This window comes from Chiloscyllium punctatum, chromosome 11, assembly GCF_047496795.1.
Source record: "Chiloscyllium punctatum isolate Juve2018m chromosome 11, sChiPun1.3, whole genome shotgun sequence".
NCBI classification, from domain to species: Eukaryota; Metazoa; Chordata; class Chondrichthyes; order Orectolobiformes; family Hemiscylliidae; genus Chiloscyllium; species Chiloscyllium punctatum.
In genome coordinates, this window is record NC_092749.1 from 6,851,253 (window position 1) to 6,923,341 (window position 72,089).

The following is a 72,089-nucleotide window of genomic DNA, read 5'->3' on the forward strand; positions in this document are numbered from 1 at the left end:
AGAGTTGTTCAGGAAATTCAGATTTGCCTTAAATGTTCTTTCTCTTTCGTTCATTACAGCCAGCCCTACTGAATTCCTCTAACATTCTCTGTGTTTGCTCCAGGTTTCCATCATCTGCAGTATTTTGTCTTTTGTAAAACAGGAAGCAGTAATATTGTAATATTGAGGGATTTTCAGTCAGTATTTGATAAAGTCTCACACAATAGCCTAATAAGATGAGTGCATGGTGTTGACAGTAGTCTACAAAAATGGATAGAGGATTGGCTAACTAATAGAAGACAGACAGTGAGGATAAAGGGGACATTTTCAGGATGACAACCTTCAGCTGTTGGAGTGTCACAGGGATCAGTGCTGGGGCCAGAATTATTTACCATATTTATTGATGCCTTGGATGAGGAATGTGAATGTACTGTCACCAAGTTTGTGGATAACACAACAATAGGTGGGAAGGTAAGTAATGACAAAGAGGCTGCACAGGGATATTGACACAGGAAGTGAGGAGGCAAAAACTTGGCAGATGAAAAAAATGTGAGTCAATACACTGCATCTGGAAGAACAGAGGAGCTGAATATTATTGAAATCGGCAAGATGGCAGAAAGCTACAAAACAGAGAGATTTAGGAGTCCTCGACCATGAATCACAAAAGCTAACAGCCAAGGAAAGACAAATGGAGAGTGTCTTTTATTTCAAAGGAAATGGAGAATAAAATTAGGAAGGTTTTGCCAATAATGTACAAACCCCTAGTTAGACCAGAACTGGAATACTATGAGACAGTGCTTCTTCCTTATCTGAAGAAAGATGTCCTAATATTGAAGGCTGTCTAGAGAAGGATCACTGAGCTGATAGCCAGAATGGAGGGACTGTCTTATGAGGAGAGGTGGCAGTGATTGGGTTTGTGAGGCAACAGTATTGAAACATAAAAGATTCCTAGAGAACCTGACAGGGCAGGTATGAACAAACTGTTTCCACTGCTGTAGAGTCTGGGAACAGAAGACAGAATCTCAGAATCAGGGGATGTCCACTTTCAGGCAGAGAGGAGAAGGAATTTCCTCACTGAGAAGGGAATTCCACCACACAGGGGAACTGAGGCTGCACCATTCAGTATGATGAAGTTGAGAAAGACAGATATTTAGACAGAAAGTAAATCTAGAGATACAGGGAAAAGACAGGAAAGTCAAATTTGGGATTATCAGAGTAGCCAGAAGCAGACTCGATGGACAGAATAGCCTGATTCTGAACTTCCATCCTCTGGTCCAATGGCATTAAGGTCCAATTGAGGCATTTAACAGGCCACTGGATGATTATTTATGCAGAACAATTTGCAGGATTAAGAAGAAAAGGCAAATGATTGACATTACGTTATGGAGTCATTGACTCATAGAGATGCACAGCACAGAAATGGACCCATTGGTCCAACTTGTTCATTCCAACCAGATAGTTTAAATTAATCTAGTTCCTTTTGCCAGCATTTGGCCCATATCCCTCTGCACTGTTTCTATTCATATACCCATCCAAATATCTTTTTATTGCTGTAATTCTTCTGGCAGCTCATTCCATACACCTATCACCCTCTGTGTGGACAGGTTGCCAGTTATGTCCTTTTAAATCTTTCCTCTCCCACCTGAAAACTATTGTCTCCAATATTGAACACCCCTACCATGGGAAAAGATGTGTGGATATTTACCCTATTCATTCTCCTGAGAATTTCAAAAAAACTCGATAAGGTTATCCCCTCAGTCCATGGTGCCCCAGGAAAAACAGCCCCAGCCTTTTCAGTCTCTCCTGATAGCTCAAATCCTACAATCCTGGCAACATTTTTGTAATTATTTTCTGAAACCTTTCAAGCTTAACAACATTGTTCATTTTGAAAAGAGATCAGAACAGAATGTAGTATTCTAAAAGTGGCCTAATCAATGTCCCGTACAACTGCTGCATGATTTTCCAACTCCTGTGCTTGCTATGAAGTTGAAGGCATGATCTGTACCTTTAAGAGATAGTGAAGAGCTTGCAGGGACCTGTCATGTGACTGACTAGCAGTCTTAGATTGAACTGGAAAACTAAAAATATGCAATATTTGTCTTTTTTCACAAAAGTTTGAATTTAATCAATCAGTTTGAATATGCCCCAGGATACTAAGACACAATCAAATTTCAATTTATTGCTTTAGTCAACTTCAAACCAATGAGACGTTCTGATGGTTGGGGTATAAAGAAGCAGGCACTTTGAGAGTTATCCAGAGTGAGTGGCCAACTACCATAATCAGAGGAACTGGTGGTGAAACTCTCTCCATCGAAGGTACCTTTCTCATATGAAACATCTTTACAGCAAAAGACTGAAGACGCCCCAGGGAGATCTTCAGCTGATAGAAGGCCGACATCAATGGCAACAGCTGCTGGGTGGTTTCGAAAATTAAGTCGATGTAATTTTAATAGGGGCTTTTAATGAACCAGTACATTGTTTTAGAGTCAGAAGTTGATGACAAATCTTTAAGAGAAAGGAGGCTTAGAGTTGTAAATAATTGTTGTTTAGTGTTCTCTTTTAGAGTTAAAGAATAAATTGATATTTTTTTCTTTAAATAGTGGAATTTGGGAATTCTCTGTCACTCATACTTTAACAGACTACAAGGTATGATGAGCTTTTCTGGGTGTTTGGTTTAAGAAGCAGAGAGAGGAGTATGTTATAACATACTCAATGCACTGACCAATAAAGACAAACGTACCATCTGCCTTCTTCACTATCCTATCTACTTGCCATTCCACTTTCAAGAAACAGGGCACTGCACCCGAAGACATTTGGTTTGGGTCCAGCAATCACTTCCTTTGCTTCCCACAAAGTTCTTGGGTATACCTGATCAGATCCAAGGGATTTATCCAGCATTCTGCATTTTGAGACATCCAGCACCTCCTCTTCTTTAAGTTGGACACTTTTCAAGATATTACCAATTATTTACCCAAGTTCTTCAGTTTTCATGTTCTTCTCCACATTAAATACTTATGTTAAATATTTGTTTATTATCTCACCCATTTTCTCTGGTAAAAGTTAAAGTGCTGAGAGAGCCAGTTCTGAAACAATGGACCCAATGGCTTCCTTTTTCATCAGAACCTTTTGTGATTGTGGGAACAGTGAGATTCCACTCCATGCAGCAATTGTGGCTTCCCCTTTTCTGTTTCCTGGGCTCAGTTTGCAGCTAGTGCTCAATATCAGGCAAATTGTCAAAACTACATTTTGTGCTGGCATTCTCCCTCTTTGTCCTGTAGATGGTGTAATCCCCAGTTTATTCCACATTATTGTGTGTCCTTGGAACAGCTGGGAAATGGTAGGAGCACTGAGGCACACTCTACACTCCCAGTGAGTGTGAGAGGGTAGTTTGGTTCAGTTGGTCTCTTGCACAAAGGTTAAGAAGCTGTAGCTGTCAAATCTATTTCTGGATCTTGTCTCAAAGCTGACGTTCTGCTGGGCCAGGCGAGTGTCACAGAGTGGTTTCAGATGAGCTACAGTGGGTGGGTGAGGCTGGTATAAGTCAGATGAGTGTGGCACCATGGCAACAGATCACCTGGCAGGAGGGGCTACACACAGCAGCAATAGAGAGAAGATTGCACTCTGTCCTTGTTTCTATCAGATATTGTGTGGAGTGCTCAGGCATCCAAGATTCGAAGATTTAAAGATTACAAAGTACAATGTGAAAAAGAACAGGAGATACTCTCCATCTCCTGACCATCAACATCCTTCATTCCATTAACTCCATCACACAAACATGAACTGGCATTCAGCACATTCATCTTTGGAAATGTTCCTGGCTTGAAATAGACCCAGGATTCGGTAGTCACAGATACTGAACTTCAAACTGGTTCACAGTTTGTGAGGTTGTGAAGATGTTTTAGTGGAACAAGTTCAATATTATTGATTTTACCAAGGTCAGTCCGAGGGACCTACAGCTCAGTTAGTGATTCAGGGTGGGTCCCACTGGAAGGTTGTGTCCTCTTGTCCAGCAATATTCCATCCCACTTCAGGGGAGATGGAGGAATAGCTGCAGCGTGGATTTGAAGAAAAACCATTCTGGGTGAAGAATGAGATTCCAGCACAGCAATCTCTGATCCTGGATGGGAGATCAATTTGGTGATGATAATAATATAAGGAGGAAAATGAGGTATCGGGAGGAGAGAGAGAGAGAGAGAGAGAGAGAGAGAGAGACAGGTGAAGTGAATGGGTGAAATGTGGCAAATGTGGCAAATAATATTATTCTTTTTTTGGATAGTGTAGACATTATTGAGTTGTTTGATCATAAGAGTTAGAGCAGGAGTAGGCCATTTGGCCCAATGAGCCTGTTCCACCATTCAGTGGAGTAATAGAGCCACAGCATCATACAGCACAGAATCATACCCTTTGGTCCAAACAGTCCACGGCGCTGTAATCCCAAATTAAACTAGTCACACATGCCTGCTCCTGCCAATGTCCCTCCAAGACTTTCCTATTCAAATACTTATCCAAATGTTTTTTAAACATTGCTATTGTACCTACATCCAGCTCTTCCACCCTCGAAATCCCCTCTGTGTAAAAGATTTGCCCGTCATATCTTTTTAAATCTCTCTCCTTTTACCTTAAAAATGGGCTCCCTAGTCTAGAGATCCCTCATCCAAAGGAAAAAACAACGTCCATTAACTCTTTCAATAGCTCTCTTTATTTTATAACCTTCTATCTGGTGGTCTCCCAACCTGTTATACTCCAGTGAGAAAAATCCCAGTTTATCCAGACTTTCTTTGTAACACAACCCTTCCATCTGCATCAACAACCTGGTGAATCACTTCAGAACCATCTCCAGTTTAACAATATACTTCCGAGAACTGGGTGACCAGAACTCCTATAATCAAAGGACGAAACAATGAAGCGAGGTATAGAATGTCTTTTTTTTCCACTCTGTCTACAAGTGATGCAAACTTCAAAGAATTCTGTACCAGCATCCCAAGGTCCTCAGCTGAAACATTCCTCACATCCACTTTCCTGCTCTTCCCTGGAAACTGGTTATGAAGTTATCAATCTCAGTCTTAAACATACACAAGCTCCCACAACTCTCTGGAGCAAGGAACTCAAAGCTCACAATCCTGTCAGAGAAGACATTCTTCCTCATCTCAGTCTTAAACTGGTGCCCTTTAATTCTGAGACAGTGGCCTCTCATCTGAGACTCTCCCGTGAAGGAAACATCCACTCCACATTTACACTGTCAAGCCTCTTAAGAATCCTGTACACTTCAAAGAGATCACCTCTCATTCTTCTAAACTCAGTGAGTAGAGTTCCAACCTGTTCAGCCTTTGCTCATAAGACAATCCCTCCATTCCTGGAATCATCCTCATGAACCTTCTCTGAATTGCCTTCAATGAAATAAATCTTTCTTTAAATAAGGTGAACCAAAAGTGCTGACAGTATACCTGATGTGGTCCCAGCATCGCCTTGTCCAGTTGCAGTAAGACTTCCTGACTCTTATACTCCAAACCCCTTGAAATAAGGACCAACATTCCATTAGCCTTCTTGATTATCTGTTAACCCTGTCTTAGATTAGATTAGATTCCCTACAGTGTGGAAACAGGCCCTTCAGCCCAACAAGTCCACACCGACCCTCCGAAGAGCAACCCACCCAAACCTATTCCCCTACAATTACCCCTGACTAATGCACCTAAAACTACAGGCAATTTAGCCTGGCCAATTCACCTAACCTGCACATCTTTGGACTGTGGGAGGAAACCAGAGCACCCAGAAGAAACTCCTGCAGAAAATGCGTAGACTCCACACAGACAGTCGCCCAAGGTTAGAATCAAATCTATGACCCTAGTGCAGTGAGGCAGCAGTGAGCCACATGCCACTTTCTGAGCTAAGTTTACCCAAGGTCATTTGTGTTGCAGTTTTCTGCAATTTCTCTCCATTGAAATAATATTCTGAACTTTTTTTCTTCCTTCCAAAATGAACAATTTCACTTTTTCATACATTATACTCCATTTGCAAGTTAAATGATCAATATATCTGTAGACTTCTTGTGTCTCTCTCACAAACTGCGTTTTCACTTTTTTTTTGTGATCTTCAAATATACCTCCCGTCCATTGATTTCCTTTCTCCCAGTCATTAATATAAATTGTAAACAGATGTGGTCCCAGCACTGATCCGTGTGGAACCCCACTGGTCATGGTTCACAACCTGAAAATGAATCCCTTATCCTTTATCACTGTTTCCTGCCCATGAACCATTTCTCTAGCCACAATAGTATACTACCTCCAATATTGTGGGCTCTTATCAAATGAATTAACCTTCTGTGAGGTACCTCTCCAAATCCCTCCTGGAAGTCTAAATACAACACATTTACTTGTTCCACTCTCTCCACTCTACGTGAGACTTTCTCAAAAAAGTCAAATAAATTAGTCAGACACAATTTCCCTTTCATGAAGCCACACTGACTCTGCTTGATTAGATTATGATTTTCCAAATATTCTGCTATTACTTCCTGAATATATTAACATGATTTTGTTTTCTCCATCCAAGGGCAAGGGCTTGTCCTGATTGGAATTTAGAATGAAAAGGAGGTTTGAAGCATCTCAGTTTCTTTGGGCCTTGACATGGTGAATATAGAGAGGAGGTTGTTTCCCTTTGTGGGGGAGTCTGGGACCAGAGGGCAAAAGCTCACAGGAATGGGTCTGTGATTTAAGGTGGAGATGAGGAGGAATTCTATCTCTCAGAGGAAGTGAATCTGAGGAATTCTTTACCCACAGAGGGCTGTTGAGGTTGAGTCCTGAAGTAACTTTGAGTCTGATAGTGACAGATATTTAATCAGGAATGGAATCCAGGGTTATGGGGAAAGTAGACATGGGGACTATCAGAGCAGCCATGATCTCACTGAATGGCAGAACAAACACAATGAGCTGAATGGCCTACTTCTGCTGCTCTATCCTCTGGTCTTAAGGTCCAGTTTTGGCATTTAACAGGCTATTGGATGGTTGTTTAAACATAAACAATGTGTCGGGTGAAGGGGAAAAGGCAAGCATTGGCACTAAGTTAAAGTGATCAGAGAGCTGGTGCTGATACAATGGGCCCAATGGCTTCCACCTTCATTAGAACATTCCTGTGATTTTGGAAACAGTGAGATTCCACTCTGCGCAGCAAGCGTTGCTTCCTCTTTTCTGTTTCCTGGGCTCAGTTTGAAGCTATTGTTTGTAAAAGGCAATCTTATCTCAGTCAAATTGTCGCAATCACATATCCTTCAGTCAGTCTCTCTCTTTGTTCCGTCGATGGTGAAATCTCCAGTTTGTTCTACAGTATTGTTTGTCCATTAAATAGCTGGGAAATGGTGGGAACACAGGGGGACTCTACACTCTCAGTGAGTGTGAGGGAGCAGCTTGAGAGTAGAGAATTAATGTGAGTGTCAGCATGGGCCCATTGGTGAAATTCACTCTGAATCACAAAGCTGTAAATTCACCAACTTTATAAAACAGGAGGTTGTCTTTCATATCCACCCCAAAAACGACCCAGTGAACATACAGACTAATCAAATCCACCTATAATACACACCTTAATGTGCAGTCTATCCCTCAATTCCATTCTCCCAGTAAATGAATGACAGAAAAGGATGGGAGGAACACTCCGTTTTCTGGTCTGTGTTCCCAACCTGTGGAACTCTGCATCAGCTGTACAGAACAATCCCCAGACAGTGATAAATTCTCCTTGTGACACTCCCCTCCAATTCTCAATGTTCAAACTTATAGAATTCACACAAACTCCACAGCAGCACAAACCACAGCGAGGTCTTTTATAACAGGTTAAACTTCTCCAAAGCAAACACTTACCCAAAGCAACTCTGAGAAACAGAGTTATTGCAAATAGAGCTCCACTCTTCATCTCAGCAGAGTGACAACCCTGTTTCTCCACACAGTTTATTGTAAGTCCAGCGAAAACAACAAAGTGTCCCAGCTGATTGCCGTTCATTTCTCAGGAGGTAAAGAAGTTAAAGTGACAGTAAAGAGGAAGCAGTGACAATAAACCAATGGCTGCTCTCTTCTGAGGAAGGATATGACTGGCTGGATTTTCTCATAATTCAGTGAATTTTATTTCAACAGCAGTGCTAATCATTTATTCAGTGCAAGTTCCTCACACTCATTCATTTGAACATTGAGAATTCACACATTTGCTGCAAATTGTGACTGGACAAAACCTTTGTGGAAATACACTGGTTCGGTCTTTATAGTGCAAGATACTTTGAACATTCCAATAAAAATAAAGGATATTGGGCAAGGAGTAAGTCCCATCATTGTCACTGAAGCTCTCATGTCAGTCAAACAAATCAAGATAAAGTCAGATCAGTCCCCTGGCCCTGATGACTTACATCCTCGGATTCTGAAAGAGGGAGATACAGAGATGTGTTAGTAGTAATTTTTCAAAAGTCCTTGGATTCTGGAGAAGTAGCAAAGGATTAAAAAGCTGCTAATGTGACATCCATATTCAGAAGGGAGGGAGGAAAAAGCATATATCTAAAGTACAGTTAACTGGGCATTTATTGTTGGAAAATAGTTGGAATTTGTAATGGAGGAAGTAACAGCGCAACATTTTAAAATCAAGCAGACTCAGCATGGCTTCATGAAAGGGAAATCATGTCTAGCTAATTTATTAGAAGCTTTTTATTAGAAGCTTTTTAAGGATGTCTTTTCAAAGTGTGCAGAAGAGAATTGTATTGATAAATTTGGAAATGTTTGCAAACTGCGTGAAAATCTTTGGAGTTGCCTGGATTGGAGATAATTAGCCTATAAGGACAGGCTGGACAAACTTGGATTGTTTCCATTGAAGTGTCACAGGCTGAGAGATGACCTGATAGACGTTTATAAAATTATGGGAGGCAGAGACAGCGTGGATTGTTGAAATCTTGTTCCTAGGTTAGAAATGTGAAATCCGAGGGTCATAGTTTAAAAGTGAGAGGGGCAATGTTGAAAGGCAATGTGTGAAGAGGGAGATTTTTTACACAGAGGGTGGTGGATGCCTGGAATGAGCTGCTAGGGGAGATGGTTGAAACAGGGTGCACTAACAACATTTAAAAGGCATTTAGACAGACATATGCACTGGCAGGGAATAGAGGGATACAGAGCATGTGCAGGCAGATGAGAATGGTTTAGAATGGCATCATGGTCAGCACAGACACGGTGGGCCGAAGGGCCTGTTCCTGTGCTGTACAGTTCTTTATATTCTACATGAAATTATTCCTCAGCAACCTGTGGGATTTGATCCCTGACCTTGTGGTCTACAGTTCGGGACGCTGCTAGCGTGCCACAGCCCCCTGATCCTGACATTGGTTACATGTCTCAAGGGCAGCAACTTCTCTCAAACAAATGGCTCAAACCATTTGTCATTTCCGCTGCTGTTCATTACAACATTCGTTCTGAACACATGAATACACAGTGGGTTAGGGTGATGTGGGAGGTGAAAACTTTGTCACAAATCCAATTGGGAATATTGAACAAACCTCTTTCCCAAGAGAGACTGTGAGAAAGTGGGACTCACTATCCCAGAGAGTGATTGAAGTGAATAGCACAAGTTCACTTCAGGGGAAATTGGGAAAGTAAATGAAGGGGAAGAGTGGACAGTTATGCTGCTGATAGTTATATGCAGAAGGATGGTCATATGGTCAAGTACAGCACAAACATCAGCATCGACTGATTGGGCTGAATGGCCTGTGGCTTGACCTCACCATTGCTATCATTTAATGAGCTCTTACACACATAGTGCTCACTTGGAAAGAGCTTCTTTATTGTTGCATTCCAAGCCCCCTTGTAATGAAAACCGCTCTCAGAAGGACATCATTGCAGCTGATAACCTTCTGTTGTATGGTTCAGCAGGCCAGGGCAGGGCAGAGGAAGTGGGTTTATTCAATTGCATCAGAAATACTTGCGTCTGAGAAGACAATCTTTTGATTAGTCTGTTTATACTGTGGAACAGTTTGGTAGAATCATTGAATCATAAGGAAACCATTGATGGGACAGTCTGCACCTGAACCAGAATGGGACCAACACACCTGTGTGGGTGGATTTGCTCATGCCTTTGGGAGGAATTTAAAGTAGTTCCCCAGAGGGAGTGGATATAGTGTGTTAGTATGTAGGGACACAGCCTACTTTAGTGAAGGAACCAAGGCTGACCAAGTTTAGCCATGTTGACTTTCAAGGGAGGAAGGCAGGCTGGGTGGCCTGTACATTTATACTCAGAGTAAAATGGGTCAGAGAGATTGGTTAAGGGCATGGATTGACACCTGGAATTGAATGTTGTTGCAATCACAGGGACATGTTTGAAAGAGGGGCAGGACTGGCAACACAACATTCTGGGGCATAGGATCTTTGGACAGGAAAGTGGAAGGTGCCGAAGAGAAGGTGGTGTTGTGTTATTTATGAAAGGAATCCGGTACTGCAGGAAGGAAGGACAATATCTCAGAAGGGTTTTCAAATGAGGATTTGTGGGTAGAGATTAGGAACTGTCACACACTAGGAGTGTATTGTCAATTCCCAATAGTCAGCAGGCAATAGAAGAGCTGATATGTACACAATTCACTGAGGTGTTTAACAAATGGATAATTATATCAGGGAATTTCAACTTCTTCAGCATTCATTAGGATAACAATAGTATAAAAGTTTTAGAGGAGCAGATTCCTTTAAATGCATACAGGAGAGTTTTTTGCATTGATGTGTAGTTTGTCCAACATGGGAAATTGCAGTGCTGGACCTAAGTTGGTGGATCGAAGCTGGACAGATGCTTGAAGTGACAGTGGGGGAGCATTTTCATGACAGGAACCACAGCACCAAATGGTTTCAGTTTGTTCTGGGAAAGGAAGAAGATGGTGTACAAAAACAGGTTCTGGATTAAGATGTTACCTGTGTTTTGACCCACTTCTGTTTAAAAACATTTTACCCAAATGGTCTTGCTGGTGCGGTAGACAAGGGCGGGGAGGGGGGTGGAGCGGTGGGCACAGAAATCAGTTTGTGGTTCAACTCAATTTCATTCACAAAATCCTCCTTATTAAAAACACCATGTGACCATTTCCGAATATTTATTTAACTCTATTCATCTGAGAAATGATATTACGCATAATGGTCCGTGTGTTTGATCTTGGCCGTTGGAATCTCCTTTCTCTCTGATGCATTGCTGGCTCTCTTCCAAAAAACTGGTCTCACAGGTCAGGGCTGATCTTCTCCTGGGTGTTCTTGGGTTGCCTCACCATCTTCTGTCATGAGTCTTGCTGTGTGTCTTCCCTGCATGCCTTCACTGAGTCTTCACTGAATCATCACTGAGGTTTCTCTGTGTCCTCATGAGATGGTTGGGTCATGGTGTGTATTGTGATCCCCCTTTTGCACCGGACCTTCCAAACTTTTCAGTGGCCTTTCACCATTGCAATCATAAACTGGGTTTAAGTCATCCAATGGAGTTGTGTCAACACCCTTCACTGTTGCCGTGCTGGGAGGTGTAATATGCACACAGTCAAGCAGTCTACACTTTCTCCACACACTCAGGCAGTCAAGTTGCCAGAGAGTATGATTGATGCTTCTTCAATACACAGCTCTTGATCTGGTTATAACTGGTTCCTCTTGTGACTGGCTGACCTTGGCTTCTGTGATTTTCTGAAGCTGACACTATCGGCTGCTCTGTAATTTAGTTGGCCACTTTTCTGTCAGGACTGATTTCTCCAGCTGTGGGTCAATTCAGAATGTCCAATTTTGGGATCATGGTTGCTTGACCACAGGGTTATGGCAGATTTGTTTGAAAAAGAAAATAGAGCAGAATCTGGCCAAAGTAAACTGGGAACAGCTGCTAAGGGTAAGTCTGCAGCAGAACTGTTTGAACTGTTCAAAATAAGATAAAGGTGTGAGTCAAGGTCCAACATCAGCTGGGATCAGAACAATCAACAGGAGCTGAAATTAGAATTAAGGCAAACTGAACCATGGCTGATCTTAAAGTATCTTAAAGTCATTAAAATAAAAGCTTAAATTGTGCCCTAGCATAACTCATTAAGATGTTATCAACATATCAGGGAAATTTCAAACTCTCAGCTCTCAAGTCTTCAGTAATCATTTCCCACAATGTTCTGTAGGTCCTGTTCTGTTCAATGACACTCTCATCTCTACCTTGAATAGAACATAGAACAATACAGCACAGTATAGGCTCTTTAGCCCCCAATATTGCACCAACCTGAGAAACTCATCAAAAGCCCATCTTTTAGATTTTTTAAGCTTCCTTACAGTGTGGAAACAAGCCTTTTGGCCCAACAAGTCCACACCGACCTTCCGAAGAGTAATCCACCCAGACCCATTTCTCTCTGACTAATGCACCTAACACTGTGGGCAATTTAGAATGGCCAATTCACCCGAACTGTACATGTTTGGACTGTGGGAGGAAACCCATGCAGACACAGGGAGAATGTGCAAACTCCATATAGACAGTCGCCTAAGACTGGAATCGAACTTCGGTCCCTGCTGCAGTGAGGCAGCAGTGCTAACCATTGAGCCACCATGCCACCCCTAACCTACACTATTCCATTATCATCCATATATTTAACTACTGACCATTTAACTGCCCTTAAAGTTGACGAGTCTCCTACTACTGAAGCAAGTCATTCTACACCCTTACTACTCTCTGAGTAAAAAACCAACCTCTGACATCTGTCCAATATATAACACCTCTCAGTTTGAAGCTATTCCTCATGTTCTAGCTGTCACAATCAGAGGTAAAAGGCTCTCTCTGTCTGCTCTATTTCATCCTCTGATCATCGTATATGCCTCTGTCAAGTCGTCTCTGAACTTACTTCTCTTGAACGAGAACATCTTTAAGTGCCTCAGCCTTTCCTCATATGACCTTCTCTCCATACCAGGCAACATCCTGACAAATCTCCTTTGAACTCTTTCCAATGCTTCCACATCTTTCCTAAAATGCTGTGGCCAGAACTACACGGAATACTCCAAGTGAGGCCGCACCAGAGTTTTGTGCAGCAGCAACATGACCTAATGGCTCTGAAACTCATTGCCTCTTCAAATAAAACTAAAACACTGTACACCTTCTTAACAACCCTATCAACCTGGCTGGCAACTTTCAGGGATCTATACAGATGGACACTGACATCTTTTTGGGTAGAAACAAGGACGGCAGATGCTGGAAACCAGAGTCTAGATTAGAATGGCGCTGGAAAAGCAAAAATGATAAAGGGCTTTTGCCTGAAACGTCGATTTTCCTGCTCCTTGGATGCTGCCTGACCTGCTATGTTTTCCAGCACTACTCTAATCTAGACACTGAGAGCTTTCTGCTCATCAACACTATCAAGAATCTTACCATTATCCCAGTACTCTGTATTCCTGTTACTGCTTCCAAAGTGAATCACCTCACACTTGTCCACATTAAACTCCATTTACCACCCCTCATACCAGCTCTGAAGCTTATCTATATCCCTCTGTAAACTACAACATCCTTCTGCACTGTCCACAACTCCACCGACTTTCGTGTCATTTGCAAAGTTACTCCTTTCTTTCTATGCCCTCGTACAGGTGCTTTATAAAAATGGCAACCTGCAGTGGCCCCAAAACAGATCCTTGCAGCACCCCACTAGTACCTGAACTCCAGGATGAACATTTCCCATCAACGACTACCCTCTGTCTTTTTACAGAACGCCATTTTCTGATCCAAACCACAAAATCATTCTTAATCGCTCCCTTTCTTGAACAAGAGGACAACATTTGCTATCCTCCAGTCTTCTGACCCTATTCCTGTCAACAATGATGACATAAATGCATAGATCCCTGAAAGTTGCCAAGCAGGTTGATAGGGTTGTTAAGAAGGTGTACGGTGCGTTAGTTTTATTTGAAGAGGCAATGAGTTTTAGGAGCCATTAGATCTCTTTACGCAGAGAGTGGTCAGGGTGTGGAATGCCCTACCTGCTAAGGCAGTCAACTCAGCCACGTTAGGGAGATTTAAACAATCCTTAGATAAGCACATGGATGATTTTGGGATAGTGTAGGGGGACGGGCTGAGAATAGTCCACAGGTCAGCGCAACATCGAGGGCTGAAAGGCCTGTTCTGTGCTGTATTGTTCTATGTTCTATGTTCTAAACATCAATGCCAAAGGCTCTGCAATCTCCTCCCTGGCTTCCTGGAGAATCCTAAGGTAAATCACATCTAGCCCAGGGGCCTTATCTATTCTCACACTTTCTAGAATTGCTAACACCTCCTCCTTGTGAACCTCAATCCCATCTAGTCTAGTAGCCTGTATCTCTGTATTCTCCTTGACAGCATTATTTTTTTCCGATGTGATTACTGATGAAAAATATTCATTCAGAACCTTTCTTATCTCTTCAGACTCCATGCAGAACTTCCCGCTACTCTCCTTGACAGGTCCAAATCTTACTCTAGTCATTCGTTTATTCTTGACATAGCTATATAAAGCTTTAGCGTTTTCCTTGATGCGACCTGCCAAAGCCTTCTCATGTCCTCTCGTGGCTCTTCTTAGCTCTCTGTTTCAGTCCTTCCTGGCTAACTTATAAAACTCAAGTGCCCTAACTGAGCCTTCCATCTCTCATCTTTACATAAGTCTCTTTCTTTCTCTTGATAAGAGATTCAACTTCTTTATTAAACCACAGTTCCCTTGCTCCACCACTTCCTCCCTGCCTGACAGGTACATACTTATCAAGGACACACAGTAGCTGTTCCTTGAACAAGCTCCACATTTCAATTCTACCCATTCCCTGCAGTTTCCTTTCCCATCCTATGCATCCAAAATCTGCCTTATCTCATCATATTTGCCATTCCTCCAGCTTTAACTCTATAACTCTTGCACTGCGATATGTACCTGTGGTCACTATCACCAAAGAGACAAAGACAAAGGAGCATACGAATAGGAGTAGACCATTAAGCCCAATAATTCAATCACGATTGGTCATTTTCCTCAATGCCACTTTCCTTCATTATCTCCCATCTACCCTGATTCATTGGTCTCCAGAAATCTCTCAGATCCTCTCTTGAACATACTCAATGATTGAGGTCCTCTATCCCTCTGGAGTAGGAAATTCTACAGATTCCCCACCTTCTGGGTGGAAAAATTCCTCCTCATCCCAGTTTCAATTGTAAGACTCCTTTTCCTGTGATAATGCCCCATGGATCTTGACTCACCAGCCAAGGGAAACATTGCTACCAATATCCACAGTCGTACCCCTCGAAACATATTGAAAGTTTCAATTTAATCACTTTGATTTTTCAAACAGAGACCATACAGGCCAGTTTCTTCAGTCTCTCCCATCCATCAAATCCACTATCCCAGGGATTAGTCTGCTGACCCTCCATACAACTCCCTCGATGATAAGTCAGTGCTTCCTTACATTTGGGGACAAAGTGTCCATAATCCAGGTGTGCTCTCCCCATTACTTTGTCCAACTGCAGCAAGACATCCTCAGTCCTGGACTTAGCCCTTTTGTCATGAAGACCAGCATTTGCCTTCCTTATTGACTGGTGCAGCCTCATGCTGACTTTTAATGAGTCTTGGATAAGGAATCCTAGGTCTCTTTGGACACCAACAATTCCTAAACTCTCACTACTTAAATATATTCTGCCTTCTTGTTTCCTTAGGTAAAGTAGCTATTTTCACAATTATTCACATTACATTTCATCTGCCTTGTCCTTTCCCATTCACTGAGCCTGGCTACTTGATGCCCCCATGCATCTTCCTCACTTCTTCCAATCTTACCTACTTTTTATACCATCAGAAAGTTTGGAACCATTTCAATTGGGCTCCACTTCCAAACCATTTCTCCAGCTGTTGAACACTGTGGACCTTGCACTGAGCCATGCAGTACACCACATGGAACAGTCTGTCTTCATGTGAGACACCCTTTTACTCCTACTGTTTGTTTTCATTCACCTTTCTTAATTTTTAAAATTCTTTTGTGGGATTTGGGCATTGCTGACTGGGCCAGCATTGATAGCCCATTCCTAGTTGCCCCTTAAGAAGATGGTGGTGAGCTGCCTTCTTAAATTGCTGCAGCCCACGTGCTGCAGATTGACCTACAATGCCAGTAGGGAAGGAATTCCAGGATTTTGACCCAACGACTGTGAAGGAATGGCAATATATTTCCACATCAGGGTGATGAGTAGCTTGGAGGGGAACTTGCAGGTGGTGGTGTTCCCAAGTACCTGCTGCCCTTGTTGTTCTGGGTGGAAGTAGTTGCGGGTTTGGAAGATGTTGTTTAAGGATCTTGGTGAATTTCTGCTGTGTATCTTGTAGATAGTACACATTGCTGCTACTGAGTGGTGGCGGTGGAGGGATTGAATATTTGTAGATATGGTGCCAATCAAGCTGTTGCTTTGTCCTGGATGGTGTGAAGCTTCTTGAGTTTTGTTGGAGCTGCATCCATCCAGGCAAGTGGGGAGTGTTCCATCACACTCCTAACTTGTGCCTTGTAGATGGTGAACAGGCTTTCAGCTCTCAGGAGGTGAGTTATTCACTGTGGTATCCCCAGTCTGTGACCTGCTCTTTAGTCACTGTGTTTATGGAGTGAGTCTAGTTGAGTTTCTGGTCAATGATAATGCAAAGGATGTTCCCATTATACTTTATCTGTCATGCATTTGCCTACTCACTCAGACTGTCCAAATCACACCGCAGCGTCTATATGTTTTCCTCACAGCTCGCCCTCCCATCAGCTTTCTGTCACCTGCAAACTTAGAGATTTTAAATTCAGTTCACTTTTCTAAATCATAAATTGATATTGTGAATAGAACAACATCCAGAACAAAGCAACCTGCTTGATTGGCACTATATCTACAAATATTCAATCCCTCCACCACCACCACTCAGCAGCAGCAGCAGCAACATGTACTATCTAAAAGATACATTGCAGAAATTCACCAAAGATCCCTGTGGCACCCCACTAATCGCGGTTTGTCCCTCAGAAAATGACCCATTTATCATGAATCTTTGCTCCTTGTTTGCCGATCAGTTCTCAATCTATTTCATTGCACTATTCCGATCTCAATTGGCTTTAATTTTTCATGTTAATCACTTCTGTGGCTCCTTATCAAAAGTCTTCTCAATGTAACTTAGCGTTCACAGCAAAAAAACAAATGTGATTTGAAGTGATGAGAAGGCAAGCAACTCATTGAAGTCCTGATCTACATTGATGCAACTGAACTGTGTTTCCCTGATTTTTTTCAAATCTTTTTCTTCCCTTAACAGCCATGTCTGGTCTGTCTTGTGTGATTGCCTTCATGTGGGAGAGCAGAACTTCAGAAATGGTAAAACTAGTTATAAATTGTTTCCATTTTGCATTGGTGAAAACAAACAATTTGCAATCAGTTTAAGTTTATCTTGCTCAGTTCAGTAACCTGGTTTGTGTTTACATTTACCCTGAGTTTCATGGTCAGGCTAATTGGGGACTTTGGAATGTTTGAATAAATCTTTCCCCATTGCAACAACTCGTGGACTAGTGGACTTGATTTCCTGAGAGTCATGACAATGTGGAATTTTAAATTACGCATGTTGTCATTACTCCTTTCATGTGTTTGGAAATAAGCTGGGGTGAGGATCCATTGTCATGATAATTGTTGCAAAGATTGTAACCACCACTGTATAATTCTCAGGGTAGATTCACTGACAACAAATCATAAACAACAAATATTATCAGATTCACTTCATGGAAACCCACTCAGTAATGTCTGTTCACCAAAGGGTTAAGAGAAAATTAGAAAAAAAACATTGAAAGCCAAGAAATGGAATAAGGAATGTGTTCAAACTGCTGTCCCCCATCTCATGCTAGAGAACCATGTTGAATTTTCTTTTTACTGGCAGCTTAATTTCTTTAACTTCTGAGAATAAATGATTTAAAAAGCTGCAATTGGCTCAGACACTTTGAGTTTTGAATTAGTAACTGGACATACAATAAACTGTGTGGAGAAACAGGGTTGCCAGTCTGTTGAGATGATCAGTGGAACTCTACTTGCTGTGATCCTGTCCCTCTGTGTTACTTTTGGTAAGTGTTTGCTTTGGAGAAGTTTAACTTGCTATAAAAGACCTCTCTATGGCTTTTGCTGCTGTGGAATTTGTGTGAATTCTATAAGTTTGAATGTTGAGAACTGGAGGGGAGAGTCACAAGGAGAATTTGTCACTGTCAGGGGATTTTTAGTGCAGCTGACACAGACCAGAAAATGGAGCATTCCTTCCATCTTTTTCTGTTATTTATTTACTGGGAGAATGGAATTGAGGGAAAGGCTGCTCCATTGAGGTGTGGAATTGGAGTGGATTAGATTACTCTGTGTGTTCACTGGGTCTCATTAGGGTGGATTGAAAGACAACCTGCTGTTTTATAAAGTTGGTGAATTTACAGCTTTGTGATTCAGAGTGAGTTTCACCAATGGACCGGTGCTGACACTCACATTAATTCTCAACTCTCAAGCTGCACCTTCACACTCACTGAGAGTGTAGAGTCTCTTTGTGCTTCCACCATTTCCCAGCTGTTAAATGGACAGATAATACTGTGGAACAAATGGGGGATTTCACCATCTACAGAACAAAGAGGGAAACTGCAGGAAATGTGATTTTGATAATTTGGCTGAGATATGGTTGCCTTTTTTGAACAACAGCTGCAAACTGAGCCCAGTAAATGGAAAAAAAGAAGCAACATTTGCTGCACAGAGTGGAATCTCACTGTTCCCAAAATCACAGGAATGTTCTGATGAAGAAGGAAGCCATTGGGCCCATTGTATCTGCACCAGCTCTCTGACCACTTTAACTTAGTGCCAATGCTTGCCTTTTCCCCACCATCCTGCACATTGTTTATATTTAAACAAACATCCAATAGCCTGTTAAATGCCAAAACTGGACCTTAAGGCCAGAGGATATAGGAGCACAATTAGACCATTCAGCTCATTGTGTTGTTTCTGCCATTCAGTGAGATCGTGGCTGCCCTAATAGTTCCCATGTCTACTTTCCTACCTTTTGCCCATAACCCTGGATTCCATTCCTGATTAAATATCTGTCACTATCAAACTCAAAGTTACTTCAGGACTCAGTCTCAACAGCCCTGTGTGGGTAAAGAATTCCTCAGATTCACTTCCTCTGAGAGATTAAATTCCTCCTCATCTCCATCTTAAATTGCAGACCCATTCCTATGAGCTTTAACCCTCTGACCCCAGACACCCCCACAAAGGGAAACAATCTCCTCTCCATATTCACCCTGTCAAGGTCCAAAGAAACTGAGATGTTTCAAAAATTCTTTTCATTCCAAACTCCAATCAGGGCAAGCCCCTCCCCTGGGATTGAGAAAAGGATTCATGTCAATATATTCAGGAAGTAATAGCCGAACATTTGGAAAATCATAATCTAATCAAGCAGAGTCAGTGTGGATTCATAAAAAGGAAATCATGTCTGACTAATTTATTTGAGTTTTTCAAGAAAGTCTCATCTAGATTGGAGAGAGTGGAACCAGTAAATGTTTTGTGTTTGGACTTCCAGGAGGAATTTGGTCAGGAGGCTCACAAAAGGCAAATTCATTTGATAAGAATCCACAATATTGGAGAGAGCATACTAGTGTGGCCAGAGAAATGGCTCATGGGGAGGAAACAGTGAAAAGGGATAAGGCGTTCATTTTCACGTTGTGAACAGTGGACCAATGGGGTTCCACAGAGATTAGTGCTGAGACCACATCTTTTTACAATTTATATTAATGTAGGAATATTTGCAGATAACACAAAAATAAATGAAAAGGCAATTTGTGAGAGAGACACAAACAGTTTATAGAGATATCGATCATTTTATGAAAGTGTGCAAAAAGCTGGCAAATGGAGTATAATGTGTGAAAATGTGAAGTTGTTCATTTTAGAAGGGAGAAAAAAAGAACAGAATATTATTTAAATGGAGAGAAATTGCAGAAAACTGCAACACAAAGAGATTTGGATAAACTTGTGCACAAAACTCAGAAAGCTAGCACACAGGGTTAACAGGAAATCAGGAAGGCTAATGGAATGTTGGCCCTTATTTCAAGGGGGTTGAAGTATAAGTGTCAGGAAGTTTTACTGCAACTGGACAAGGTGCTGGTGGGCCCACATCAGGTGCACTGTCAGCAGTTTTGGTTCACCTTATTGAAAGAAAGATTTACTTAATTGGAGGCAGTTCAGAGAAGGTTCACGAGGATGATCCCTGGTATGGAGGGATTGTCTTATGAGCAAAGGCTGAACAGGTTAGGACTCTACTCACCTGAGTTTAGAAGAATGAGAAGTAATCTCTCTGAAGGAAACTTAAGGAGCTTGTCAGGATTAATGCTGAGAGGATGTTTCCCCTCATGGGAGAGTTTCGGACCAGAGGCCACAGTCTCATAATTAAGGGACACCAGTTTCAGACTGAGATGAGGAAGAATGTCTTCTCTGACAGGATTGTGAGCCTTTGGGTTCCTTGCTCCAGAGAGCTGTGGGAGCAGAGTCCTTCTGTATGTTTAAGACTGAGATTGATAACTTCATGATCAGTTTCCAGGAATGTGGAGGAAAGTGGATGTGAGGAATGTTTTATTCAGCTGAGAACATTGGGTGCTGGTACATAATTCTTTGAAGTTAGCATTGCGTGTAGACAGGGTGGTTTAAAAATAAATTCATACTTGCCTTCGTTGTTTCGTCTTTCGATTATAGGAGTTGGGATATTGAGATTGTGCAGGATATTGGTGAGGCCTCTTCTAGAGTACTGTGTCCAATTCTGGTCACCCAGTTAAAGGAAGTATATTGCTAAACTGGAGATGGTTCTGAAGTGATTTACCAGAATGCTATTGGCTATGGAAAAGTTATGTGACAAAGAAAATCTGAATTAGTTGCAACTTTTCTCACTGGAGCATAAGAGGTTGGGAGCTCACCTGATAGAAAGTTATAAAATAAAGAGAGATATTGAAAGGGTTAATGGAAGGTGTCTTTTCCTGAGAATGAGGGATCTCTACACTAGGGAGCCCATTTTTAAGGTAAAAGTAGAGAGATTTTAAAAAGATATGATGGGCAAATTTTTTACACAGAGGGAATTTCAAGGGTGGAATGAATGACCTGAGGAAGAGTTGGATGTGGGTACAATCGCAATGTTTAAAAAAACATTTGGATAAGTATATGAAAAGTAAAGGTTTGGAGGGATATTGGCACTAGTTTTGTTTGGGATTATTGATGACTGCATTGGCGCCACCTCGTGCTCCCGTGAGGAGGTTGAGCAATTCATCAACTTCACCAACACATTCCACTCTGAACTTAAATTTACCTGGACCATCTCTGACACCTCCTTCCCCTTCCTGGACCTCTCCATCTCCATTAATGATGACCGACTTGACACTGACATTTTTTACAAACCCACCGACACCCACAGTTACCTGGATTACACCACTTCCCACCCTAACTCCTGACAAAATGCCATCCTGTATTTCCAATTCCTCTGCCTCCGCTGTATCTGCTCCCAGGAGGACCAGTTCCACCACAGAACACACCAGATGGCCTCCTTCTTTAGAGACTGCAATTTCCCTTCCCACATGGTTAAAGATGCCCTCCAATGCATCTCGTCCACATCTGGCACCTCCGCCCTCAGACCCCACACCTCCAACCGTAACAAGGACAGAACAGCCCTGATGCTCACAGTCCACCCTATCAACCTCCGCATAAACCAAATCATCTGCCGACATTTCCGCCACCTCCAAATAGATCCCACCACCAGGGATATATTTCCCTCCCCACCCCTTTCCACCTTCGGCAAAGACCATTCCCTCTGTGACTACCTTGTCAGGTCCACGCCCCCCAACAACCTACCCTCCCGTCCTGGCACCTTCCCCTGTCACCGCAGGAATTGCAAAACCTGCGCCCACACCTCCTCCCTCACCTCCATCCAAGGCCCCAAAGGAGCCTTCCACATCCATCAGAGTCTTACCTACACATCCACCAATATCATTTATTGTATTTGTTGCTCCCAATGCGGTCTCCCCTACATTAGGGAACATCTCTGGGACACCCACACCAATCAACCACACCACCCTGTGGTCCAACATTTCAACTCCCCCTCCCACTCACCGCCGACCCCTCACCACCCGATGCCTGGAGGAAGAACGCCTCATCTTCCGCCTCGGAACACTTCAACCCCAGGGCATCAATATGGACTTCACCAGTTTCCTCATTTCCCCTTCCCCCACCTCATCCCAGTTCCAAACTTTCAGCTCAGCACTGTCTGCATGACTTGTCCTACCTGCCTATCTTCCTTTCTACCTATCCACTCCACACTGCTCTCTGACCTATCACCTTTATCCCACCCCCATTCACCCATTGTACTCTTTTCTAACTTTCCCAACCCTCCTCCCTGACCTATCACCTTCATCCCCACCTCCACTCACCTATTGTACTCTATGCTACTTTCTCCCCACCCCAAACTCCTCTCATTTATCTCTCCACCCTTCAGGCACTCTGCCTCTTTCCTGATGAAGGGCTTTTGCCCAAAATGTCGATTTCCCTGCTCCTCGGATGCTGCCAGAACTGCTGTGCTTTTCCAGCACCACTCTAATCCAGAATCTGCTTTCCAGCATCTGCAGTCATTGTTCTTGCCTTGTTTGGGATTACATTCACCATGGACTGTTTGGTCCTAAGGGTCTGATTCTGTGCTGTATGACACTGTGACTCGATGACTCCATTGAATGGTGGACAGGCTCATAGGGCTGAATGGCCTACTCCTGTTCTAATTCCTCTGATCAACTTACTCAATAATTTCTACACTACCCCCAAAAAAATTGCATATTACAATATTATATTCCATTTGCCACATTTTGTCACTCACTTCACATGTGACTCTCTCTTTGCAGGTTCTTCATCTCCTCTTGACACCTCACTTTTCTCCTTATCTTGGTGTCATCACCAAATTGATCCCCCATCCAGAATCAGAGATTGCTGTGCTGGAGTCTCTCATTCTTCACCCTTCAAATCCGTGCTGCATCTCCTCCTCCATCTCCCCTGAAGTGGGATGGAATATTACTGGACAAGGGACACAACATTCCAGTGGGACCCACCCTGACTCACTAACTGAGCTGTAGGTACTTTAGACTGACCCTGGGACCATCACTGGCTCCATGTTATCTACCTGGAGCTGGAGGGGCACACCTTGTGACCCTCACATTTGTCTTCAATCTGCCCAGCTTATCCAATTTCCCTCAGCCCTGCCGTAGGTGTAGGAAAGACCAAACAATCAGACTGTAGTTTATTTATTGGTATTTTTTATTTTGAAGGTGCAAATGTGTCAGTCCTTCTCCAGTCTCCCAGCCTGGAACGGGTCACCAAAGGTCACACTGCCCGGTTACGGTGCACCATGAGGAATGCTGCAGTGACACACATCGATGTACACTGGTATCGGTTGGAAAGACGGATTAAGGTGGTCTGGATTTTAACATATGATGTGAGGAACATCACACAACGGTACCCAGGATTCACTGAGCGTTTCCAGCCTTCCAGAGATCCCTCCAGTAACAGCTTCATTCTGACCATCTCAAATGTGAGGCCCAGAGATACTGGGGTCTATTATTGTATGGTTTCGGATAATGTCCCCGGTACAGGAAGCCAGCTCATTGTAGACAGTAAGTAGAGTTTACATGGCAATCAACACCAGCAAGAACCTTCTGCCCAATGAATGAATTGAAGATCAGTTTGTTTTCAAGAAGTTTGAGGAGATGATGGAGAGTGACCTCAGGGATGGATTCACTGTAGGGAGGAAGCTGAGCTCAGGTTCAATGTTGGTGAATGGTGGGAGATAAGAGATATTTTTGCAGCAATGGGAGGAGAATCTTGTGGGAAATGTGGAGCTTTCTCCTGAAGAATGAGTGACATTAATTCCATTCAACTCACAAGACTGTCAGTGCCATCGGGCTGGATGTGCAGAGTCAGGGAGATTGCTCTGTGAGATGCCACATCTGCAAGAGAATCTCCCAGGGATTGGGAATGAACCATAGAGCACGAAGGGGCATACACATCCAGGTTAAAGGGAACCACTCCACATCACGTATGGGGCTAGGGAAGGAACCCGACCTCCATGAGCTCCCACAACTGAGACTAGGTTTGAAGCTTAGACAGAGCCGTCGATTGATGGAGCAGAGGAGAGGCCCTTCATCCCATTGAATGTTTTCCAAAATCCCCTCAAAACCTCCTGATTTTCACTTTAAAACTTTGCATCTCATTATTGATTTTTTAATTAAATGAAAACATACACTTTCAATCCACAGTGTCCATATCCCTCATCACATTATACTCCTCAGTCAGGTCATCCCTCAGCCTTCTCACTCCAGAGAAAACACTGCAAGTGTATCCAGCCTCTCCTCATGGCTGAAGTGCTCCATCCCAGGCAGTATCCTCTCCACTCCTTCCAGTGCAATTACATCACAGGGAGAAGGAAGCGCGAGGAGAGAGGAGCCTCTGTTGGGAACAAGGAATGGGGATGGTCTGGGGCTGGCAGCTGAAATCAGGAGCTGCCCTTTATTCAAGCAATGTCACTGTGAATTCAACCCCTGCTGTGCCTTCTGGCCCTTATTTAAAGGAGGTTAGCCAATCAGAGTTAGGAAGTCTTACTGCAGTGCTACAAGGCGCCGGTGAGACCACATCGAGAGCACAGTGAGCTGTTTTGTTCCTCTTTTTAAGGAAATAAATCATTTCACTAGTGGAGATCAGAGAAGGCTCACTGGTATGATCCTGGCACCAAGAGATTGTCCTACAAGCAATGGCTGAACAGGTTTAGCACCATTTGCAGTTTCTCAGATACTGAAACAGTTCATGTTCAGATTAAACAAGATTGAGAAAATATCCAGGCTTGTGCTGACAAGGGGAAAGTAACATTCATGCCAAACAATGCCAGGCTCCAATAATACAAAATTTAACTACCACCCCTGCCATTCAAATAGGATTGCTATCACTGAATTCGCCAATATCATTATCCTTGAGGTTACCATTGACCAGAAACTATGGGAGTTTGCACATTCTCCTCGTGTCTGCATGGGTTTCCTCCGGGTGCTCCGGTTTCCTCCCACAGTCCAAAGATGTGCACGTCAGATTAATTGGCCATGCTAATTTGCCCATATGCTAGGTGCATTAGTCAGAGGGAAATGGGTCTGGGTGGGTTACTCTTCAGAGTGTCGGTGTGGACTGGTTAGGCCGAAGGATCTGTTTCCGCACTGCAGGGAATCTAATCTAATCTAATATAAGCACATTGGCTAGAACTGCAAGTCAAAGTAGTCTTAATGTTGGGCGTAAGTTGAATAAGGAGTTGAAATTCGCCTGTTGCAAAGATATTACTGCAGCTGTTATGGGGGATTTCAAAATGGAGCTAGACTGGGAGAATCAGGATGGTACTGGATCCCAAAAAGGGAGTTTGTTGAGTGCTTCTGAGATGGATTCTTAGAATAGCTTGGACTGGAGCTTTGCAGAGTAAAGGCAATTCTGGATCTGGTGTTGTGCAATGAACTGGATTCAATCAGGGACCTTGAAGTAAGGGAGCCATTAGGAGGTAGTGACCATAACATGATAAGCTTTAATTTGCAAAGGGAGACAGAGAAGGGAGAATCGGGAGTGTCAGTATTGCAGTTGAACAAAGGGAACTATGGAGCCATGAGGGAAAAGCTGGCCAAAGTTCAATGGTTCAATACCCTAGCAGGTGGCACTGGAGCAACAATGGCAGGTATTTCTGGATATAAAGCAGAAGATGCAGGATCAGTTCATTCCAAAGAGGAAGAAAAATCCCAAGGGGAGACAGGGGCGGCCGTGGCTGATGAGGGAAGATAAGGACTGTATAAAGATAAAAGCGAAGAAGTACAACGTAGCAAAGATGAGCGGGAAGCCAGAGGGCTGGGAAACTTTTAAAGAGCAACAAAGGTTAACTAAACAGACAATATGCAGAGAAAAAATGACGTACGAAAGTAAACTGGCCAAAAGGTGGGGAGTAAAAGCTTTTTTGGGTATGTGAAAAGAAAAAAAATGGTTAAGACTAAAATTGGGCCCTTGAAGACAGAAATAGATGAATTTATTACAGGGAACAAGGAAATGGCAAAAGAGTTGAATAGGTTTGGATTTGCCTTCACTGGGGAAGACACAAGCAATCTCCCAAATGTAACAATGGCTGAAGGACCTAGGTAATGGATTAACTGAAGGGGAAGGAAATGGTGTTGGATAGACTGTTAGGCCTGAAGGCTGACAAGTCTCTGAGACCTGATGGTCTGCATCCCAGGGTACTTAAGGAGGTGGCTCTGGAAATCATGGATGCATTGGTAATCATTTTCCAATGTTCTATATATTCAGGATCAGTTCCTGTGGATTGGAGGGTGGCTTATGTTGTCCCACTTTTCAAGAAGAGAGGGAGAAAGAAAACAGAATTATATACTGGTTAGCCAGACGTCAGTGGTGGGAAAGATGCTAGAGTCAATTATAAAAGATGAAATTACGACTCATTTGGATAGCTGTAAGAGGATAGGTCAGAGTCAGTAAGGATTTACGAAGGAGAAATTGTGCTTAACTAATCGTCTGGAATTTTTTGAGGATGTATCTATGAAGATGGAGAAGGGAGAGCCAGTGGATGTAGTGTACCTGGATGTTAAGAAAGCCTTTGATAAGGTCCAACATAGGAAATTAGTAATTAAAATTAGGGCACATGGCATTGGAGGCAAGGTACTGACTTGGATTGAAAATTGCCTGACTGACAGGAAGCAAAGAGTAGTGATAAATGGGTCCCTTTCAGAATGGCAGGTACCACAAGGTTCGGTGCTGGGACCGCAGCTGTTTACAATATACATCGATGAAGACATTACAAGCAATATTAGCAAATTTGCTGATGACGCAAAGCTGGGTGGCAGGGTGAAATGTGAGGAGGATGTTATGAGTATACAGGGTGACTTCGACAGGCTCGGTGAGTGGATGGATGCAAGACAGATGCAATTTAATGTGGATAAATGTGTGGTTATGCACTTTGGTGGCAAGAACAGGAAGGCAGATTACTATCTAAATGGAGTCAAGTTAGGTAAAGGGGCAGTACAATGAGATCTAGATGTTCTTGTACATCAGTCAATGAAAGCAAGCATGCAGGTACAGTAGGTAGTGAAGAAAGCTAATGGCATGCTGGTCTTCATAACAAGAGGAATTGAGTATAGGAGCAAAGAGATTCTTCTGAAGTTGTACAGGATCCTGGTGAGACTGCACCTGGAGTATTGTGTACAGTTTTGGTCTCCAAGTTTGAGGGACATTCTGGATTTTGAGGGAGTGCAGTGTAGGTTCACAAGGTCAATTCCCGGAATGGCGGGACTATCAAATGTTGAAAGATTGGAGCAACTGGGCTTGTATACACTTGAGTTTAGAAGGATTAGAGGGGATCTGATTGAGACTTATAAAATTATTAATGGATTGGACACTTTGGAGGCAGGCAGCATGTTTCCACTGATGGGTGAGTCCAGAGCCAGAGGACACAGGTTAAAAATAAGGGGTAGGCCATTTAGAATAGAGTTGAGGAGAAACTTCTTCACCCAGAGAGTGGTGGGTGTATGGAATGCTCTGCCAAAGAAGGCAGTGGAGGCCAAGTCTCTGGATACTTTCAAGTAAGAGATGGCTAAAGCTCTTAGAGATAGTGGAATCAAGGGTTAGGGGGATAAGGCAGGAACAGGATACTGATTGAGGATGATCAGCCATGATCATAATGAATGGTGGTGCTAGCTCGACGGGCTGTATGTCCTACTACTGCACCTATTGTCTATTGCATATTGTCTATTGTCAAAGGCTAGGAATACTCTGGTAAGTAACTAACCTCCTGACTCCTTAAATCTGTCCACCATCTGCAAGGTACAGGCCAGGCGTGTGATGGAATGCTCCCCACTTGCCCAGATGGGTACAAAATCCTGGGATTTCATTCCTAAGGGACTGATGGGTTTACCTACAGCACATGGACTGCAATGGTTCAAGGTAGCACCACACCACTACCTCCTAAAAGACAACTCATGACAGACAATAAATGCCCTTCCAGTGACACCCACGTTCCAAAATGAATAAAAATGTCAATTGGGAATCTTCTCACTGGGGTTTAGAAGAATGAGAGGTGATCTCTTTCAAAGATATCAGATTCCTAAAGGGTTTGACAGGGTCAATGCTGAGAGGATGGTTCCCTTCATGGGAGAGTCTAAGTCCAGAGGACACAGTATCAGAATTATGAAGCATCAATTTAAAACGGAGGTGTTGAGGAATTTCTTCTGTCAGTGAATCTTTAGAACTCCTTGGTACAGAGAGCTGTGGGTGGGCAGAATTCTTGTGTATATCGAAGTTTGAGACAGCGAGATTCTTGGTTAGTTGGGGAATCAAGGATTACAGGGAAATCACAGGGAAGTGGTCGTGAGGAATGTAGATCTGTCAGGATCCTATTGGATGGCATAGCAGGCTTGTGGGCTGAGTGGCCTCCTCCTGTTCCTATTTCTTATAGTCTCAGGTTCTTTAATTGTTTACACAAATAGTTATTACAGTTATTTCATGAATTAAAGATCTTTTGTTTTCTCTGTTTCAATTCTACTGGTTCAATCTTAAACAAGTTCCCTTTTTAATACAGAATGTGTTCCACCTGAATTGTCACTTTGAACAACTGGCAGCAAATTGTAACTCAGAGAATTGATTCTTAAATCCTTGATCTTTTCCCCTCAAGTTGCAAATCCTGTCGTCCTTCTCCAGTCTCCGAGTCTCAAACATGTCATCAGGGGTCACACTGCCCGGTTACAGTGCATCATGAGGAATGCCGCAGTGAAACACACCACTGTTAAATGGGACAAACAAAAACCAGGGAGTCACTATGTGCGAATTTTAACACATGGTAAAGATGGTTCCACACAATGGAGCCCAGGATTCACTGAGCGATTCCAGCCTTCTCGAGACTCCTCCAGTAACAGCTTCATTCTGACCATCACAAACGTTCAACCCAATGACACTGCCGTGTATTACTGCTCAGTGCGGGGTAGTATCTATGGAAGAGGAAGCCGAATCATTGTAAACCGTGAGTAACATTTACATGACAATCTCCTCCTGTAATAACCTCGTGCCCAATGAATGAATTGGAGATCAGTTTGTGATCAAAAAGATTGAGGAGATGATGAAGAGTGATCTTGGGGATGGATTCACTGTGGGGAGGAAGCCAAGTTAAGGTTCTGAAATGTATTCAATTCTTTTATGAGATGTGGGTGTCATAGCTGTGCCAGCATTTATTGCTCATCCTTAATAGTTTGGATCAGAAATTGCCTCGCTGAAAGAAGATAAAGGATGGTGGTTGATGGGAAATGCTCATCCTTGAATATGGGTGTACCACAAGGACCTGCTTTGGGGCCACTGCTGTTTGTCATTTTTGTAAATAAACTGGATGACGCATAGAAGGATGGATTAATAAATTTGTGGATGACACTAGGGTTGGTGGAGTTGTGGATAGTGCCGAAGGATGTTGCAGATTACAGAGAGACATAGATAAGCTGCAGAGCTGTGCTGAGAGGTGGCAAATGGAGTTTAATTAAGAAGAGTGTGAGATGATTCACTTTGGAATGAGCAGCAGGAATAAAATGTACTGGGCTAATGGTAAGATTCTTGGTAGTGTAGATGAGCAGAGAGAACTTGGTGTTCATGTACGTTCATGTCCCTGAAAGTTGCCACCCAGGTTGATAGGGTTGTTAAGAAGGCATATGGTGTGTCAGCTTTTATTGATGAAGCGATTGTGTTTCGGAGCCATGAGGCCATGTTGCAGTTGTACAAAACTCTAGTTGGCCACACTTTGAGTATTGCATCCATTTCTGGTCACAACATTGTAAGGAAGAATGTGGATGCTTTGGAAAGTGTTCAGAGGAAATTTATGGGGGGAGGGTCTTATGAGGAAAGGCTGAGGGACTTGAGGATGTTTTTGTTAGAGAGAAGAAGGTTGAGAGGTGACTTAGTAGTGACATACAAGATAATCAGAGGGTTAGATAGGGTGGACAGTGAAAGCCTTTTTTCTTGGATGGTGAAGGCTCGCATGAGGGGACATAGCTTGAAATTGAGAGGTGATAGACATAAGACAGATATCAGAGGTAGTTTCTTTACTCAGGAACTAGTAGGGGCCGTGGGAACACACTGCCTGCGACACTAGTAGACTCACCATCTTTAAGGGCATTTAAATTGTCATTGGATAAACATATGGATAAAGATGGAACAGTGTAGATTAGATGAACTTCACATTGGTTCAACAAGTCGGCACAACATCAAGGGCTGAAAGGCCTGTACTATGCTGTAATGTTCTATGTTCGAACTGCCCTTGAGAAGGTGGTGCTGAGCTGCCTACTTGAACCACTGCATTGACCCATTGGCTGTCATTCCTGGGTTAAGGTCAGGCTCCTACACAATCTATTAAGACCCTGCAAAACGGTTCTTCAAAAGCTGTGATTGGAATTAAAGGTGAAGCTTTAATTGAGGGTTGGGGAATCCCCAAATCCTGACATCTACCAGCTTGTCTGTTAAAATTTAACATGTTTATATAATCCTGACCAAAACAAATATTTTAATATATTAGACCGTGTATTCCTCATCCATTAATGACCTGCCATTGGAATCTCATGAGCCAATGTGCGAAATTTCATTCTGGTTCTCAGATGGAGTGACTACCTGATGCACCATGGTCCATTCCTCATTGCCTGGCATTTGGGGCTGCTATTGTATCAATTTCTCAAAGGTAAATGGAAAATGATTGCAGTTGTAGGAATATCAAAGGTATCTTCAGAGAAGGGAGCATTGCAAAATTAATCACTGTCACGATATGGTAGGACAGAGAGAACATGATCCTCTGAAAGTAAAAATGAGGGAGAGGGAGCTCAAGAATTTGTCTTTGGATATTAAAAGGAGAGTGAAACCACTGGGGGGGACTGCATATTGCATCTATTTCCTCATTTGTACTTTGTCTTTCAAGCAAGAACACTCAAGGATTGTTTCTGATTCCATTTCTGATGAGACATTTGGATAAAACTCTCTCAGTTCAGATCCAATTGATGCACTAATGCTAAAGCATATTTTCTGAATCTGGTCAGCTGAATTCTCTTTAACTTCATTCTTTAAATTACAGTTTTGAAAATAAAATCTGATAACTGAAATTCCAAATCAACTCTTTGTTTTATAGGATGCTTTCTCCATTTGACTAACTCTGTAAACCTGAGGTATAATCACAACACAGGTTGCTCTTCTTGGAATATATTCATCTTTTTCATCTTTACTGATATTTTTCCAGTACCCTTCGTAAGGTTAATATTCTATAACCTGCCTGATCATTTTCCAAAGTGTTATCAGTTCTCTCAATAGAAATGTATTACACTCCTCCCACTACAACATATGCATTGACTAAGTCACTGGATCATCCACTTCTATGTGACTGGAACTGGTTTATAGTCCCTATGAATGCCTCCAATTACAATTTTATCTTTCATGAACTTCTCTGGATGACAACAGGACCATCAGGCAACACCAGTGACTGACATACCCAAACACCTTTCAAGATATTTGTTTGTTTATCTCTTTGCTTTGAAGCAAAAATACTCTCCTTTGAGATACAATACTCAGACCCTCCAGTGCTTTCACGCTCCTTGTTAATATCCAAAGACAAATTCTCAGGAATGTCCTGAGATCCCTCTCCCTCATTTGTATTTTCAGAGGATCATGTTCTCTCTGTCCTACCCTATCATAACAGTGATTAATTTTGCAATGCTCCCTTCTCTGAAGATACCTTCAATATTCCTATGACTGCAATCAGTTTCCTGTTTACTTTCTGGTAATTGACGCAATAGCAGCATTCATGAAGCATCTGGATAAATACACGAAAAGGAAGAGAATAGAGGGATATGGATCCTGAAAGTGAAGACAGTTTTAGTGCAGAGGGGTGAATGTGTTGGTGCAGGTTGGAGGGCCAAAGGGCCTGTTCCTGTGCTTTCTTGTTCTCTATTCTTTGGTATGTCTCATATCATTACAGTGGAAACATGGTCCTTTCTGTAGTTGCAGCCTGTTTCTGTTATAGTGATAACATATTTTTATGGCTGTTCTCCACTTCTTATTGCTCTATCAGCAAGACATTTTATTCCTGCAGTTTCTTTGAGGATTTCCAGATAACTCTTTCCCCACTCTAATTTTCTGTGTGAGATATGTTAAGGCTATCTGCTTTGCTTGTCCCGAATGCTTCATCATCATCATAAGAAGCCTTTCAGTTCTCTGAATTCTCCCATGATTCCATTCTCATTAATTTCACTGTCACAGCATTATCTGAATCCCTGACCCTACCACCTTGCATTCTCCTACACCAATACCCAGGCCAGTTTCTTCCTTGTAGTTTCAATTTTCAATTGTTCGATCCGACTTGGTGTTTCTAATTATCATTACTTTTATTGAATGAGGTGGTCTTTCACTGTAACAAACACACAAGGCTGCAGATTTTGTATTCACAATGAAACAGAAGTTTATTACACATAAGAGATTAAGATAAAATAGAATGAACCAAACTAATTGCATATAAGCTAATTCAATGAAATTTGAAAGCACATGGAAACAATAAAATCACATTTATTCTAATACCATCAATTTTCAATATTCATCTCCCAGGGAATATCCTTTCCATCACATCGATAAGTTTGACTTAACTCTTTCTGTCTTCAGAGATTTGAGCCTCTTTGAGGGTAGCCCTGGATTATTCACATAAATGAGCTGAAACTTGCTTAGTTTTAAGTAATCCCTTTGATTATCAACTTTAATTGAGACATTGTGACATTACTATGAAAACACCCAATAGCTTATGAATTTGTGCTTTCAAGCTGGCTGTGTCTGACATTTCCTTTTGGTTGGAGAAAGTGAGGTGTGCAGATGCTGGAGATCAGAGCTGAAAATGTGTTGCTGGAAAAGCACAGCAGGTCAGGCGGCATCCAAGGAGCAGGAGAATCGACGTTTCGAGCATAAGCCTTTCTTCAGGAATGAGGAAAGTGTATCCAGCAGGCTAAGATAAAAGGTAGGGAGGAGGGACTTGGGGGAAAGGCATTGGAAATGCGATAGGTGGAAGGAGGTCAAGGTGAGGGTGATAGGCAGGAGTGGGGTGGGGGCGGAGAGGTCAGGAAGAAGATTGCAGGTTAGGAAGGCAGTGCTGAGTTTGAGGGATTTGACTGAGACAAGGTGGGGGGAGGGGAAATGAGGAAACTGGAGAAATCGGAGTTCATCCCTTGTGGTTGGAGGGTTCCTAGGCGGAAGATGAGGTGCTCTTCCTCCAACTGTCGTGTTGCTATGGTCTGGCGATGGAGGAGTCCAAGGACCTGCATGTCCTTGGTGGAGTGGGAGGGGGAGTTGAAGTGTTGAGCCACGGGGTGGTTGGGTTGGTTGGTCCGGGTGTCCCAGAGGTGTTCTCCGCAAGTAAGCGGCCTGTCTCCCCAATATAGAGGAGGCCACATCGGGTGCAGCGGATGCAATAAATGATGTGTGTGGAGGTGCAGGTGGATTTGTGGCGGATGTGGAAGTATCCCTTGGGGCCTTGGAGGGAAGTAAAGGGGGAGGTGTGAGCGCAAGTTTTGCATTTCTTGCGGTTGCAGGGGAAGGTGCCAGGAGTGGAGGTTGGGTTGGTGGGGGGTGTGGACCTGATGAGGGAGTCACGGAGGGAGTGGTCTTTTCGGAACGCTGATAGGGAGGGGAGGGGAATATATCCCTGGTGGTGGGGTCCGTTTGGAGGTGGCGGAAATGACGGCGGATGATCCGCTGTATATGGAGGTTGGTGGGGTGGTAGGTGAGGACCAGTGGGGTTCTGTTCTGGTGGCGGTTGAAGGGGCGGGGCTCAAGGGCAGAGGAGCTGGAAGAGGAGGAGATGTGGTGGAGAGCATCGTCGATCATGTCTGGGGCGAAATTGTGGTCTTTGAAGAAGGAGGCCATCTGGGTTGTACGGTATTGGAACTGGTCCTCCTGGGAGCAGATGCGGCGGAGGCGAAGGAATTGGGAATATGGGATGGCGTTTTTACAGGGGCAGGGTGGGAGGTTGTGTAGTCTAGGTAGCTGTGGGAGTCGGTCGGTTTATAGTAAATGTCCGTGTTGATTCGGTCGCCCGAGATAGAAATGGAAAGGTCTAGGAAGAGGAGGGAGGAGTCTGAGACGGTCCAGGTGAATTTGAGGTCGGGATGGAAGGTGTTGGTAAAGTGGATGAACTGTTCAACCTACTCGTGGGAGCACGAGGCAGTGCTGATACAGTCATCGATGTAGCGGAGGAAAAGGTGGAGGGTGGTGCCAGTGTAGCAGCGTACAGTCCACCTTCCGCAATTACACTGGCACCACCCTCCACCTTTTCACAGTCCATCTTCTGCAGCTACACTGGCACCACCCTCCACCTTTTCCTTCGCTACATCAATGACTGTATCGGCGCTGCCTCTGCTCCCACCACGAGGTTGAACAGTCCATCCACTTTACAAACACCTTCCACCCCAACCTCAAATTCACCTGGACCATCTCAGACTCCTCCCTCCCCTTCCTAGACCTTTCCATTTCTATCTCGGGCGGCCAAATCAACACGGACATTTATTATGAACCGACAGACTCCCACAGCTCCCACTACACCTTCTCCCACCCTGCCCCCTGTAAAAACGCCATCCCATATTCCCAATTCCTTTGTCTCCGCCGCATCTGCTCCCAGGAGGACCAGTTCCAATACCGTACAACCCAGATGGCCTCCTTCTTCAAAGACCACAATTTCGCCCCAGACATGATCGACGATGCTCTCCACCGCATCTCCTCCTCTTCCCGCTCCTCTGCCCTTGAGCCCTGCCCCTTCAACCGCCACCAGAACAGAACCCCACTGGTCCTCATCTACCACCCCACCAACCTCCATATACAGCGTATCATCCGCCGTCATTTCCGCCACCTCCAAACGGACCCCACCACCAGGGATATATTCCCCTCCCCTCCCTATCAGCGTTCCGAAAAGACCACTCCCTCCGTGACTCCCTCGTCAGTTCCACACCCCCCACCAACCCAACCTCCACTCCACCTTCCCCTGCAACCGCAAGAAATGCAAAAAATGCGCACACACCTCCCCCTTTACTTCCCTCCAAGGCCCCAAGGGATACTTCCACATCCGCCACAAATTCACCTGCACCTCCACAGACATCATTTATTGCATCCGCTGCACCCGATGTGGCCTCCTCTATATTGGGGAGACAGGTTGCTTACTTGCGGAACGTTTCAGAGAACACCTCTGGGACACCCGGACCAACCAACCCAACCACCCCGTGGCTCAACACTTCAACTCCCCCTCCCACTCCACCAAAGAAATGCAGGTCTTTGGATTCCTCCATCGCCAGACCATAGCAACACGACGGTTGAAGGAAGAGGGCCTTATCTTCTGCCTAGGAACCCTCCAACCACAAGAGATGAACTCCGATTTCTCCAGTTTCCTCATTTCCCCTCCCCCAACCTTGTCTCAGTGAAATCCCTCGAACTCAGCACCGCCTTCCTAACCTGCAATCTTCTTCCTGACCTCTCCGCCCCCACCCCCTCTCCGGCCTATCACCCTCACCTTGACCTCCTTCCACCTATCGCATTTCCAACGCCTCTCCCCTAAGTCCCTCCTCCCTACCTTTTATCTTAGCCTGCTGGACACACTTTCCTCATTCCTGAAGAAATGCTTATGCCCGAAGCATCGATTCTCCTGTTCCTTGGATGCTGCCTGACCTGCTGTGCTTTTCCAGCAACACGTTTTCATTTCCTTCTGGTTCCCAGACTCCTGCCAAGTTAATTTATCCCCAGCCCCCATTAATAGCACTCAGGCATCAGCTCACAAAGGCTGGCTCTAGTTAGCTGCAATCTTTCTGTGCTCTCCACGTGTCACCTTCTCATCAATTCCACAGGATCACTGTTGTAGGAATTTCACATCCTTCTCCATCCTGCACCATTTCTCCAGCAATCCATCCATCTGCTTTATCCTTCTGCTGATCTACTCACTTATCCGTGGTACTGGGAGGAAATGCTGATTCCTTTCCTAGCTTCCTAAACTCTGACTGCTTGAGCATAGTTCTCCTTCTGCTTCTGTAATTTGGGATATATGTGGAGTGGGACTATTGACTGTTCACTGGATTAGTGGTGCTGGAAGAGCACAGCAGTTCAGGCAGCATCCAAGTAGCTTTGAAATCGACGTTTTGGGCAAAAGCCCTTCATCAGGAATAAAGGCAGTGAGCCTGAAGCATGGCGAGATAAGCTAGAGGAGGGTGGGGTTGGGGAGAAAGTAGCATAGAGTACAAGGGGTGAGTGGGGGAGGGGATGAAGGTGATAGGTCAGGGAGGAGAGGGTGGAGTGGATAGGTGGAAAAGGAGATAGGCAGGTAGGACAAGTCCGGACAAGTCATGGGGACAGTTACTGAGCTGGAAGTTTAGAACTAGGGTGAGGTGGTGGAAGGGGAAATGAGGAAACTGTTTAAGTCCACATTGATGCCCTGGGGTTGAAGTGTTCCAAGGCGGAAGATGAGGCGTTCTTCCTCCAGGCGTCTGGTGGTGAGGGAGCGGCGGTGAAGGAGGCCCAGGACCTCCATGTCCTCGGCAGAGTGGGAGGGGGAGTTGAAATGTTGGACCACGGGCGGTGTGGTTGATTGGTGTGGGTGTCCCGGAGATGTTCCCTAAAGCGCTCTGCTAGGAGGCGGCCAGTCTCCCCAATGTAGAGGAGACCACATCAGGAGCAACGGATACAATAAATGATATTAGTGGATGTGCAAGTAAAACTTTGATGGATGCGGAAGGCTCCTTTAGGGCCTTGGATAGAGGTGAGGGAGGAGGTGTGGGCGCAGGTTTTACAGTTCCGGTGGTGGCAGGGGAAAGTGCCAGGATTGGAGGGTGGGTTGTTTGGGGGCGTGGACCTGACCAGGTAGTCGCGGAGGGAACGGTCTTTGCGGAAGGTGGAAAGGGGTGGGGAGGGAAATATATCCCTGGTAGTGGGGTCTGTTTGGAGGTGGCGGAAATGTCGGCGGATGATTTGGTTTATGCGAAGGTTGGTAGGGTGGAAGGTGAGCACCAGGGGTGTTCTGTCCTTGTTATGGTTGTAGGGGTGGGGTCTGAGGGCGGAGGTGCAGGATGTAGACGAGATGCATTGGAGGGCATCTTTAACCACCTGGGAAGGGAAATTGCGGTCTCTAAAGAAGGAGGCCATCTGGTGTGTTCTGTGGTGGAACTGGTCCCCCTGGGAGCAGATCTGACGGAGGCGGAGGAATTGGGAATATGGGATGGCATTTTTGCAAGAGGTAGGATGGGAAGAGGTGTAATCCAGGTAGCTGTGGGAGTCGGTGGGTTTGTAAAAAAATGTCAGTGTCAGGTCGGTCGTCATTAATGGAGATTTGGGCCTCCTTCACCGCCGCTCCATCACCACCAGACACCTGGAGGAAGAATGCCTCATCTTCCGCCTCAGAACACTTCAACCCCAGGGCATCAATGTGGACTTCAACAGTTTCCTCATTTCCCCTTCCACCACCTCACCCTAGTTCTAAACTTCCAGCTCAGTAACTGTCCCCATGACTTGTCCGGACTTGTCCTACCTGCCTATCTCCTTTTCCACCTATCCACTCCACCCTCTCCTCCTTGACCTATCACCTTCAATCCCTCCCCCACTCACCCCTTGTACTCTATGCTACTTTCTCCCAACCCCCACCCTCCTCTAGCTTATCTCGCCATGCTTCAGGCTCACTGCCTTTATTCCTGATGAAGGGCTTTTGCCCGAAACATCAATTTCGAAGCTACTTGGATGCTGCCTGAACTGCTGTGCTCTTCCAGCACCACTAATCCAGAATCTGTTTTCCAGCATCTGCAGTCATTATTTTTACCCTATTGACTGTTCAACCTCACCCTTTCCAGAGAGTTCTCCAGTCACTTGATAATTTCACTGACAGTGGGACAAGACAGGTAGTACCATAAATGGGTTCCTTCCTGTGGGTGCAGCAACACGTATCTATTCCTCTGAACATTCAATGCATTGTCATACAGTAAATTCAGTTCAATTCATTTCAATTTTTCAATGAACATCATGAGCGTCTGATATAGCTGGGGTTCCCATGGTAATATTGATTCATCTCCCCAGGTGATCATCATTTACATCCAGTCCCCAGACCAGAATACTTGCTGGAGAGTGAGTTACACAGGGAGGATTGTGAAGAGTCTGGTTCAGGGAAAGGTGATCATTCTGAGGAAAACAGTGAGCAGAATGGGGGGAATGAGGGAGCTTCCCAGAAGAGGCTGCAGAACTGAGTGATGGGTGGGTCAGGGAGAAGGGAACAGCATACATGAGAAGTTTGGAGAATCTGATGGAGACAGGTAATGGGGAGAGTCTGAGGCTGGAAGCTATGATCATAGACCTCCCATAATTCAGGCAATGTCACTCTACACTCTGATCCAGATATTCCTCTTTTAATATTTACATTAATAGTTATTAAAGACATTTAATTACTCAAACATGGTTTGTTGATCTGCTTCAACTCCACTGGTTCAATGTTAAACCAGTTCCCTATTTAATTCAGAATGTGTTCCACCTGAGCTATCTCTTTGAACAACTGGCAACACATTGTAACCAGGAGTACTGATTCTGAAATTCTCGATATTTTCTTCCCTAAAGGTGCAAATCCTCCAGTTCTTCTCCAGTCTCCGAGCCTGGAATGGGTTACCGAGGGTCAAACTGCCCATTTACAATGCATCATGAGAAATGCTTCAGTGACAGACACCACCGTTAAATGGTACCATCAAAAAACAGGTTGCTGTAAAGTGCAAATTTTAACACATAGTAAATATGGCTCCACACAATGGAGCCCAGGATTCTCTGAGCGAATCCAGTCTTCCAGAGACCCCTCCAATAACAGCTTTATTTTGACCATTACAAATGTGCAGCCCACTGACGCTGGGGTTTATTACTGCTCAGTGTGGAGAAAGATCTATGGGAGAGGAAGTCAGCTCAATATTATCAGTAAGTACAGTTTTCATAACAATCTCCTCCAACTAAAACCGCTTGCTCAATGAATGAATTGGAGATCAGTTTGTGATTGTCTTGAATTCCCTACATTTTTGTAATCCCTAGAGGTCTTGTCATTGGAATTTCATGAACCAATTCGTGAAATTTCATTCTAGACCTCAGATGGAGTGACCACCTGATGGACCTCTGTCCATTCCCCATCATCTGGTACTTGAGCTGAACACTATTTCCTCAATAATACTTTGTCTTTCAAGTAATAACACTCAATGATTGTTTCTGCTTCCATTTCTGAGGAGGCTGTTTGATCAAACCTTCTCAATTCAGGATCAATTTGTTGCATTTCTGCTAAAGAAGATATTCTGAACCTACGACATTCATTCTGTTCATCATCATTATGTTCAATTAAACTTTTGAAAATTAATTTTGTGAACTGAAATTCCAAATCAACATGATCATGCACTATTATTGCGTGGTTCTAAATCTATGAACCTGAGATCTAATCACAACACAATGAGGATAAAATCCAGGATGTTCCTCATGTCACATTTCAGGTTATTTCATCTTCAAGATTTGTTCCACAACCCATGGTGAGGCTGATATTCTTGAACCTGTGAGGTCATTCACCAAAACAGAATAATATCCTTCTGTCAGAATATGTTTTACTCCTATCACTGCGACCTCACTACTGCATTAAGCAAGTCACTTTTCAATCCAACCCTGCATAAGCTACTTGAATGTCTCCAATTAATATTTACTCTTTCAATAATTACTCTAGAAGTCAAAGAGGATCATTACGCAGCATCAGGGATTGATTTGCTCCAGTGTCTCTTAAGATCTTTCTTGGTTTACCTCCTTGCTTTAAAGCTGAAGGAAATACTCCCTCAAAACTCAGACCCACCTGTTGCCTCACTCTCTTTGTTCATATTTAAAGACAAATTTTCTAGACTGTCCTGATTTCCCTCTCCATCATTAGTGCATTCAAAGCATTCATGTTTTCTCTGTCCTACATTATGGTTAGAATAGTTACTTACTTTTGTGACATATCTTTTTCTGAAAGTTCTTTTAATATTCCTCTGATTCTAATCTGTTTCCCATTGAACTTCCAGCAATTGTCTTTGGCATATCCTGTCTTACGAAGGTGGGAGAATGTTAATTACTATCAATCACTTTTTGGTTCCAGTCTTTCTCCTTTAGTACTTTAACATCCTTCTGTTTGTTCTAGAATATAAGGCTGTAAGACAATATGAAATAGGAACAGGGATAGGCCATTCTGCCCCTCGAGCCTTCTCCACCATTCAATGAGGTTATGGCTGCTCCGATATTTCCACACCCTCTTTCCTGCATTTTCCACATAACTCTTGAAGCCTTGACTGATCAAAAACCTATCTATCGGCATTTTTGCCCTTTCCTGGTAACTCTATCGATCCCAGCCTTAAATATACACAAGGACACTGCCCCCACAGATCTTTGTGGTAAGGAGTTCCAAAGACTCACAACCTTCTGAGAGAAGGATTTCTTCCTCATCTCAATCTTAAATTGGTGCTGCTTTATTCTGAGACTAAGCCCTCTGACACGAGACTGTCCATGAGGGGAACCATCCTCTCAGCATTCACCTGTCAAGCCCCTTAATAATCTGATAGGGTTCAATTAGATCACATCTCATTCTTCCAGTCCTCAGTGAGTAGAGTCCCAACCTGTTTAGCCTTTGTTCAAAAGACAATCCTTCCCTTCCCAAGTATTATCCCAATGAGCCTTCTCTGAATGGCCTGCAATTAAATGATAACTTTATTTTTAAAAATGATCTCCCCAGCCCCTTCTACAGTTGCAGTAAAAGTTCCCTACTCTTATACTCCAATCACCTTTGTAATAAGGGCCAACATTCCTTCCGTTTTCCTGATTATCTGCTGCCTTGTTTGCTAGCTTTCGGAGTTTCATGGACAGATAACCCCAAGACCCGTTGTGGTGCAGCTTTCTGCAGATTTTCTGCATGAAAATAATTCCCTATTCCCATGGTTCCCCCTTCAAAAATGGACAGTTGCAGATTTTCCCTACGTTATACTCCCAATGCAATGCCCACTCTCTTAATTTATCGATATTTCTTTATCTCTGTCGCCCACTCTTTTAGGATCCAAACCCTCAGGGCCATGGGAAGTATCTGCCTTTTACCCAGATTACTTACACTGTGGAAACAGACCCTTCGGCCCAACAAGTCCACACCGACCCGCCAAAGCGCAACCCACCCAGACCCATTACCCTTCACCTAACAGTACAGTGTAATTTAGCATAGCCAATTCACCTAACCTGCACACTTTTGGACTGTAGGAGGAAACCGAAGCACACCCACGCAGACAACTCCACACAGTCAGTCACCTAAGACAGGAATTGAACCCGGGTTTCTGGCGCTGTGAGGCAGCAGTGCTAACCACTGTGCCACCGTTTCATCAACTACTGCCTCTCTATTAATGATTATGGTATTTAATTGCTCCCCCGATATTCTTTCGTATTAACGGGACATTTGACACATCTTCCACAGTAAAGACTGATTCAAAGTATCTATTTAGCTCCTCAGCCATTCCCCTTTTTACACAGATCCATTTCTATTTTTTCATTTTCTTAGTGGCCTGTGTACAATTTGACTGGTTTCAGCTTTTTTATAGATTTAATGAAGGTCCTAATGTCAGTTTTTTGTGCTATTCACTGGTTTTCCCTCAGTTCATTTTGTTTTATTTTCTCTGTCTTTATTGTCTTTTACGTTCTCAAAAACACAGAGCACGAGACTCCTCTTTGATATCTCTTCCCATCAAGCACCTTCCCCGTTCCTTACCCCAGCCCTCACACACTGGGCCTTGTCATCACATGGGCTGCTACCGCACACAACCCATTATACCCACTAACTGTCCCAATTAGCAATGATCCATTCTCTCAGGCTACCCTCCCTGTATCATGGTGGTGAGGTCAGTTTGCTCATCCTCCCGATAGCCCTCAGTCTCATCTACACAGGGAACAAGAATCGCAAAGCTGTTAGTCAGCTCAAGGACCAAGGCTTCTTCAGCATGACTTCCTAGATCCCTCTACTTCCCTCACTCAGAATCACACCACCCTGTACTGGAGGTATGACAGCCTCCTGAAACAGTATCCAAATAACTTGCGCCCCCTCCCTGATGAGTCAGTGTTTGAAGCTCTGACTCCAGCTCAGCAACCCTGACTCAGAGTTCATCAAAGAACCTACACTTGCTACAGATGAGCTACACTCTGAACCACAATGGCGTCCACCAGCTTCCACATCATGTAGTAAAAGCACATCACCTGGTCCCTCACCGTGGGGCAGCATGGTGGCACAGTGGTTAGCACTGCTGCCTCACAGCGCCAGAGACCTGAGTTCAATTCCCACCTCAGGCGACTGTCTGTATGGAGTTTGCACGTTCTCCCCGTGTCTGCGTGGGTTTCCTCCGGGTGCTCCGGTTTCCTCCCACAGTCCAAAGATGTGCAGGTCAGGTGAATTGGCCAATCTAAATTGCCCGTAGTGTTAGGTAAGGGGTAAATGTAGGGGTATGGGTGGGTTGCGCTTCGGCAGGGCGGTGTGGACTTGTTGGGCCGAAGGGCCTGTTTCCACACTGTAAGTAATCTCATCTGTATATTATTCGTTTAGTGCTTAGTTTTTATTAAATTTTTGACTCGTCTTTTAGTTTGTAATCTGTCAAGTATTTCTCATATTGATCTTTAATCTAAAATTAACTTATAAGAGACTGATAAATGAGCAGATATTACCAACCCATGACCTTCAGGTTTTCCTGTGACATCACTCTTTGTTTTGTGTTGGGTCCCTGATCCTGAGCTTCGATTTATCCTGTTAAACAAAAGTGTTAAACAAGTGTTATCCTGTTAAAGTGTTATCCTGTTAAACAAACACTTCTTCCCCTTGGCACTGAATTCTCAAACTGCTTCAAAATCCCAGAGATGTGCATTCAAACGAACTGTGCCTCACTTCGGATGTGATCTCTCCATCACGATCATGTGAAGCACATTGATGTTTCGTGATGATGATTTCCCTTACATTCACATTTATTTTCTGTAGCTGCATGATTAAAATCCACGATCCCTGCTTTCTCACTTGCTAACTCTACAATTGTCCCATTTGATTTCTTTCTTGTCATGGTATTTTTCAATCGATAGATCAGCTTGAAGAATCCAAGTTTCATTATTTTATTTAATGAGGTGGTTTTTCACTGCAGCATAAGCACACAAGATTGCAATTTTGCTTTCAACAAGAAACAGAAATTTATTACATGACAGATATTATGATAAAATAGAATAAAGTAAGTTATTTATGAGTAATACAATTCAATAAAAGTTCAAAGCACATGGAAACTTTAAAAATACCAGCACCATCCCTTCACAGTATTCATCTGGAACTCAATGTATTGGTCACACTGAAGTTTCAACTTCAGATGGACAAGGTGAGTCAGAACAGTTTGCACCAATTCCAATTTTCACTGGTTTTACTTATGAATTAATATTGAAACATTTATTAATAATTCATGCTTTATTTTTGTGAACTCACTTTAAAATGGTTTGTTGCATTGAAATAATTAACCAGACTGTTACACTCTTACAATCTCCTTTCTACTTGAATTTGAATAGGTGGTCATCAGAAATTTCAAACAAATTTTAATTTATTCAGACCTTTCCTCCCAAAGGTGTAAATCCCCCAGTCCTTCTTCAGTCTCCAAGCCTGGAATGTGTCACTGAGGGTCACTCTGCCCAGTTACAGTGCACCATGAGGAATGCTTCAGTGACACACACTGATGTTCACTGGGACCGGGAACGACCAGGGAATAACACAGAGTGGGTTTTAACACATGACGTGAGGAACATCACACAATGGAGCCCAGGATTCACTGAGCGATTCCAATCTACCAGAGATCCCTCCAGTAACAGCTTCATTCTGACCATCACAAACGTGCAGCCTAATGATGCTGGGGTCTATTACTGTAAAGTGTGGGAGGATATCAGTGGGAATGGAACTCGGCTGACTGTAATGGGTAAGTCCTGATTATCTTACAATAATCTTACAGCAAACAGTTCCGCATGGATTTATTGGAGAGGAGAATGTGTTACATTCCTCTGATAGAAAGAGAAAGCAGAGAATTCAATATGAAAATAGAACAGTTACATTGTCTTGTTTTAATCATAGATAGAATGAACTGTTTCACCTCTTGGACCAATTCCTCAATCGCAACATCTTTACCTTTTTTCTGTTTTTCTACTCCTCCATCTCGTTTGTTCTCAGTGTTGTATTTAACATTGTCCTATCTCTGTCTGGTTTTGTTTCATTAATTCTTGGAATGTGTCTATCACTGGCTGTGCTAGCTCTTGTTGTTCATCCTGAATGGCCCTTGAGAAGAAATGTCTTCACCCAGAGAGCGGTGACAATGAAGACTGTGACAATAAAGTTAATGCAATTCAATACTGGCTCCTTATGCACCACTGCTGTCCACTTCCCTTTATCCTCACTGTCACCTCAATCATGCAAAGATAACTGTGTAAGTTATTAGCCACCTTTCCTGCGTGATGTCACTGGAGTACATTAATTTCTATTGATCAGATTTGTGACATTAATCTTTGTGAAGCATCACACTTACTGGGTTCCTTCATTAGCTTTGGGCTTTGTCTATGTACCTCACAGTCTACACAGACTAACAAGGGCAGGTGAATATGTCGAGCAAATAGACAGTCTGTGGTTAATAGTGAATTTCTATTTGGCTTCACAGTCACATTCATTCCTTTTCTATATAGAAGCCTGTAGCTGCTCTCAGTATTCACACAGTGCTTAGTGAACCCTTCAGCAAAAACCTCTGAAAGAGCAAATTCAGTATAATTCTCTGCTGATCTGCAATTTGATTTGACTCATTGTACCTCCCGTGATGATTGTAAAGCCATCTTTATCACATAGCTCAAATAATCAGTAAAATGTTTTTGGTTTATTTTATTGTGGCCTGTTAAAGTGCTGTACAGCTGCAACATAACAAACCTGGCCCTTCAGTCTAACAAGTCCACATCAACCCTCCAAAGAGAATTCCACCAAACACATTCCCCATTTTTCTTCATTTACCCCAATTAATGCACATAATTTACACATCCCTGAACACGATGGGAAATTTAGCATGGCCAATTCACCAATCTGCACATCTTTGATTTGCAGGCAGAAACTAGAGCATCTGGGGAAACCCACAAAGACAAGGGGAGAATGTGCAAACTCCACACAGACTGTGGTCCCAGGCTGGAATTGTACAGGGTCCCTGATGCAACAGTACCAACCATTGAGCCACTATGCTGCCTGGTGCAGCTTATATACTGTGCCACAACCGAAAATTGCAAGCACCCAAATGCCTTCTTTGCTACCGTATTATCTGCCCAGCCACCTTTCGGGATCTGCACATCGAGATCACTCTATTCATCTCAATTTCCTAATATCCTCCGATTCGTTAAGTACTCCCTTGTCTTGTTATTTCTTTCAAAGTGCATCATTTCACATTTTTCAGCATTAAATTATATCTAATACTAATCTTTCCTCCTTTCATTTGCCCTGCCTTGCATCTGACACATTTTTCTCTCATTCTCTCATTTTCCCTGCCTCCCTTCCTCTATTTTATCTCTGGAATACACGGTCCCTGCTTGCCTTTTCTTGCTCTTTACTCTGTCACTTGCTTGTTTTCTTTCTATCTCTCAATCTATCTTGCTTTTAATTCTCTGCCTGTGGTCCTCTTTCTGTCTCCCACTATTTCTGATTAGTTTTCAAATTCTCTCTTTTTGTAAAATATCATACCACTTCTAATTTCTATATCCCTCTGTCCCACTTGCCCCTTCTTTGTCTATTTCTCTGGCCTCCTCATTCTCTCTCCTTCTCTCAGTATCCCTCGCTCTATTCTTTTCCCTTTAGAAATGCAGCTAGCAGTTCCCGTTCAAACAAATGTTTTTCCACATGATTGCCAATTCTATTCCAAATAGTTGTTTCACTGGTAATCACTGACTGGTCCATAATAACTGTGCTTAATTTTATAACCTTTTGTCAAAAGGGGCAGAGTGTTTGCAAGTTTCCATTCTTTTGGTTCCTCTCCTGAGTTAAGGGAGGACCGAGCGATAAAGGTCAATGTCTCTACAGTCTCCCCTTCCCTTTCATTGAGTATGACTGGATATATCACATCCGGTCCTGGTATCTTGTCAACATGAAGAAACAATAGTTTATCCAATAACTTCTCGTCATCAATTCTTAACCCTTTATCACCTGCTTTGTCACCATGTGTTGTGACAATGCTGTAAGACATCACCTGAAGGAAGCTGTGTGCTGAATAGGCACATCAGTTTGAGATGGGCGAAACGACAAGTGAATACAAATATATAACCATACAGCTTCTTTCCGGGAAAACAATTACAATCAGACTATACGTCTCTCAATGGCGAGTACTATACCCAGCAGGCCTCGGGGTTAAGGTAATTCCCAGTTCGCAAGCCAGAACAGTGCAATGCGCAGGCGCACAGTCGAAGACCAAGCCATGAACGGTGGAGCATGCGCATCATATGTGTATTGCGTTGCCGGTGACAGAGATTTGTTTCCAGTCTCTGGGTCTTTTGGAATGAAGCGACAAGAAAGGCCTGAGGGGGCGGGGCAGCTCGAGGTGAGGAGAGGCTTCCTTAACATGTTATGTCTTCTGCAGAGCTTTGCAGGACCGATGTCTGCAACAGAAAATAGGAGATGGAGGTGTTATCTTGTTTTTTTGGAGTCGAAAGCTGCATTGTTGTATTCATTCACAAGGTCAGAAGTCACACAACATCAGATTATAGTGCAGCAGCTTTATTTGAAATTACAAGCTTTTGGAATGTAGTCCCTTCTTCTGGTGAAGTGTCTCTCATGTCTTTCTGAAATCTTTCTCCTTTCACCTTAAAAATGTGCCCCCGAGTTTTGAACACCTCCTCCCATCCCCACCCCAGGGACAACACCCAGGCTTTTCATCTGGCCTTCACCCCTCATGATATAATAAACATCTGTAAGGTCACTCTTAACCACCAATGCTCCAAGCTATTTTTTTCATAACTCAAACCCTTCATTCCTGGCAATATGCTGGAAATCTTTTCTCAACCTTCTCCAATTTAACAATTTTCTTCCAATAGCAGGGTGACCAGAATTGCACACGGTACTCCAGAAGAGGCCCAGTTTGAGGGTCGATGGGGGTGGTAGTATTTATTGCAGATAAAGTGGCAGCATAGGGATGAAAGAGATGCAACAAGTAATTGACTGATCTGAAGTGGGGACCAGTTTTCTGTGACAAGGCTGTGTGCCTGTCAATGACTATTTGATTGCTGGCACTTCACCTGATGTAGGAGCAGCACTCTGAAAACTTGTGATTTCAAATAAACCTGTTGGACTATAGTCTGATGTTGTGTGACTTCTGACCATGCCCACCCCAGTCTAACACTGGCAGCTCCATGTCATTGCTGGCTGAACAGCTTGTGAACGTCAATGGCTATAGCCAGAAGTCATCGGATCTCTGGAAATTAAAGTGGAGGCTTTTTTGCTGCAATATAGGCTATCTAAATCCAAAGAAAGCCAGTTTATTTTCTCTTAACAGCTGCTGCAAACTATTGCTTTTAATCAGAATTTGTAAATCAGTCATTCTTTGCTTCCTCCAAAGAAGTTGAAAACACCCAAAAACAGAGAGAAAGATATTAACAAACAACAAATCCTGATGAACAAAATACCATCTCAATTAATCCTCTGGGCATGGACCATTAAACAGATTTGAACAAATTTCTGAATTGTTAAGTTATGGTAAAGAAAGCTGCAGATCATGTTAAGTTTCATTTATTTGTCAAATGTGAAGATGCCATTTTGAAACTACTGTTGCATCCTTGACTCCATTACATCAATTCCGCACTCTGACACTCCCAGTCTCTTCTCTCCTTTAAGTCTTCTGTTTTCTCTCAAATATTACTGTTTTCTCAAAAACAATAATTTCCAGCATCATAACTTACATGTAGAATAATGTAACATTCACTCGCTGAGACTATTCAGTTCATCAAGCTTGCAATGTTGCACAATAATTATCTCAGAGTAAAATCTCTCAAGGAGTTTTAGAAGGTCCACTTGAGTAACAGATATATTCTGCCAGTTACCTAAAACTGTGATGGTCTGGTAAAGTATTATCAATGAGAGGAAATCATTCTGGACCAGCATATCATGAAATGAAGCTCACAGGTAAAGGAAACATTTTGCTTTCATTATAACACATTACTTCTTCATAATCCATCCCAGAAATCCTCAGTTACAGGAAGCAGTTGAGGCCAAAACACTGAATGCTGTCAACAAGGAGTTAAATATAGTTCTGTGAGCTAAAGGGATCAAAGCGTATGGAAAGAAATAAGGAACAGGGGACTGTGTTGGATGATCCATCATGTTTATGTTGATGGTGGTGCAGGCACAATGGGCTGAATGGCCTACTCCAGCTCCTGTTTTCTATGTATTGAGAAAGTGATGATGAGCTGCCTTCCTGAACTGCTGTCGTCCATTTGGTGTTGGGACATTTGATCCAATGACATTGAAGGAATAAGGATGATATATTTCCAAGTCTGGATGGTGTGTGTGCCTTGGAGAGCAACCTGAAGGAGGTGGTGTCCCATGTATCTGCTGTCCTTGTCCTTTCAGATGGGAGAGGCTGTGGGTTCAGAAGCCCCTGCTGGAGGAACCTTGTGAGTTACTGAAGGGCATCATGTAGGTGGTACAGACTGTCCATCATTTTTAAAAGTGTTAGCTGTGGTGCCAATCAAGTGGGCTGCTTTGTCCTGGATGGTGTGAATCTTCTTGAATGTTGTTGGAGCTACACTCATCCAGGCAATTGAGAAGAATTCCATCATATTCCTGCCTTCTGCTTTGTAGAAACAGGGTGGACAAGCTGTGGGACTCAGTGTGCAGATTCCACCTGCTCTTGGAGCCACAATATTTATTAAACTGATCCGTGTAATGGACAGTTATTATGGAGTCCCAAAGAACTCATTTACTTCAGTTTCTGAGGGGATGTAGGCATCGCTGGCAAAGACTACATTTGTTCCTCATCCCCAATTTCCCTCAAACTGAGTCACTTTGCTGTTTATTTTAGAGGGCAATAAGAGAAATCTACATCTCTGTGGGTCTGGAGTCACCTGAAGGCCAGACCAGGTAAGGATAGTAGATTTCCTTCCCTGAAGGACATTAGTGAACCAGATGGATTTTTACAACAATTGATGGGAACATTGGATTAATGTGGAATTTTCTGAATATAACTCCATCAACCTGTATTTATTTTGATTAATAGCGATTTGAAAGTTTGAGAGAACACCAAAGAACTTGTTTTCTGGAAATGTGTTGTATTCCATTGACATTCACTTTCATGAGCCAACTTCACATTCAACTGGACCGTGGCTGATCTGTACCTCAGTGTCATTTAAACTAAAGGTTAAATTGGTTTCTGTTGTAACCCATTAAGATGGGACAAATTGAGGACTCTGGGTCTGTACTCAATGGAGTTTAGAAGAAGTGGGGTGAGATCTGACTGAAATATCCAGAAAACTGAGTGGCCTGGATAAAGTGGATGTGGAGAACAGGTTTCCCCCAGTATGAGAGACTAGGGCCCAAGGACACAGCCTCAGAGTGAAGGGATGTTCTTTTAGAATTCAGATGAGGAGGAATTTCTTCACCCAGGGGTGGTGAACCTGTGGAACCCATCACCACAGAAGACTGTAGAGGCCACGTCACTGAGTGTATTTAAGACAGAGATAGATAGGTGCTGTATTGTAAGGACATTAAATGTTCCAGGGAGAGGGAAGAAGAATGAGGCTGAAAAAAAGTCATTTGTGATCAAATTCTGCAACAGACTCAATAGCCTGAATGGCCCAATTTTGTTCCCATATCTTGCAAACTCATGGTCTTGAGGTTTTAAATGGAAAATTTCAAACTCTCAGCTCTCAAATCTTTGGGCCATCATTTCCCAGAACCTTCTGCAGCTCCTGTTCTGCTCAATGGCACTCCCACCTCCACCTCTGATGCACTTGGCTCTTCCACACACCTGCCCTGATTACTCCCCTTCTTATGATCCTCATTCATTCCCTTAGTCAAAGCGATACAGGCAGAGGGACACAGGAACAGGAGTAGGCCATTAAGCCCACCAAGTCTGGTCCACCACTCAGTTAAATGGCACTTGAATACACTTTTTCCAAATACCTTAATGGAAATCATCTCTGGAAAACTTTAATTTCAGTCTTGAATGTTCCCAGTGCCTGAGTCTCCACAGTTCTCTGGGGAATGTATGCTACTGGGATTTCAACCAAGCCTTTGACAAGGCTCACTGTGGGATACTGTGGGATAGTGGGTGGCACTGTGGCACAGTGGTTAGCACTGCTGCCTCACAGCGCCAGAGACCCGGGTTCAATTCCCGCCTCAGGCGACTGACTGTGCAAACTCCGCACATTCTCCCCGTGTCTGCGTGGGTTTCCTCCAGGTACTCCTATTTCCTCCCACAGTTCAAAGATGTGCAGGTCAGGTGAATTGGCCATGCTAAATTGTCCGTAGTGTTAGGTGAAGGGGTAAATGTAGGGGTATGGATGGGTTGTGCTTCGGTGGGTTGGTGTGGACTTGTTGGGCCAAAGGGCCTGTTTCCACACTGTAAAGTAATCTAATCTAATACTGATAGTGAAAGTAAAAGCTGATGGGATCCAGGGTCATTGGCAAGTTGGATCCAAAATAGGTTCTCACCCGCAACAGTGGGTGGTGGTAGAGGCTGTTTGTGTGACTGGAGGCCACTGTCCAGTGGTGTACCACAGGGATCAGTGCTGGGTCCCTTATTATTCATGCTAGATATAAACAATACAGCTCTGAGTGTGGAGGGTGGTAAGTAAGTTTGCAGATGACAGAAACATTGACCAAGTGCTTGAGAGTGAGGAGGATGGTCTTAGATTGCAGGAGGATAAAAATGGATTGGTCAGATGGACAGATCAGTGGCAGCTTGAATTAAACCCTGATATCTGTGAGGGGATGAACTTTGAAGAAGTAACAAGACAAGCAGGTACTCACAAGTGGGAAGAAATGAAGAAGCCGAGGAACAGAGAGGTGGAGCAATTGAAAATGGGGGATTTGTTGTCAGATGCAGATTACTGACTGACCTCAGTGTTTTTAAAGTGATCTTTATTTTCCATTTCTAGGTACTGTGTTGAATCCAGCGGTAGTACAGTTTCCAACAGTTCAGAGTGTCAGAGAGGGTCAGACAGTGAGAATGACAGTGCACCATCAAGAACAGCAAACTGCACGAAGTGATCAGTCATTGGTAACAACAGTGCCCCAGGAAAAGAAAAGACAAGATGATGACTCGTTCCAGAAATAATTCACCAGGAAACTCCTCCAGCTTTCCTGCTTTATTTCAACATTCCAGAGAGCCCTCCTAGAACAGTCTCATTCTGACCATTACAAGCGTACAGCCCAGTGACACTGCTGTCTCTACTTGCAATGTGTGGGGCTATATCCATTCAATTACTGTCCCTCAATGTAATATATCAGGCCATAAGATATAAGGGGCAGAGTTAGGCCATTTGGCCCATCGAGCTTGCTCTGTAATTCAATCACTGCAGATATGCTTTTGAAACTCATTCTCCTGGTCACTCTAAATAACCTTTGCCCCCCTTACTGATCCAGAACCTATCTATCTTGGTCTTAAATACACTCAACGACTTGGCCACTGCAGCCCTCGGCATATTGAATTCAACAGATTCGTCGCCCTCTAGCTGATGAAATTCCTCCTCATCTCAGCTTCCATTGTGGAATGTCACCCAGACTAATATCTCCCCATGTGACTCTATGTGAGAAAGCCTGGAAAGTTTTCCTATGTTAAAGGCACTATATAACTGAATATTATTGCTATTTAATCAGGTTGAGCCAATCCACACATCAGCATCTACATTTTGACCTTTCAGATGTTGCAGTCAGAGACTGGCAAATGACATCATGAACAATAGGGATCCACAGTTACTGTGGTCTGAGTATGTTTTGTTCTTGTTTATATCTTTGTCAATCATCACTGACAGAGTGAGTTCAGCAGATATTTTAAATTGCACTTGATTTTACTGATATAACCAGTTTCTGAATAAAAATCTAATTATCTGACCATTAAACTGTGTGTCTGTGTTCTTCAGCTAATTAATTTAAAAAGTCTTATCAGGAGCTGCTGACAGCTTGTGTACATTTGAGGTGACAAAGTTTTCCCCTCCCACATCACCCTAACCCACTGTGTATTCATGTGTTATCAACAACTGCCTTGGAATTAACAGCAACAGAAATAACAAATGGTTCGAGCCATTTGTTTGAGAGAGGCTGCTGCCCTTGAGAAGTGTAACCAATGTCAGTGTCGGGGCTGTGGCACGCTGGCAGTAGACCTCAAGGTCAGGTACCACCCTGTGGTACAGCACACCCCCACAGGTTGCTGAGAAATAATTTCAACAGTATCTGTATAAGAGTTGGCTCCATATTTAACACATGCTGTGTTCTGCTTGGTGATCTCTGGCTAAGGCCACAATGATTGGCCATGGGTTAATCACACATTGTTATCCCTGAATCTATTTTCGGGGATTGTCAAGATTAACCCATCCCATTTGTCCAACATCCCCTCCCCTTTCAGACTCTGCTTCAGACCAAACCATTTGACTGAGTTTCTGAAACAGAGTCACACTGGGCTGGAAATAGTAACTCTGTTTCTCTCCCCACAGATACTGCCAGACCTTCTGAGTTTCTCCAGCAATTTCAGTTTTTTAGTTTTTTTTGTTTTATTGTCTTGAGGTTACATTTCTTGATTGGTGACAAAATTTGTCCACTTTCCCAATTTTGAAAAGTTTTGCCATCATTTTACTGAGTACACACTGCTACATAAATGGCAATAGTTACAAAGAAGAGGGGTTTGGGCCCATTGTTTTTTTAATAAGTGTTTTTACCGTTCACAGGGTTGCAGCAAATGCGTGAATTCTCAAATTTAGGTGACTTGATTGTGAGGAACTTGTATTGAATAAGTAATTAACATCACTCCTGAAATAAACCTCATGAAACCACATTTAGAAATCCAGCCAGCAATATCCTTCCTCAGAAGAGAGCAGCCATTGGTTTATTGTCCATGCCTCTCCTTTCCTGACACTTTAACTTCTTTACCTCCTGAGAAATAAGACATTACAGAAGATGCGGTTGGCTGGGACACCTTGTGTTTCAATGTATTAGCTGGACATACAATAAACTGTGTGGAGAAACAGGGTTGTCACTCTGTTGAGATGATCAGTGGAACTGTATTTGCTATGACCCTGTCCCTTTGTGTTACAATGAGTAAGTGTTTGCTTTAGAGAATTTTAACCTGTTATAAAAGACATTTTCATTTACTATAAATTCTTTTTTCTGTGATCCTGCACCACTAGCTAAGTGATGAAGAAGCAGCGCTCCAGAAACTTGTACTTCCAAATAAACCTGTTGGACTATAACCTGGTGTTGTGTGATTTTTAACTTCCATTAGTTATCCAATGCTTTATCCATGCAGATACATTACCTTCATCACCATAGGCTCTTAGTAAGTAGCCTAATGTGTGGGACTGAACAAATGCTGGAATAAAATCTTTAGATATTACATCCACTGCTTCCTCCTTTCCTAAAGGTAAAATACTGCAGATGATGGAAACCTGAAGCAAACACAGAGAATGCTGAAGAAGCTCAGTAAGTCTGGCAGTATCTGTCGAGAGAGAAACATAGTGAACATATCATGTTTGATCTGACTCTTCTTCACAACTCTATGTTTGCCTGAAATTGGGCCATTATTTCAGTCATTTTGTTCTGAATGCTGTGTGCAGAAAAGTAAATAGTCATTAGTTTTGCCTTTTTAACATTATTTCACTTGGTGACCCTATTCACTGCTGTTTTGCTGTGTTTGTATCCTCTGTCTGTTCCTGTCCCACACTGGGTAATGTAGCTGCTGTCTCCTCTTGCTTTGTCAGTCCCCAGCCCCTTTCTCCTGAACCCTGCCCCCTTCTAACTAGTTGATAACCCACTCTACAGCCCTAGTTATTAATTCATCAGGACACTCATCCCAGCAGGGTGAAGTGAAGCCTGCCACGGAAGAACAGCTCCCTTTTACCCCAGTACCACAATAACCTCTCATTTATCCACATTATCCTGTCTCTGCCATGCATATGCCCACTCACCCACCTCTCCAACTCAAACTGCAGCTTGTGTGCACCCTCCTAACTAGCTCACCCTCCCACCCAGCATTATGTCATTTGAAAATCTGGAGATAATATGTTTAGTTCCCTCATCAAAATCATTATTTTTTATTATGAATAGCTGGGGTGTGGGCATTGATCCCTGCAGTATCCCACTGGCTGCCATTCAGAAAAAAAAAACACTCAATTACTCCTACTCTTATTTCCTGTCTGTTAATCAGTTCTTTTATTCAGATCACTAAACTAACTCAAAAATTTATGTGCTCTAATTTTACATTAATCTCTTTTGTGGGACTTTCTCAAAAGCTTTCTGAAGTTCAAATAAACAACATCACCATCATCAACGCTGTGAGACACATCAACAAAGAATTCCAGTGGACTTGTCAAGCTTGATTTTCCTGTCACAATAGGCAGAAGTGGGTCGTGCAAATGCTGGAGAATAGTGTCAAGATTAGAGTAGTGCTGGAAGATTAGAATAGTCCGAGGATGCTGCCTGGCCTGCTGTGCTTTTCTAACACCACTCTAATCTTCTCTGTCACAACGCCCTGCTGACTCAATTTTCCAAATGCTCAATGAATCTTTTTACAATAGGTTCAAGCATTTTCCCCATGATCAATGTCAGACTGACTGCTCGATAATACTTTCTTTTCTCACTGCCTCCCTTTATTACACAGTGGGGTTACATTAGCTAGCCTTATATCTCCAGGGACTGTTCTGGAGTTTGTATTACCTTGGAAGATGACCAAGGATATGGGACAGGTGCAGGAGATTGGGATTACAATGCCTTTATTGGTAGTTATTGTCAGTGCAGCATCAACAGCATGAAGGGCCTTTTCTGCAATGTATGACTCTACGACTTGATCACCAATGAATCCACTGTTATCACAGAAACTTCGTTAAGTGCACTGTAATTGCCAGCCTGCAGAAATTTCCCCAACGTCATTTCTCTATCATCCTGATCTCCTTCAGTTTCTTCCTCTCGCTAAACCCTGGGTTTCTGAATATTTCTGATATTTTGCTCGTGTCCTTTGTGAACACAGAATCAAAGTTTATATTTTGTTGGTCAGCCACTTTTTGTTCCCCATTATAAATTCCTTCATGGAGGTCCCTGACAGTCTCCAACAATCTTTTTCCCTTCCTTTCCTTCAGAAACCTTTACGGTCAGTTTGTATGTTCCCCTCAAGCTTACTCTCGTGCATCATTTCCTCTTCCTTAATCAATCATTAATCAATCACTCGTCAGGGCTGTTGTTTCCCAGACTAATTTGCTTGCCTCGTCCTTGGATCACATATTATCTCTAATTTCCCGTGTAAGCCATGGTTCAGCCCTTTTCCTGTTTTCCTTTTGTGTCAGGCAGCAGGAGCTGTGTGTGTAGGTTTCTGATATTCAGTCAGGAATTTTCTGGTTTTTAAGTGGGTTCAAACCTCCTCCAGATCCCTGGTTGCAGACACTGGACTTATTGAGGAAATCTGAAATGAAGAAGGCAGCAGACAGGTGTTTCAGGGAAAACTAATCTCTGTGCTTATTTACAATACAAAAAGTAAGTCTAATATAAGAAATACAGGTTAATGCAATGAACAGGAAAATTGACACAATCAATTCTACAGACAGAAATAATGCTGTTAATTACACAATTAGCTAGATTAAATATTATTATAATTTAATAACAACAGTATTAATCATACAAACTTTAATCAAAGTTAAAAATCACACAACACCACGTTATGGTCCAAAGTTTAATTGAAAGCACTAACTTTCAGAGTGCTGCTCCTTCATCAGGTCATTGTGGAGTATGAAGGAGCAGTGCTCTGAAAGCTAGTGCTTTCAATTAAACCTGTTGGACTATAATCTGGTGTTTTGTGATTTTTAATTTTGTACACCCCAGTCCAACACTGGCATCTCCAAATCAAAACTTTTATCAGACTTCCTACAACTGGGGTGGCATGGTGGCTCAGTGGTTAGCACTGCTGCCTCACAACACCAGGGCCCCAGGTTTAATTCCAGCCCCGGGTGACAGTCTGTGGAATTCTCCCTGTATCTGCGTGGGTTTCCTCTGGGTGCTCTGGTTTCCTCCCACAGTCCAACGATGTGCAGGTCAGGTGAATTGGTCATGCTAAATTGGCCATAGTGTTAGGTGCATTAGTCAGAGGGTCTGGGTGGATTACCCTTCAGAGGGTCGGACTGGTTGGGCCAAAGGGCCTGTTTCCACACTGTATGGAATCTAACCTAATCTAATACACTGACATCTCCCAGTTTCCCCTCCCTGCTGGTTCAGTCAGAAACCTGATGGTCATGGGAGTTTCAGCTCACCGCTGAGGAAAATACTGTTTTGATGTACAGCTGGCTGTTCCTGTTTGCTGTGCCCGGAGCCTGGGTGAAGACTGTAGACTGCAAAGGCCTCTCAGTTTGAGTTGAATCTGCTGATGCAGTACGGTGGGTAGTGGGTCTATCGGGGCTTGGTTTTCTTTCCTTTCTGCTGGTTATCTGGGCCTGGGTTTCACCTCAGGATGTATCTGAGGCCTTGTGGTGTCAGTTGGGTCTGTGGGTTTTGGGATTTGCTAGTCGTCATTGGTCACTGTTGGTTCCCCTGGTTCGGAACAGGCCTGTGTCAGTTGCTCTTGAAATGAGCTGTTGGAATTCTTCTTCTGGAAATAGCTCTTTGGAACATTTCCAGGGGTAGCTTCTGGGATCTGTCCTGGGGATCTCTCTCAGGGATGGCTGTCTTAGGTAAGGTCTGGACTTGCAATTATACTAATTGTGAGCCCTTTACCTTCACGCCAAATCTGTGCTTTCTGGTGTTTCTTTTGAAATCAGTTGTTTTCTCAATTTTTCAGTGTGTGTGTGAATGGATTTTGGTTGGAGTTGAATGTCTGGTATCTCTGCAGGCCCCATGCTGTCTGTTCTGGGGAGTCCGAGGTGTAAAAGCAGCCTCAGGCCAGAGTCTGTTTCAGTTGATTGTTCTTTCAGAGAAGATGTGTAAATTGGAAATCCAGGCTGAGCAAAGGTTCCAGACAGCCAGCTCAGATCTGTGGGTTGGGTTTGTGTATTCTCCACAGGGCTCATTCCAGCTTCCATTTATTTGTTTAAAGTTTTGAAAAGCTCAGAGTTTTGTCCAGTACCAGAGATGATGGGGACTTTTGCTCAATCCTGCATGGGAAGGCTCCTGTATCCTGGGAATGGAGGCAAAGACTCCCTATTTTCCCCTGTCTGACCCCCAGGACCCTTTCCTGTGGAGAAGCCTCAATTTACTGAGGCTGGAGAGGCTGTATCTCTGTTGATCTTTGGGAAAGTCCTGCCCCTTTAAATTCTGCCTGGCTGCCTTTTCTTATGCAGCAGACCCTTTCCAGTTCCAATCCTCACATCTGCTGTGGATTGTCAGGAAGCCTCTCCAAAGATGTGCAGGTCAAGTGGATTGGCCATGCTAAATTGCCCATAGTGTTAGGTGCATTAGTCAGACGGACTGGGTGGGTTACTGTTTGGAGGGTCGGTGTGAACTTGTTGGGCCAAAGAGCCTGTTTCCACTGTAGAGAATCTAATCTAATCAGGGGTTGGGAAGTCATGTTGCAGTTGTACAGGACATTGGTTAGGCCACTGTTGGTGTATTGTGTGCAATTCTGGTCTCCTTCCGACCAGAAGGATGTTATGAAACTTGAAAGGGTTCAGAAAAGATTTACAAGGATGTAGCCAGGGTTGGAGGATTTGAGCTACAGGGAGAGGCTGAATAGGCTGGGGCTGTTTTCCCTGGAGCGTCGGAGGCTGAGGGGTGACCTTTACAGCGTTTATAAAATCATGAGGGGCATAGATAGGGTAAATAGTCAAAGTATTTTCCCAGGGGTGGGGGAGTCCAGAACTGGAGGGTATAGGTTTAGGGTGAGAAGGGAAAGATATAAAAGAGACCTAAGAGGCAACCTTTTCATGTAGACGGTGGTGCGTGTGTGGAATGGGCTACCGAGAAAGTGGTGGAGGCTGGTACAATTGCAACATTTGAAAGGCATCTGGATGGGTATATGAATAGGAAGGGTTTGGAGGGATATGGGCTGGGTGCTGGCAGGTGGGACTAAATTGGGTAGGGATATCTGGTTGGCATGGACAATGACTCTATGACCCTAAAACATGGGAAATATGACAGGACAAGTGACAGATGTTTTGGGACCAGTGATTATAACTCTATTACTTTAAGAATAGTTAGAGAAAAGGCTAGGCCTTGTCTAAAAGTTAATTTCCTAAATTGGAGTATGATCAATTATGACAGTCTGAGAAAGGAACTTTCAAAGGGTTAGTGGGGTAGATTGTCTGCAGGCAAAGTGATGGCTGGCAAGAGGGAAGCTGTCAAAAATATGATAATGAGAGTTCAGAGACAATGCATTCCTGTTAGAATGAAGGGTAAGACTGGTAGGTGTAGGGAACATTGGATGACTTGAGATGTTTCGGCTATGGTCAAGAGAACGAAGGAGGCAAACGTCAGGGAGAGATAACTGGCGCCATGTGAGTCTCTTGAAGAGTATAAGGGGAGTAGGGACATTCTTAAGAGGGAAATCAGGAAAGTAACAACAGGATATGAAATAGCTTTCGGAAATGAGGTTCAGGATAATCCAAAGAGATTCTACAAGCGCATTAAGAGCAAAAGGACAATGAGAAAGAGAATAAAGCCTGTTAAAGATCAACAGGGTTTGTCTACATTACTAATGGTTGTGGGTAAAGTGTTCAAAAAGGTTACAAATTATAGGATTTATGATAATCTAGAGGGGAATAAATTGATTAGGGATAGTCAACACGGTTTTATGAAGGGTAGGTCATGCCTCACAAACCTTATTGAGTTTTTTGAGATGATGACCAAACACGTGGATGAGGGTAAAGTGGTTGATGTGATGTATATGAATTTCAGTAAGGCATTTGATAAGGTTCCCCACAGTAGGCTATTGCACAAAATATGGAGGTATGGGATTGAGGGTGATTTTGCAGTTTGGATTGGAAATTGGCTAGCTGAAGTAAGACAGAGGGTGGTGGTTGATGGAGTTCAGTGACAAATGGTGTACCGCAACGATCTGTTTTGGGGTCACTGCTATTTGTCAGTTTTATAAATGACCTGGATGAGGGTTTTGAAGGATGGGTTAGTAAATTTGCAGGTGAACTAAGGTCAGTAGAGTTGTCTATAGTACAGAAGGATGTTGTAGGTTACAGAGGGACATAGATAAGCTGCAGAGCTGGACTGAGAGGTGGCAAATGGAGTTTAATGCAGAAAAGTGTGAGGTGATTCACTTTGGAAGGAGCAGCAGGAATAAAGAGTACTGGGCTAATGGTAAGATTCTTGGTAGTATTGATGAGCAGAGAGATCTCGGTGTCCATGTGCATAGATCCCTGAAAGTTGCCACCCAGGTTGATAGCATAGATAAGAAAGTACACAGTGTGTTAGCTTTTTTTAGTACTGGGACTGAGTTTTGCAACCACGAGGTCATGATGCAGCTGTAAAAAACTCTGGTGCAGCCACACTTGGAGTATTGCGTATAATTCTGGTCTCTGCATTATAGGAAGAATGTGGAAGCTTTGGATAGGGTTCATAGGAGATTTACTGGGATGTTGCCCGGTATGGGGGGAAGGTCTTACGGAGGAAAGGCTGAGGGACTTGTGGCTGTTTTCATTCGAGAGAAGAAGGTTGAGAGTTAACTTAATTGAGACATAGAAGATAATCAGAGGGTTAGATAGGGTGGACAGTGAGAGCTTTGTTCCTTGGATGGTGATGGCTAGCATGAGGGGATATAGCTTTAAATTGAGGGGTGATCAATATAGGACAGATATCAGAGGTATTTCTTCATTCAGAGTGTAGCAGGAGCATGGAACACCCTTCCTGCAACAGTCATAGACTCACCAACTTTAAGGGCATTTAAATGGTCATTGGAAAACATATGGGTGAAAATAGAATACTATAGGTTAGATGGGCTTCAGATTGGTTTCACAGGTCAGCGGAATGTCAAGGGCCAAAGGCCTGTACTGCGCTGTAATGTTCTATGTTCTAATGAATGAAAATTTTTTGAAGTGTGGTCACTCTCATCAGAAAGAGAGGAACTGATTTAAACACATCAAGGTCACTGGGAGAACAATGCTGCTTCAGAATATAGGAACACAAGAAATAGGAGCAAGTGTAAAGCCGACAGCTTTTCCAAGCTGCTCCACCATTCAATACAATCCTGGTGGTTAATGCACTTTCCCACCTGCTCCTCATATTCCAGAAATTCTCAGAGAGACCAGAGGTCTGTCCATTCCAACCTGAAATTCTCTCAATGATGGAACATTGTCAATTCTTTTGCAGGGAAAATTCCAAAGATTAACAACCCTTTGCAGTTTGTCATCTCATTGACAGTGACATCTCATTGTCCTGCTGACAGTGCTGCCCTGCCTCTGTACTGCACTGAGGGAGCAGCCTGGCTGGTATGATCAAATCTGAGGACTTGGCTTTCAATCCAAAATCTCCAGTCTCAAAAACAAATGTACTTCCACTGAGCTGACTCTAATGAATGAAGGAGGCTGCTAACATGGATCTGGTTCCAGGGAGAAAAATTCCTTTTGCCCATAAGCAGTAAATATTGTTAGAATGTAAAATAATTCTAAATAAGCCATCATTGTGTCCACGTTATAGATCACAGTTTTTAAAAAAAATTTCTTTTTCCTGTTAGAAATTTCAGCATTTACAGTTAGCTTAAAGGTATGTTTTCTCTCTGACAAACTCAGGCTAACTTTTTTTATTGTTTTTTAATGGCTTGGAGAGGAACTTGCAAGGGATGGTGTTCCCACGTACCTGCTGCCCTTGTCCTTCTTTTCAGAAAATTAATCGGATTGTAGGTGCTGTCTGAGGACCTTTGGTGAATTTCTGCAGTGCATCTTATGGAAGGTACATCCTGCTGTTACTGAGGGTCAGTGGTGTAGGGAGTGAATGTAGTGCCAATCAAGCAATTGCTTTGTCCTGGATAGTGTGAACCTTCTTGACTGTTGTTGGGATGTTTAAAGAATTGTTGTGTTGTAGATCACATGGTCCACACTGCAATGGGTGACAGTTCCTCACAATCTCTGCAAATGGACAGTGTTATCGTCTCTGTGCCTGTAACTGTATAACACCCAGACCCTTGTTTGTATTTTTCATTGATAATTTAAAAAAATGTTATTTTCAATGTTCAAATGGGATATGAATCTCTCTCTTTTTCACATAAAAAATATTTTGGATTGACTTTATTTTAAACTGTCTCCAAATGCTGTGTGAAATTTATTAAGTTGCAATGAGGCAGGTTTCATCAGACCAACTTCAACACTCTCAAGGACAGATTGAAAAACCCAGGTCAAAGGGAAGGTCACTCAGTGACCCTGAACAAGCCCCTCCTCCAACTGAACTCAGAGCGAAAGGTGTTCTTGGTCTGGCTTTGGGGGAACAATGTCAGTGACTCCTCAAATTAGCATCTTCACCACTTTTTATCTGAGTGCATCTAGAACGTACTGTGCACATATTAACTGTTTAGAACATCCAACTATTTCAAATGTGCCTCTTTTACAACACCCTGCCACTGCGTTGTATTTGAAGTTTGGTAGGACACAATAAATAAGGTAGACGGGTTCTGCCTATTTACTTCTCTCCTAGCCCCTAATGGAGGATGAGTTGTGGAGTACTTGTTTTGGGAGTTCCCTGTGTCCATTGTCACATGTCCCCTGATGATCCTTTCCCTCTTGTCCCTCTTTCCCAGTCCTGCCCACCAGCTGGGGCTCCAATCCCAGTTTGACTAAAATGCTTGGGTTCAGGATCAAGCCTGTACCCCATGGTCTCCCTCCCTAGGGCTGAGAAGTCAAATGGTAAAATAAAATGAGAATGAGGCAGGAATCTGTCTCAGATGGAAAGAGCATATTTACCCAACAATCAATCCAGCACAGAAGGAGGCCCTTTGGCCCACTGCGATAATACTAGTTCCTCGATCGAGACGTCCAATAAGACGTCAATTTCAGAAATCTCCCCTGTTTGTGAAACAGGAAACTGTAGTGAACCTCTACTCAGTTTTACATTTATTTACAGAGTGAGACAATAAAAGCACAGACCTCTGAACCCAATCCAATCAGTTTCAATACTCGCTGTGTTTATGAACCTATAATCGAGGCCCTACAAACCCTCACGCCCTTTTGGTAGTGTGGTGTCGTCCACATCCTTCTGATGGTGTATTGACCAGAACTGTACACCATATTCCAAATGTGATCCAACCAAAATCCGATCCAGCTGCAACATGAGCTGCAGCTCCATCCAACAGACAGCTCTCCCCCATTCCCATCTCCTTTCATCCTGGTCAAGGATAAGGAATGGAAAGACCAAAGATGGGGCAGCAGGTATAAAAGGGTGGGAGTAAGGAATGGTGACTGACTACACCCTTCCCCCATCACCCGTCAAAACACAGGAAATAAAGGAAGGGGAACAGATCTCCCGAATCCAGCAGAACCTGTCCGAGAGGAAGCCGGGATTCTGTCAGTGATATGAAGCAAACAGGCCCAGGCTTATCCAGGACAGAGCCAGCATTTCCTCAGGGATATCTGGAGAGAGATTCCAGTCAGATGGCTGTCTAACTCCCGTATCCTGCTGACACATTGACACTCACCGTCACACTCAGCTGTCTTATTACACGACCCCACCTGTCTATTAGCTGCTGGAGGTTTCAGGAAATGAGTGAGTCAAGAGGTCAAGGGCCAGACAGGAAAATGGAGGGCGAGCACAATCCTATCAGCTGCATAGGATAGCAGGCTAGATGGGGCTGAATGGTCCACTCCTGCTCCGATATTCCTGTGTTTGAAAAATGAGGGTAACAATTCAGAAAAAAACCTGGCAAACTGCACAAACTGGCAAGATTAAAATATCAATCACACTGAGGGCCAAGCAATGTCTGAGTGGAATTATCACAAGACGATTAAACCAGAGATCCAGGCAACATTCTGGGGATGTTCCAATTTTAATGATCAAACTGTCAATCATTCTTTTTCCCTACAATGTGACGAATGTCTCCAATTTAAGGCATGACTTGCCTCATCCTGGTCAAGCTCAGCTCTGCCTGGGGCTGTCCAATGACCCATTGCTGGCTGTTAACTGGGGAATCCCAATAACCAGAGCCAACACTGAGGAAGAAAGGCCGAGATTCCAAATCAGGATGGACTGGGACTTGGAGGGAACTCACAATTCAAGCTGGACCTACAATGTCCCTGCTGTTGTTCTGCACAATGTTAGAGGGAGCAGCAGAGGGCAGTGTGCTCCAAATAATCTCAGTGAGAGCGTGCACTGCCTCCTGAACCTTTAGATTACTTTAGATTACTTACAGTGTGGAAACAGGCCCTTCGGCCCAACAAGTCCACACCGACCCTCTGAAGAGCAACCCACCCAGACCCATTCTCCTACATTTACCCCTTCACCTGACACTATGGGCAATTTAGCATGGACAATTCACCTAACCTGCACATCCTCGGACTGTGGGAGGAAACCGGAGCACCCGGAAGAAACCCACACAGACACGAGGAGATTGTGCAAACTCCACAGACAGTTGCCTGAGTCAGGAATTGAACCCAGATCTCTGGTGCTGTGAGGCAGCAGTGCTAACCACTGTGCCACCTTCCACCCCCATGCTGAGCTGCTACACTGTCTGAGTGCCCAGTGATCTCAGGGTCTGGGGTGTCTAGCTGCCCAGTGATCTCAGGGTCTGGGAGGGTATGAGTGCCCAGTAATCTCAGGGTCTGGTAGGGTCTGAGTGCCCAGTAATCACAGGATCTGGGAGGGTCACAGCGTGCAGTAATCTCAGGCTCTGGCAGAGTCTGACTGTCCAGTAAACTCAGGGTCTGGGAGGGTGAGTGTCCAGTAATCTCAGGGTCTGGAAGGGTCTGAGTGCCCAGTAATCTCAGGGACTGGTAGGGTCTGAGTGTCCAATAATCTCAGGGTCTGGTAGGGTCTGAGTGCCCAGTAATCGCAGGGACTGGGAATATATAGACATGAGACATTTGTTGGTGAGGAAACCTGAATCTGGGTGAATGTGAAGTTGAAGCTGAGATGCTTCTGTTTGATTGAGCTGTTTTTGACTGCTCTTTGTTGCAGAGTGAAAGGATCTTGTTGAACTTCAGTTTCTTGCCCGTTTTATAACTGCGTACTCCGAGATCCTTTCAGCAGTTGTCATTGTCGGCTGGCTGCTTCCTTGTTGGTGAAAGTGAACCTCAGCATAATGACATTCCCCTTCAGCCAGCTGGAATCGAACACAAACATCACTCAGTACTTTTCTCACAGACACCAGGAGGTGCTCATTTGTACACAGCAAGATCCCAGCAGCAGTAGCGCTGAGCAGATGGTCTGCTTTGGTGAATGTTGGGGAATGGACACACATCACCCAGGGAGTTCAGCAGAATATCTCTGCTCTCCACCAAAGTAATGCCCGGGAATATATTACATCCATCCAAGGCAGCAGAGAGGATCCAGATTTCACTCCTCACCCAAAAAAGGGGCAGCTTTTACAGAGCAGCACTTCCTCAGTACTGCCCTGAAGGGTCAACCCAAAATCTGTGCCCAAATCTGTGCACTGAGTCTTGAACATAGAACATAACAGTGCAGTACAGGCCCATCGGCCCTCGATGTTGTGCTGACCTGTCATACCAACGTGAAGCCCATCTAAACCTACACTATTCCATGTACATCCATATGCTTGTCCAATGACGACTTAAATGTACTTCAAGTTGGCGAATCTGCTACCATTGCAGGCAAAGCATTCCATACCCTTACTACTCTCTGAGTAAAGAAACTACCTCTGACATCTGTTCTATATCTATCACCCCTCAATTTAAAGCTATGCCCCATCGTGCTTGGCGTCACCATTCTTGGAAAAAGGCTCTCCCTGTCCACCCTATCTAACCCTCTGATTATCTTATATGTCTCTATTAAGTCACCTCTCAACCTTCTTCTCTCCAATGAAAACAACCTCAAGTCCCTTAGACTTTCCTCGTAAGATCTTCCCTCCAGATCAGGCAACATCCTAGTAAATCTCCTCTGCACCCTTTCCAAATCTTCCACATCCTTCTTATAATGTGGTGACCAGAACTGCACACAATACTCCAAGTGCGGCCGCACCAAGGTTTTGTACAGCTGCAGCATAACCTCATAGTTCCGGAGCTCAATCCCTCTGTTAATAAAAGCTAAAACACTGTATGCCTTCTTAACAACCCTGTCAACCTGGGTGGCAACTTTCAAGGATCTGTGTACATGGACACCGAGATCTCTCTGCTCATCTACACTACCAAGAATCTTACCATTAGCCCAGTACTTTGCATTCCGCTTACTCCGACCAAAGTGAATCACCTCACACTTGTCCGCATTAAACTCCATTTACGACCTCTCAGCCCAGCTCTGCAGCTTATCTATGTCTTTCTGTAACCTACTACATCTTTCATTACTATCCACAACTCCACTAACCTTAGTGTCATCTGCAAATTTACTAACCCACCTTTCTACGCCCTCATCCAGGTTGTTTATAAAAATGACGAACAGCAGTGGACCCAACACTGACCCTTGTGGTACACCACTGGTAACTGGACTCCAGGATGAACATTTTCCATCAACCACCACCCTCTGTCTTCTTTCAGCAAGCCAATTACTGATCCAAACTGCTATATCTCCCACAATCCCATTCCTCCGCATTTTGTACAATAGCCTTCTGTGGGGAACCTTATCGAACGCCTTGCTGAAATCCAAATACACCACATCAACTGGTTTACTCTCATCTACCTGTTTGGTCACCTTCTCAAAGAACTCAATAATTTTGTGAGGCACGACCCACCCTTCACAAAACCGTGCTGACTATCCCTAATCAAATTATTCTTTTCTAGATGATTATAGATCCTATCTCTTATATACTTTTCCAACACTTCCACCAACAACTGAAGTGAATCAACATTTATCTGACCTTAGGTTCTGAGCAAGGTCACTGGACCCGAAACTTTAACTCTGATTTCTCTTCACAGATGCTGCCAGGCCTGCTGAGCTTTTCCAGCAACTTCTGTTTTTGTTTGGCTTTGAAAAATCTTGTTTTATTGAAATAATTAATGACACTGATTTACTCTTACAATTTGTCCTTTCTTTATAACTCTAATCCTAGATGGTCACATTGCCCAATTGTAACACACTATGAGGAACGTTGCAGTGACACACACCGATGTTCACTGGTACTGGGAGCAACCAGGGAATAACACGGAGTGGATTTTAGCACATGAGGTGAGAAAACATCACACAATGGAGCCAAGGATTCACTGAGCGATGTCAGTCTTCCAGAGACTCCTCCAATAACAGCTTCATTCTAACCATCACTAACATGCAGCCCAGTGACACTGGGGTCTATTACTGTAAAGTGTGGGGAGATATCAGTGGGAACGGAACACAGCTGACTGTAACAGGTAAGTCTTATTTACCTTAGAATAATCTGATACAGTAACCATTTCCACATGGATTTATTGGAGAGGAGAATGTGTTAAATTCCTCTGGTAAAGAGAAAGCAGAGAGCTCGATATAAACATAGAACAGTTACCTTCTCTTCTTTTACTCAGAGATAGAATAAATGGTTTCCCCTCTGGAACCATTTCCTCATTCTCAAACTCTCTCTCTTCTCTCTGTCTTTCTGTGTCTCCACCCAGTTGTTCTCAGTATTTAACACTGTTTAACACAGTATTTAACATTCTCCTGTATGTGTCTGGTTTTGTTTAATTCATTCTTGGGACGTGGCTATCACTGGCTGGGGCAGCACTTGTTGTCCATCTCGAATGGCCCTTGAGAAGAAATGTCTTCACCCAGAGAGTGGTGATAATAAATCTAATTCAATTCAATACAACTCCCCACGCACCACTGTTATCACTCTCCATTTATCCTCACTGTCTTTTCAATCAGGCAAAAATAAACATGTATTTGTTTAATTACTTTAATTTCTATTGATCAGGTTTGTGACATTAATCATTGTCAAGTATCAGTTACTGAGTTCCACCAGGAGTGTTATGCCACTCCTAAAGTAAAGCTTGTTGTCCATGTCCTGCACACAGACTAATAAAGCCCCCAGGACAGGTGAACATATGTAGTAAATATACAGTCTGCGGTTAATCATGAATACCTATTTGGCTGCACAGTTACCTTTGTCCCTCTTCCAGATATAAGCATGTAGCTGCTTCCAGTCTTCACACAGTGCTGAATAAACCCTTCAGCAAAACTCCAAATAAGCAGCTTCAGCATAATTCTGCATTGACCTGCATTAGATTTCCCTGCATTGTATTTCCCATGTCAATTGTAAATTATCTTTAGAACATAGCCTACATTATCAGAGAAACGTTTTTGATAATTTTTTTTTGTGGCCTGTTTATAACATGGGACTAATTGAAAAAGAAATGCTGAAAGATGAAAGTTTCCATAAAATTTCATCAGGACTCTTAGAAGATTTCCCCAGGATCTCTCAGTGTTACAATCTCTCAGACCCTCCTGGATTCTGCTCTGAGATTTATGTATTTGGCTTAGTGACTACAGAATCTATCAATCTGAGCTGTCCAGCAAGGGGGAGACCAAACATGATTCTTCACTCAGTTCCTGTTCCTTAATGAGAGGTCTTTTATTTTTCTATTCAAACTCTGTCTGTGTCTGTTTTACTTTCCCATAAATAACCCCAGTCACTACTGGGTGTATCATGGATTTCTACACTGACCGAATTATAGAGTCATAGAGTTATACAGCACAGAAACAGATCCTTTGCTTCAACTTGTGTATACCACCCAGATATTCTAGCCTAATCTAGTTCCATTTGCCAGCACTTGGCCTATATCCCTCTAAACCCTTCCTATTCATATATCCATCCAGATGTTTTTTAAATGCTGTAACTATATCAGGCTCCAACAATTCCTCTGGCAGCTCATTCCATACATTCACCACCCTCTGCATGAAAAAGTTGACCGTTAGATCCCTTTTATATCTTTCCCCTCTCACCCTAAACCTATGCCCTCTAGTTCTGGACTCGCCTAGCCCAGGTAAAAGCCTTGTCTATTTACCCTATCCATGCCCCTCATGATTTTATGGACCTATATGTGGTCACCCCTCAGCCTCCGACACTCCAGGGAAAACAGCCCCAGCCTATTCGACCTCTAGCTCAAATCCTCCAAACCTGGCAACATTTTTATAAATCTTTTCTGAACCCTTTCAAGTTTCATAACATCCCTGTTATTGAGATTAATATGATTTTGATTGAGCCCTAGATAACAGTGAGAATTTTTCTAAAAGAATGTGCTTCTGCTCTGTTTTGATCACAATTGACTTTGATGTGCTTGTTGGTATTTAAATGATTTCATACATCATCAAACCAAATTGTAAAGAGGTGAATGTTGAACACATTCTCTCTGACTAAAGGAGTTAAAGTTGAAACCTTTGGGTTTTTGATTGGCCACTGAACATTGCACATTACTTGACCAATATTGGAGGGCATTGTCCATCTCCTCCATTTCCTGCACCTCTGCCCTTAAACCCCACCCCTCCAAAAGCAACAGGGATAGAACCCACCTGGTCCTCACCTTCCACCCTACTAATCTCCAGATACCATGGATTATCCTCCACCATTTCCCCACTTATAGTCAGACCCCACCATCAAGGATATATTTCCCTCCCCACCCTTATCTAGGTTCCACAGAGACCATTCCCTTGTTAGGACCAGGTCCCCCCTCCAACCCACTCTCCACTCTGGCACCCTCCCCTGCTGCAGCAGGAGGTGTAAAATCTGCACCCACACTTCACCTCCCCCACCCCCTCACCTTCGTCCAAGGCCCCAAAGGATCCTTCCACATCTGGGAGACATTTTCCTGTGCATCCACCCACCTCATTCGTTGTGTCTGTTGCTTTCGATGTCTCCTCTATATTGGAGAGACAGGATGCCAACTCGCAGAGTGCTTCAGAGGACATCTCTGGGACACATACACCTAATAACCCATTGCCCTGTGGCCAACCACTTCAACTCCCCTTCCAGGTGCCCAAAGGACATGCTAGTCCTGGGCCTCTTCCACAGTCAAATCAAAGCCACCTGGCAGTGGGAGGAAGAACGCCTCATCTTCCGCTTTGGGACCCTTCAATCACACGGCATCAATATCGATATCACCAGTTTCCAAATCTCTCCCTTCCTCCCTCCACCTCAACCCAGATTCAAACCTCAAACTTGGCACTGCCCTCGACCTTTCCTGCATGTCCATCTTCCCTCCCACCTGTCCGTTCCATCCTCCCCACTGACCTATCACAAGTATCCTCCACCTGTGCCCACCGATCACTTTTTCACTTATCTTCCCCCTAACCCCACTCCCACCCCGCTATTTATCTCTCATCCCCCTTCCCCCTCCATGCTCCTGATGAAGGGTTAATGCCTGAAACGTCGACCCCCCTGCACCTCGGATGATGCCTGATTTGCTGTACTTTTCTAGTGCCACTCTTTTCGACTCTACATCCAGGCTAATTGTAACAGTCTCAATGTGTTCACTTTTTTAAACAAAACTGTGAATCTTACCTGCTACTCATTAGTCATAGATTTATACAGTGGGGAAATGGATCCTTAGGTCTAACTCATACATGCTGACCAGATATCCTTAACAGGTCAAGTCTTATAGGGTGGATGATGGCTCAGTGGTTAGCACTGCTGCCTCTTGGCACCAGGGACCCAGGTTCAATTCCAGCCTCTGGTGACTGTCTGTGAGGAGTTTGTGTGGGTTTCCTCCAGGTGCTCTGGTTTCCTCCCACAATCCAAAGATGTACAGGCCAGGTGAATTGGCCATGCTAAATTGCCCACAGTGTTAGTCAGGGGTTAACTTAGGGTAGGAAAATGGATCTGGGTGGGTTAGTCTTCAGAGGGTTGGTGTGGACCTGTTGTGCTGAAGGGCCTGTTTACATATTGTGGGGAATCTAATCTATTTGGCAGAATTTAGCCAACATCCCTATATACACCCCCTATTCACATATCCTTTCTGGCTTCTCTTCCATACATACATCACACTTTATATGAAAATGTTGCCCCTTAACTCCCTTTTGAAACTTTCCCCTCTCACTTTAAACCAATTTTTGAACTCATGTACCTTGAGAAAAAAGACCTTGTCTATTCATTCTATCCATGCCCTCATGATTTTATAAACTTCAGTAAGTTCAGCCCTCAGCCTCTGATGATGAACATTATGCAATCATCAGTCAACACCCATTTCTGACCTTATTATGGAGGAAGGTAATTGATGAAGCAGCTGAAGACGGTTGGGCCAAGGATACTAACCTGAGGATCTCATGCAGAGATGTCCTGTTGCTGAAATGACAGACCTCAAACAACCACAACCATTTTCCTACGTGCCAGGTAGGACTCCAACCAGTGGAGAATTTACACCCTGATACCAATTAATTGTAGTTTTGCTAGGGATCCTTGATGCCACATTCAGTCAAATGCAGCCTTGATATCAAGGGCTGTCACCTCTGGAATTCAGCTCTTTTCTCTGTGTTTGAACTCAGGCTGTGATGAGGTCAGGTGCTGAGTGGCCTTGATGGAACCCAAACTGTGCATCATTGAGCAGGTTATTGTTGAGCTATTGAAGTCGTCTGTCATCATTATACTGATGATCAAGAGTGGATATATGGGGCAGCATTAGCTGTGTTGTGTTTGCCCTACATTTTATGCACATACCTGGTCAATTTTTCACATTGTCAGATCGATGCCAGTATTGTGACTGCATTGGAAGAGCTTGGCGAGGGGAGCAGGCAAGTTCTGGAACACAAGTCTGAAGCAGTATTATTGGAATGTTGTCAGGGCCCAACCTTTGAAGTATCCGGTGCCTCCAACCGATTTTTGATGTCATGTGAAGTGAATTGAATTTGCTGAAGACTATATCTGTAATGCTGGGGACCACTGGAGAAGGCTGAAATGGATCATTCACTTGGCATGTTTGGTTGAAGGTTGCTATGAATTCTTCAGCCTTATCTTTTTCACTGGTGTACTGGGCTTTTCTATCATTGAGGATGGCGATAATTGTGGAGCCTCATTCTCCAGAAAGTTGTTTAATTGTTCATCACTATTCAGAACCACATGAGGAAGGACTACAGAGGTTAAATCTGATCCACTGTTTGTGGGTTTCCTGAGTGCTCTGTATCATTTGCTGCTTATGCTGTTTGTAGCGTCATCAGATTGATAGAACATTGAACATAGAACAAAAAACATAGAACAATATAGTGCAGTACAGGCCTTCGGCCTTTTACGTTGTGCCAACCCAGGAAACTGATCTGAAGCCCATCTAACCTACACTATTCCATTATTATCTATATGTTTATCCAAAGACCACTTAAATGCCCTTAACATTGGTGAGTCTACCACTGTTGCAGGTCGGCCATTCCATGCCCCTATTAGTCTCTGAGTAAAGAAACTACCTCTGACAGCTGTCCTATATCTATCACCCCTTAACTTAAAGTTATATTCCCTCGTGCTAGCCATCACTATCCGAGGAAAGAGGCTCTCACTGTCCACCCTATCTAATCCTCTGATCATCTTGTATGTCTCCATTAAGTCAGCTCTTAACCTTCTTCTATCTAACAAAAAAATGCCTCACTTCCCTCATTTTCCTCATAAGACTTCCCTCCATACCAGGCAACATCCCTGGGAAAACTCCTCAGCACCCTTTCCAATGCTTCTTCATCATTTCTATAATACGATGACAAGAACTGTATGTAATACTCCATGTTCAGCTGCAACATGAGCTCATCTTACCATTAGTCCAGTACTCTGTATTCCTGTTACTCCTTCCAAAGTGAATCACCTCACACTTTT

General features: G+C 43.5%; 1 protein-coding gene across 1 annotated transcript; it reads left to right on the forward strand.

Moving 5' to 3' along the window:
- The first annotated feature begins 17,752 nt into the window (after positions 1-17,752).
- LOC140482706 (immunoglobulin superfamily member 2-like) lies at positions 17,753-53,422 on the forward strand. Its single transcript, XM_072580240.1, has 6 exons — positions 17,753-18,008; positions 23,256-23,600; positions 28,679-29,023; positions 38,632-38,976; positions 43,680-44,024; positions 51,211-53,422. The coding sequence occupies exons 1-6, from the start codon at positions 17,957-17,959 to the stop codon at positions 51,387-51,389; spliced, it is 1,611 nt and encodes a 536-aa protein (XP_072436341.1). The 5' UTR covers positions 17,753-17,956; the 3' UTR covers positions 51,390-53,422.
- The last annotated feature ends 18,667 nt before the right edge of the window (positions 53,423-72,089 follow it).

Excerpts from the sequence above, each read along its gene's own strand:
- LOC140482706 (XM_072580240.1), top strand. The coding sequence starts at position 17,957 with ATGATCAGTGGAACTCTACTTGCTGTGATCCTGTCCCTCTGTGTTACT. Across the intron at positions 29,024-38,631 it reads AAGCCGAATCATTGTAAACC|GTGCAAATCCTCCAGTTCTT; the intron begins GTGAGTAACATT and ends TCTTCCCTAAAG. Across the intron at positions 44,025-51,210 it reads AACTCGGCTGACTGTAATGG|GTACTGTGTTGAATCCAGCG; the intron begins GTAAGTCCTGAT and ends TTCCATTTCTAG.